This window comes from Triticum aestivum, chromosome 1D (genome assembly GCF_018294505.1).
Source record: "Triticum aestivum cultivar Chinese Spring chromosome 1D, IWGSC CS RefSeq v2.1, whole genome shotgun sequence".
Taxonomy (NCBI): domain Eukaryota; kingdom Viridiplantae; phylum Streptophyta; class Magnoliopsida; order Poales; family Poaceae; genus Triticum; species Triticum aestivum.
Genome location: NC_057796.1, coordinates 484485894 through 484557150, shown reverse-complemented (window position 1 = coordinate 484557150; position 71257 = coordinate 484485894). Strand labels below are relative to the sequence as shown.

The 71257-nt window shown below is 43.7% G+C and overlaps 1 protein-coding gene, 1 long non-coding RNA gene, 15 other non-coding genes and 4 pseudogenes across 17 annotated transcripts; 20 read left to right on the top strand and 1 right to left on the bottom strand.

Annotated features, from left to right (window-relative positions):
• Positions 1-18983: 18983 nt before the first annotated feature.
• LOC123183288 (uncharacterized) lies at positions 18984-25159 on the top strand. Its single transcript, XR_006492482.1, has 2 exons — positions 18984-19123; positions 23035-25159. It is a non-coding gene; the product is annotated as an uncharacterized lncRNA (long non-coding RNA).
• On the top strand, positions 19869-20004 carry LOC123183887 (small nucleolar RNA snoR77). The gene has a single exon (XR_006492875.1). It is a non-coding gene; the product is annotated as a small nucleolar RNA snoR77 (small nucleolar RNA).
• Positions 20056-20191, top strand: LOC123183889 (small nucleolar RNA snoR77). Its single transcript, XR_006492877.1, has one exon. It is a non-coding gene; the product is annotated as a small nucleolar RNA snoR77 (small nucleolar RNA).
• LOC123183854 (small nucleolar RNA R44/J54/Z268 family) lies at positions 20277-20370 on the top strand. Its single transcript, XR_006492843.1, has one exon. It is a non-coding gene; the product is annotated as a small nucleolar RNA R44/J54/Z268 family (small nucleolar RNA).
• On the top strand, positions 20971-21066 carry LOC123183778 (uncharacterized; annotated as a pseudogene).
• LOC123183928 (small nucleolar RNA snoR137) lies at positions 21159-21304 on the top strand. Its single transcript, XR_006492913.1, has one exon. It is a non-coding gene; the product is annotated as a small nucleolar RNA snoR137 (small nucleolar RNA).
• LOC123183781 (uncharacterized) lies at positions 21548-21637 on the top strand (annotated as a pseudogene).
• LOC123183888 (small nucleolar RNA snoR77) lies at positions 22451-22586 on the top strand. The gene has a single exon (XR_006492876.1). It is a non-coding gene; the product is annotated as a small nucleolar RNA snoR77 (small nucleolar RNA).
• LOC123183890 (small nucleolar RNA snoR77) lies at positions 22638-22772 on the top strand. Its single transcript, XR_006492878.1, has one exon. It is a non-coding gene; the product is annotated as a small nucleolar RNA snoR77 (small nucleolar RNA).
• Positions 22858-22950, top strand: LOC123183857 (small nucleolar RNA R44/J54/Z268 family). The gene has a single exon (XR_006492846.1). It is a non-coding gene; the product is annotated as a small nucleolar RNA R44/J54/Z268 family (small nucleolar RNA).
• Positions 23518-23613, top strand: LOC123183776 (uncharacterized; annotated as a pseudogene).
• LOC123183925 (small nucleolar RNA snoR137) lies at positions 23672-23817 on the top strand. The gene has a single exon (XR_006492910.1). It is a non-coding gene; the product is annotated as a small nucleolar RNA snoR137 (small nucleolar RNA).
• LOC123183747 (small nucleolar RNA SNORD29) lies at positions 24228-24316 on the top strand. The gene has a single exon (XR_006492775.1). It is a non-coding gene; the product is annotated as a small nucleolar RNA SNORD29 (small nucleolar RNA).
• LOC123183780 (uncharacterized) lies at positions 24784-24879 on the top strand (annotated as a pseudogene).
• Positions 25160-26129: 970 nt separating the features above from the next.
• LOC123183884 (small nucleolar RNA snoR77) lies at positions 26130-26267 on the top strand. Its single transcript, XR_006492872.1, has one exon. It is a non-coding gene; the product is annotated as a small nucleolar RNA snoR77 (small nucleolar RNA).
• A 389-nt stretch (positions 26268-26656) lies between these two features.
• LOC123183855 (small nucleolar RNA R44/J54/Z268 family) lies at positions 26657-26750 on the top strand. The gene has a single exon (XR_006492844.1). It is a non-coding gene; the product is annotated as a small nucleolar RNA R44/J54/Z268 family (small nucleolar RNA).
• A 1006-nt stretch (positions 26751-27756) lies between these two features.
• On the top strand, positions 27757-27855 carry LOC123183770 (small nucleolar RNA Z103). The gene has a single exon (XR_006492797.1). It is a non-coding gene; the product is annotated as a small nucleolar RNA Z103 (small nucleolar RNA).
• Positions 27856-27965: 110 nt separating this feature from the next.
• On the top strand, positions 27966-28060 carry LOC123183774 (small nucleolar RNA Z103). Its single transcript, XR_006492800.1, has one exon. It is a non-coding gene; the product is annotated as a small nucleolar RNA Z103 (small nucleolar RNA).
• Positions 28061-28122: 62 nt separating this feature from the next.
• LOC123183773 (small nucleolar RNA Z103) lies at positions 28123-28217 on the top strand. The gene has a single exon (XR_006492799.1). It is a non-coding gene; the product is annotated as a small nucleolar RNA Z103 (small nucleolar RNA).
• Positions 28218-48257: 20040 nt separating this feature from the next.
• Positions 48258-50449, bottom strand: LOC123183287 (desmethyl-deoxy-podophyllotoxin synthase). The gene is made up of 2 exons (XM_044596063.1): positions 49506-50449; positions 48258-49058 (listed from the first exon to the last, which is right to left on the bottom strand). Exons 1-2 carry the CDS (start codon positions 50436-50438, stop codon positions 48441-48443), a joined length of 1551 nt encoding a protein of 516 aa, XP_044451998.1. The 5' UTR covers positions 50439-50449; the 3' UTR covers positions 48258-48440.
• Positions 50450-69880: 19431 nt separating this feature from the next.
• TRNAD-GUC (transfer RNA aspartic acid (anticodon GUC)) lies at positions 69881-69952 on the top strand. The gene has a single exon. It is a non-coding gene; the product is annotated as a tRNA-Asp (tRNA).
• The last annotated feature ends 1305 nt before the right edge of the window (positions 69953-71257 follow it).

Genomic DNA, 71257 nt, shown 5'->3' with positions numbered 1-71257 from the left:
AGAAAGAGAAGGTTTCTTGTCATGGCAGGAGGCTGCTATGTGAGTCATTCTCGTTAAAGGACATGGGCTGGGGTCCACCTGCAGCAGTACTGCGTTTGTTAAAGTATATGCCGAGATCTAAAAGACATCTTAATTGGATAAGAGTCTAGTTTGCTTTACGTACTTGAATTTTCATCTCTTGTGGTTCAAGTTAGAAGGAGCCTGACTACTATTATAATGTCTGGCCGCGAGTCATGTAATAGTTAGGTTATGTTATTATGAATTAGACATCATTTGTGTTTCGGACATCGGCCATTATCGAGTTTAAAGAATTTTTGTTCGAAATCTCTATTGACGTGTGAGTTCTTGTGACGCGACGCGTAGGGGATTACAAGCTGAGCATATACGGTTTGTCCACGTTATTCCTTCGGATTGAGGGGTTGGCGTGTTGTTTCCGTGGGATTTGCGAACATCTCCGTAAACCCGCGACTTGTTCTTGCTGCGATGGAGATTTGTGCCGTGAAAGATCGGGCCAACAACGGATCGTCCCTCGTCTCGAGGTTCGCTTTTCATCAGTTCTTGGAATTGAAAAAAATGTTTGTGAATTCAAAAATTATTCATGATTTCGAAAAGGGTGCACAAATTCAAAACAGTATTCAAGATTTTGATAATGTTCATGATTTTTTCTAAATATTTTCACAAAAACCAAATAAAATAAAAGATTGTCGACTCAAAAAAGATTTCTAATTCAATAATTGGTCATAACTTCGAAAAACAATGCACACACTAAAAAATGTTCAACAGAAAAAATGATGAATTCAAATATTGTTTCCGAAATACAGTTGTTTGTCAATTCAAACATGTTTGCTAATTCTAAAAAATATTCACATGTTTCATAAAAATGTTCACAATTGAATAAAAAATGTTCTAATATTTGGGGGAAAATATTCATGAATGCAAAAAAATGATAAATAATTGAAAGTAATGTTCACGCATTTCGACAAAAAGTTCCACAATTTAAAGAATTCACGATTATGTAAGAAAAGGTTCAAAATTTTGAAAAAAAACATGATTTTTGCAAATATTCATGATTTAAAGAAATTGTTCACTAACCAAAAAATTCTCGGAAAATCAATAAAAAAGAAAAGAAAAGTGAAAGTAAAAACTAATGGAAAGGTAAAAACCTGAAAAACCTCACAAAGAACAAACATAAATAAACTGGTGAGGGAAGGTTCTAGATCCTAACCTTCCGAAAGCCGGTAAAAACCTATTTAGCCGGCCCAAAAATGTACGTGCAGGGAGTTGGGGGTGCACGGGTGGTCGCTAACCAGCGAACCGCGTGCCCAATAGGATTGCCTGCGAGGTTAGGGCGCACCTATGTCGAAGAGACTCCCAGTGTACAGTAGGAAAACACAGACGATGTTTGGCCAGGCCAATTGTACGGGATCACTTGTGTTTTCTCACACCAATTTGGTTCTGGACCCTTCCCCGAATCAATTGATTAAGTTTTCTATGTGTTATTTTCTGCTAGTTTCTGGTGGATTACTATTTTAATTTTCGTTTTTTGTATCATTATTCTGTTCCTCATTTTCTCTAATATTTTAAAGCTCTTCTCATTCTTAGTAACATTTTTGTAATTCATGAATATTGGTCAAATTTTGAATTATTTCTTGAATTTATCACATTTTTAAATTTTATAATATATTTGGAATTTTACGAGCATATATTGAATTCATGACTAAATTTTTGAACTCATAACTTTTTAATAAAATTTGGTACAGTTTTAAATCATTATTATCTTTAAAATCCATGAATAATTCTAAAAATATGAGAACATTTCCATATTCATGAGCATTTTTTGAAATTCATATTTCTGAATGCTTTTTGAAATCCGAAACCTTTTTAACATTGTGTTTTTTTTAATTCATGAACATTTTTTGAAATCCGGGTCAAATACATGAACAGTGTGAAAAGATAAAAGTGAAAAGGAATATAAATAGATTTCCGTTTCAGCAAAAAATACGAATAAATTAAAGTTGAAAGAATAAAAGAAAGGTGCCAGCCCAGACTGCACGGGGGTGCCCTCGTGCCCATGCGCAACCGTGGTGAGCCGGCCCATGTAGAGCGAGATCGATCCCATTTTATGTCTTCTAGGTTTGCTTGATAATATTGGTAAAACAGAACAAAAATAATCGTAAAAACCGAAAAAGAAATCATCAGTTCAAAATGTTCATGGATTTTGAAAAAAATCCTGATTTTGAAAAAATGTTCATCATTTTGAAAAAAGTTCATAGAAGTTGGAAAAAGATCATCAAAAATGAAAAAGTTCATCGATTTTCAAAAAACAACATTGCATTTAGAAAAGTTCATCAAAATTAAAAGTAGTTTGACGAATTTGAAAAAAAACATTGATTTCGAAAACAGTTCATAAAAATTGAAAAAAAACATTAAATATAAAAAAATATCATCTATTTGAAGAAAAAGTTCACGTATTTGCAAACAATTTATCGAACCAGGAAGAAGAAAAAAGAAAAAGGAAAACAAAAAACAAGAAAAAGGAAGAATGAAAGAAGGAAAAGATTGTAAGTTATCATATCCTGCTGGGTGGCGGGGTTGTTACACCAGCCTACCTTGATGAGGTAGGTTGCTGGTTAGATTCACAACCAGCGCACATTTTTTGCAGATTAAAACAGAGAAATAAAAGCTACATGAGAAGCGACAGTTTGCAAAATACACAGTAATGGGCACCTGATGCGCCAAATAGGAACTGCCCGGTGTCTCACTTGTAGCGAATTGGAGGGTGCGCTCGCCAGCAGTGTCGCACATAATGCGACCAACCCAACAGCACAAGCCGTGCGTCGTTTCAAGCATATATTATTTATTTTTCCTACATTTTCGCATTCCTTTTTTTTGTATTTCAAAATTTTAAAATATACTCCCTCTGTACGAAAATACTTATCCGAGAAATGATGTATCTAGACGTAATTTAGTTATAGATATGGCCATTTTATATATTTCTTTGACAAGTATTTCCAGATGGAGGGAGTACAATTTTGAAAATTATTTTGTATTATTTTCTAAATTGCTTGTATCATTCAAAAATAATGTGCGTACCACTCAAAAAAATATTGACAGCTTTCAAGAAAAATGTCTGTGACATTTAGAAAATCTTCGTGGCTTTAAAAAATGATTGTCACATCTTTATAACAATTCTCACAAAATTTAATAATTTTTTTACCATTCTACTAAATATTCACGCGTTTCAAAAATATGCCGATCATATTTTAACAAACTAGTTATACAAATTTAAGAAAAATGTTAGCTTAATTTTGAAAAAATAATTCATACCAATCAAAATAATAAATGTGTCATTTAAGAAAAGTCCACGGGTTTCATGGATATAATTTTGACATTTTTGAAAAATGGTTATGCAATTTAAAATATGTCCGTGTAATTTTTGAAACATATTTCATATCATTATAAAAAATATTGAACATGTTTTCGAAAAATGTAGAACACTTGTTCTAGAAAATGTTGAAACTTGTATACCAAAAAAATGGTCATCATGTGTTTGGGAAATATAAGTGACGTATTCTAGAAAATGTTTCTACCTTTAAAAAAATGTAAGTGACGTTTTAAAGAAACATTCTCGCATTTCCAAAAAAATTGTGACATTTAAAAAAAATCATGTAGTTTAAAAAAATGTTTTACCATAAAATGTTCTACATGTATTTGAAATTATTTTACCATGTATTGAAAAAATTGTGCAAAACATACAAAAATTATACGTCGTATATTAGAAAAATGTTTGGCTTCTGTAAAATAATCTTTAACGTGTACACTATTTTTTGTATATTGTAAACATTTAAAAAATGTTTATACAATATAAAATAATGTCCGCGTACTTTGTAAAAATGTATATTATCATATAAAATGTTCAACGTGTCTTTGCAAAAATGTTGACCATGTATTAAAAAAATCAAAGCATGTATTAAATGAAAAATGTACATCTTGTACTTGAAAAATGTTTTACGTGTATCAAATAAATGTTTCAACCGTACACTAAAAATCTATATTGTGTACTTGAAAAAGGTAGACGCGTGTCGAAGAAAAAAGAAACCAAAAAATGACAAATAATAAAGGAAAATAAAGAAAATTGAAAAGGAAAAAGAAAGAAAGCAAAAACTGAAGAAAACTAATGCAAAAGAATGAAACGGTGAAACCCGAGAAGGAAGCAAAGAAAACCGAGAAAAGAAGCAGAGAGAAGTGAAGAAAGAAAAGTAAAAAACCGAGAAAGAAACAAAGAAAAAACCGATTAAAAACAAAGTAAGCATCAATCCTAAGAGAACCATTCAATAATTAATGGAAAAAAAGTACGGGAAAAGGACCAAACCAGTACAAACCAACACCCGTTGCTAGCAAAGAACGACAGGGAGGATAACAAAACGTGTCAGCCCAGTTGTGACACAAAATGCGAATTTCCCTGAGGCGAGACCTCCTAACCAGTGGCTTGTATATCCTTCTCTCCTACGATTTTCCTGGCCATTAACTGCATATTCATTTTTCTGTTCCTTCATCTTGTTCGGAGGAGCATGGCGTGAAAGTTTTTGATGCTACGTGGGATAATTCAGTCCATCACGGATTGGAGGTGGTGAAGTTGTGAGGTGATGTGATAATCCTTTTGCTTGTGTATTGTTTTGTTTCCTAGAGGTTATTCGTTTGGGGAAGAAGAAATGAAGATCATGAGTTGGAATTGCCGCGACATGCTCTCAACGGAGGCAGCTTGCGAGCTCTTGGATCTCCAAGGGTGTGTGAAAGCGGATGTGTGTTTTTTTTCCGAGTCTCGGTTGGATACTGCTAGGGCAAATGAATTTAGAGTTAAACTAGGTTTCGATCTTATTCATATAAATGAGAGCGATGTCCGGTCAGTGATACGTCTCCAATGTATCTATAATTTTTGATTGTTCCATGCTATTGTATTATCTGTTTTGGATGTTTATGGGCTTTACTAAACACTTTCATATTATTTTTGGGACTAACCTATTAACCGGAGGCCCAGCCCAAATTGATGTTTTCTTGCCTATTTCAGTGTTTTGAAGAAAAGGAATATCAAACGGAGTCCAAACAGAATGAAACCTTCGGAAGCGTTATTTTTGGAACGGAAGCAATCCAGGAGACTTGGAGTAGACGTCAGGGAAGCTTCGAGGAAGCCACGAGGCAGGGAGGCGCGTCCTCACGCCCCCACCCTCGTCGGCCCCTCGTGGCTCCCCTGACCGACTTCTTTCGCCTATATATGTCCATATACCCTAAAAACATCGGGGAACAGAATAGATCGGGAGTTCCGCCGCCGCAAGCCTCTGTAGCCACCAAAAACCAATCGGGACCCTGTTTCGGCACCCTGCCGGAGGGGGAATCCCTCATCGGTGGCCATCTTCATCATCCCGGCACTCTCCATGACGAGGAGGGAGTAGTTCACCCTCGGGGCTGAGGGTATGTACCAGTAGCTATGTGTTTGATCTCTCTCTCTCTCTCGTGTTCTTGAGGTGATACGATCTTGATGTATCGCGAGCTTTGCTATTATAGTTGGATCTTATGATGTTTCTCCCCCTCTACTCTCTTGTAATGGATTGAGTTTTCCCTTTGAAGTTGTCTTATCGGATTGAGTCTTTAAGGATTTGAGAACACTTGATGTATGTCTTTCATGTGCTTATCTGTGGTGACAATGGGATATTCACGTGATCCACTTGATGTATATTTTGGTGATCAACTTGCGGGTTCCGCTCGTGAACTTATGCATAGGGGTTGGCATATGTTTTCGTCTTGACTCTCCGGTAGAAACTTTGAGGCACTCTTTGAAGTTCTTTGTTGGTTGAATAGATGAATCTGAGATTGTGTGATGCATATCGTATAATCATACCCACGGATACTTGAGGTGACATTGGAGAATCTAGGTGACATTAGGGTATTGGTTGATTTGTGTCTTAAGGTGTTATTCTAGTACGAACTCTATGATAGATCGAACGGAAAGAATAGCTTCGTGTTATTTTACTACGGACTCTTGAATAGATCGATCAGAAAGGATAACTTTGAGGTGGTTTCGTACCCTACCATAATCTCTTCGTTTGTTCTCCGCTATTAGTGACTTTGGAGTGACTCCTGGTTGCATGTTGAGGGATAGTTATATGATCCAATTATGTTATTATTGTTGAGAGAACTTGCACTAGTGAAAGTATGAACCCTAGGCCTTGTTTCAACGCATTGCAATACCGTTTGTGCTCACTTTTATCATTAGTTACCTTGCTGTCTTTATATTTTCAGATTACAAAAACCTATATCTATCATCCATATTGCACTTGTATCACCATCTCTTCGCCGAACTAGTGCACCTATATAATTTACCATTGTATTGGGTGTGTTGGGGACACAAGAGACTTTTTGTTATTTGGTTGCAGGGTTGCTTGAGAGAGACCATCTTCATCCTACGCCTCCCACGGATTGATAAACCTTAGGTCATTCACTTGAGGGAAATTTGCTACTGTCCTACAAACCTCTGCACTTGGAGGCCCAACAACGTCTACAAGAAGGAGGTTGCATAGTAGACATCAGTCAGGAGGCCTTGTACCGTTTACAACCTTGCAAATGAATTGGTACTAAATTACTCCTCTCCCAAGTTCATCGATAGGTGACGAGAATAATGATGCATGGAATTTGATGGGATTTAATGGAGAGCCAACTTTTGACATTAAGCATTTGTCATGGGCGTATCTTTCAACGCCATGCGAACTGAGAAAATCCTGGTGCTTACGATGTCACAGATTTGTTAGGCTTCTTTTACCTGATGTTTCCTAAATAGACATGCAGATTGAAAACACTTAAGGTCTAAAAAAAGTATGTAGAAAGAGCGACTTAACAGTTAATTCTAGTGCACATATATTGGCTTTCAATGTGCGCAAAGTCATTATTGTTATATACAAATTTTCTAGGCATGGAAAGCATCGCATCAAGCCAATAACCTTATCCAAATCAAAACATTTCATCATGATACATAAGATCTTGAGAGAATTCATCACCGTTGATAGGCTATCTATGAACAATCCCTTCACTGAGCAAAAAACATAATATTAGTACAAAAAGTGTAGATGATATAAAACTTCCGCGCTCGAATGAATGCAGCTTATGATACAAAAGAGTATATGATAATATACAGTACCTGAATAACTATAGAGCCAAACATGATTTTGGATTCATTAGGCGTATCACAACAATTTCGCGCAAAGGCCTCTAGTTTAGACGCAGAGACGACAATTATTTGCAAACGCGAAAAAAAAAACCTCAGCAATCTTTGAAGTGAAGGGGGCATCCTCGATGATGAGCTCCCCTTTGAAAGAACAAATTCCAATGTAGGGAATCTGAACTTTTCAGGTTTGTCCCATTGATCCATTTATGACTCATTGATGTATGGGTTCCATCCTACAGTGGCATGACGCTGAGGAGTTTAGGGATGAGTTGGCGTTGGTGATAGAGGCAAAGGTGTCCCGTCTTTCGATGAGATGATGGATATCGCTTTGGTGGAAGTCGACTTTGACGATCCGACTACGAACGTGCGATGACGTCGCGCCTTAGCAATCGCTAAACCAACTCCGAGAGGTTATTGACCACGCCGGAGCACGATCAACCTGACCACGAGGGTCTGTTTCCTGCGAGCAAACGAGGAACAAGCAAGAAACTGAGATTGCAATCTGGATATTGCGAATATAAGATGAAATCTTTATTGATCAAGGTGGGGTTCTGTGACGCCTTTGTCTGGTCGTTGAACACAAACGAAGTACGCGAAGTTGCAGCTATGGCGAACTTTTAATCTAAACAAAACCCAAAGTCTAAAAGACGCCCTAAGGGCTGTATATATGGAGGAAGAGGGGGGAATTTCGTGGCCCTTGGAGAAGGGGTCCGAAACCAACCCTATCTCTTGTTTCCCCACACATACGGACTCTAAAAATAGCCTATACTCAAGTATTTCGAAATTACATGGGCCTGGCCCAATAATAAGGTGACGCAGCACCTAGAATAGCCTCTAGACGAAAGTTATGAAGTAGCATCTTGTATATTTCGTCCAAGGCTTCATGCACGCATTATGGTGGCTTCAATGTCCTGAAATCATCACTTGTAACTCCGTTCTTGTCCCCCATGCGCATGCCATCATCTCCATTCTTGTTCTTGCTCCAATGTTCATCCTTCTCAAAGCTAGGCCCTTCATTTGTAAGCAAAACAAATGTATCCAATTTAGGCAGCATCATATTCTCATGAACATTAGAATCATTACCAAGAAACGAAAGTACCTGGTAATTTAATTGGCGTGCGCGAGCTCTAGTAATTGGTCCAGTATGTATAGCAGCAGGGGCTGTGGGTGTAATAATGGTACTGATGTCCTCATCATCCTCCCCTTCTTGAAATGAAGTCGTCCTCGACGGAAGCTCATCTCCCTCACCCAAATAAGGCTTCAAATCTGCAATGTTAAAAGTGGGACTAACCCCAAAATCTGCAGGCAGCTCAAGTTTATATGCATTATCATTTATTTTCTCTAACACCTTAAAAGGACCATCAGCATGTGGCATTAGCTTTGATTTGCGCAAATCAGGAAATCTATCCATACGCAAATGTAACCAAACAAGATCTCCAGGTGCAAACACAACATGTTTTCTACCCTTATCTCCAGCAAGTTTATATTTAGCATTCATACGCTCAATGTTTTCCTTAGTTAACTCATGCATTTTTAAGATCAATTCAGCACGTTGTTTAGCATCAAAATTAACCTTCTCCGAAGAAGGAAGAGGCAACAAATCAATAGGTGCACGAGGTAGGAAACCATACACAATTTCAAAAGGGCACATCTTAGTAGTAGAATGCAATGAACGATTATAAGCAAACTCAATATGAGGCAAGCATTCTTCCCACATTTTCTTATTATTCTTCAAAACAGCCCTAAGCATAGTAGACAATGTTCTATTGACTACTTCAGTTTGTCCATCAGTTTGGGGGTGACAAGTAGTACTAAAAAGCAGTTTAGTTCCCAACTTAGCCCATAAACATCTCCAAAAGTGGCTAAGAAATTTAGTATCACGATCGGAAACAATAGTATTTGGCACACCATGCAAACGAATAATTTCACGGAAGAACAAATCAGCAACATTAACAGCATCATCGCTTTTATGACATGGTATAAAGTGTGCCATTTTTGAGAATCTATCCACGACAACAAATATGCTATCCCTCCCCTTCTTTGTTCAAGGTAAACCTAAAACAAAGTCCATAGATATATCCTCCCAAGGAACACTAGGTACAGGAAAAGGCATATATAAACCATGAGGATTGAGTCGTGACTTAGCTTTTTGACATGTAGTGCAGCGAGCAACAAAACGCTCAACATCCCGTCTCATCTTTGGCCAAAAGAAATGTGTAGCAAGTACGTCCTCCGTCTTCTTCATGCCAAAGTGTCCCATTAATCCTCCTCCATGCGCCTCCTGCAACAACAAAAGACGAAGAGAGCTAGCGGGAATGCATAGCTTGTTAGCACGGAACACAAATCCATCATTAACGACAAACTTGTTCCAGGTTCTTCCTTTTTTACAATTCTGCAAAATATCTTTAAATTCAGCATCATGCACATATTGATCTTTGATGGTCTCCAAACCAAATATTTTGAAGTCAAGTTGTGAAAGCATAGTATAGCGACGAGACAATGCATCAGCAATAACATTTTCTTTACCCTTCTTGTGTTTAATGACATAAGGGAAAGTTTCAATGAATTCAACCCATTTAGCATGTCTACGATTCAGTTTAGCTTGACTTTTAATATGTTTCAAAGATTCATGATCAGAATGTATAACAAATTCTTTGGGCCATAAATAATGTTGCCATGTTTCTAAAGTCCGAACAAGAGCATATAGTTCTTTATCATAAGTAGAATAATTCAGACTAGGCCCACTCAATTTTTCAGAAAAGTATGCAACAGGTTTACCATCTTGTAATAACACACCTCCTAATCCAATTCCACTAGCATCACATTCAAGCTCAAAAGTCTTATTAAAATCAGGAAGTTGGAGTAAAGGAGCATGTGTCAACTTATCTTTCAATACCGTGAAGGCTTCTTCCTGTGCGGTACCCCAAACAAAAGGCACATCCTTCTTTGTAAGCTCGTTGAGAGGTGCAACAATGGTGCTAAAATCTCTCACAAAACGCCTATAGAAACCAGCGAGTCCAAGAAAACTCCGCACTTGTGTGACCGTTTTGGGCTGCGGCCAACTCTCAATAGCTTCAATCTTGGCTTTATCAACTTCAATTCCCTGTGGAGTAACAACATAGCCAAGAAAAGATACTCGGTCGGTGCAAAAGGTGCACTTCCCAAGGTTACCAAACAAACGTGCATCACGTAGAGCAATAAAAACAGCATGTAAATGTTCTTCCAAAGATTTGCTATAAATCAGTATATCATCAAAATAGACTACCACAAATCGTCCAATGAAAGCACGTAAAACTTCGTTCATTAGTCTCATGAAAGTACTAGGTGCATTAGTTAACCCAAAAGGCATGACTAACCACTCATATAAACCAAACTTAGTTTTAAATGCAGTTTTCCATTCATCTCCCAATTTCATACGAATTTGATGGTATCCACTACGCAAATCAACTTTGGAGAATATTGTAGAGCCACTCAATTCATCAAGCATATCATCTATCCTAGGAATAGGATGACGATAACGAATAGTAATATTATTAATGCCTCTACAATCAACACACATACGCGACGTACCATCCTTTTTAGGCACTAGTATAATAGGAACAGCACAAGGACTAAGAGATTCGCGTATATAACCTTTGTCGAGCAGCTCCTGTACTTGACGCATAATCTCCTTCGTCTCCTCTGGATTGGTACGGTATGGTGCACGGTTGGGTAGCGATGCACCGGGAATTAAATCAATTTGATGCTCAATCCCTCGAATAGGTGCTAATCCCGGTGGCACGTCTTGTGGGAAGACGTCAGCGAACTCCTGCAAAATGTTAGTGACAGCAGGGGGCAAAGAGGAAGGCACGTCCTCGAATGAAAATAATGCCTCTTTGCACACAAAAGCATAGCAAAAAGATTTGTTGAAATCTAGCTCATCAATATCAGATTTTGTGGCAAGTAAACATGCACTTTTCAATTTAATTTCAGAAACAACACTAGATGGTTTATTATTAGGTTTCATTTGTTGCTCAAATTCTTTTGCCACAATCTGATTTTCACTCTTATTTTTCTCCTGTTTTGCTTTATTAGCTCTATTAATGTCATCTTTTAAAATGGAATCAGGAGTCATAGGAAGCAAAGTAATATTTTTATCCTTATGAACAAGAGTATACTGATTGTTTCTAACATGGTGTACAGAATTTTTATCAAATTGCCATGGTCTACCAAGTAATAAGGAACATGCTTGCATGGGTACCACATCACAATCAACATAATCAGCATATGTAGAGATACTAAAATGCACACGAACAGTACGTGTTACCTTAACCTTGCCGCTGTTGTTGAACCATTGGATGTAGTAAGGATGTGGATGTGGTCTTGTGGTGAGAGATAGTTTCTCCACCATCTCCATGCTAGCCAAGTTGTTACAGCTCCCTCCATCTATGATGACGCGAACAGAACGTTCCTTCACAACTCCCTTTGTATGGAACAAATTATGCCTCTGATTTTGCTCTGCTTGTGTGACCTGCACACTCAAAACACGTTGAGCAACTAAACATTCATACCTGTCAGCGTCTTCAGGAGCCATGTATTGCGTCTCATTTTCAGAATCATCTCCACCATGTTCTTCACGTGTAATAAGAGCCAAAGTCTCCTCATCATAGTCACTAGCGGACTCATACCCACCATCCTCAGTAGCAATCATCACACACTGAGATTTGCATTCTCTCGCATAATGTCCTCTTCCCTTACAACGGCGACAAATAATATCACTTGTGTGCCCTATTGACGCCATGGAAAAAGAAGAGCTCTGCGCAGGCCCGGCAGGTGTGCTCTTGGCAGAGAGTGGTGGTTGTGCCTGCTTTCTTGTATCACGGCTGGAGGTGGCACCTGATGGAGGTGATGGTGAAGTGGAAGTAGAGGATGCACGTGGTGTCCATGATGAAGGTCGACCTGCAGAAAAGTTAGTTCGCGCCAATGCCTGTTGATCCTGCACTTCACGTTCAGCTTTACAAGCAAGATGGAATAAACGAGTGATATTATTATAATCCTTATACTCTAGAATGGTCTGAATCTCTTTATTTAATCCACCCATGAAACGTGCAAGCATAGCTTCATTCTCCTCAACAATACCACATCTAATCATGCCAGTTTGTAATTCCTGATAATATTCTTCTACAGAATTTTTCCCTTGTCTTAAGCGCTGCAATTTTTGAAGTAATTCACGTTGATAATATGGTGGAACCCAACGAGTACGCATAGCAGTTTTCAAAGCAGCCCAAGTAGCTGGAACAGGATATAATCTACAATGTTCAGACCACCAAACACATGCAAAGCTAGTGAAAGCACAAACAGCAGCAGGAACACGTCTCTCCTCAGGATATTGTAAACATGTAAATCGTTGTTCAGTTTCTAACTCCCAAGTAAGATATATATCAGGAACATATCTACCCTCAAATGGTGGAATATTCAATTTCAGTTTAGGGAGATGGTCATGATCTCGTACCTGAGGTGGTGGTGCCGGCCTACCGTTGCGAATATATACCTGAGGTCGACCTGCTGGTGGTGGTGCTTGTGGCTGCACGTAGTTCTGATTTTGATCAACCTCATCCTCATAATCGCCCGCATAATCGTCATCCTCCTCAGCCGCCGCAGTAGCAGGAGCCAAAGAAGCATCAACAGTAGGTGCAGCGGCACCCGAATTTTGACCAGTCTCAATTGGAACGCGCTGTGCTCGTCCCACTTGATTTGGAAGGCGGCGTTGGAGATGTGGTTGTTGTTGTTGTAGAGGTGCGACATATGCAGCCAGTGGTGGTTGGGGAAGACGCTTGAGTAATTCAGTAAACTTGTTATCCAGCTTTGTCTCGAACGACTTCTCCACGACATCTATCTTCTCCATAGCCTCTTCAAATCTTTTTAGCACATCTCCCACCTGGTCACTCATCATTTGCTGAAATTTATCATGCAACTCCTTGTTCGTCATGTTCTCCCAATCAGTCTCATCGGCTTGTGATCCTGTCATGGTTAGCAGCAATAGAAACATAAAAGAATATGATCCTACAGACTACTAGGAAGTGGTGGTGATGGTGGTGTGCCACAAATCCTTCAAGCGAATCTCAAATTCTTACCAGTTCTTACCCAGCAGCAGGTGGTGATCGGCAACCGTTGTAGTCAAAACTCTCAAAGCTTGGATAGAGCGATTACCAGGGAGAGTCAAACGCACGATGTAGATGTATGTGGAGCTGGGAAGGCTTATAATATGGTAGCAAAAATGGTCAGCAATAATCAATTCAGAGATGCAAAGTTGAATAAACGCTCAACGACGGTACTGTGCTGGTCCTAGGTTATACCGTGCTAGAGACGCGAGCCTAGAACACTAACAAAATCACGGCGCTGCACGTAAACAAGGGAAAAACACACGCTGGATTTTTTTTGCTCTTTTTTTTCGCGCTCTTTTTTTTGCGGAAAAACACTATAATGACGAGTGTCTCAAAACTCTTCCCAGGTCAAACTGACAGGATAGGCACAAAATTTTTTTGACTATTTTTTTTCGAAAATCAGGGCAGCGACGATGAAAAAGTGCGACAAAAAATCACTATGATGGCGAGTGTCTCAAAACACTCCCCGGGACCTAAAAATAGGATAGGGAAAGAATATTTTTGGTCGCCGAAATTTTGGCCTAAAAACTGCCCGGGGGTCTCCAGACTCTTTTTTTTTTCGAGACCTACTCAGGCAAGGAAACACGAAACGGAAAATAGATGGATCTCTAAAACAAACCGAATATGAAAAGAACTCGGATTGGTGGTGGATATATGGTTACGGATTCAGAGCGGTGGCCGATAAGCAATGGTGGTAGATGGCAAGGCGATGATGATGGTGTGGCGGCGACGTGACAACTTATGACCAGAACTCGAAACTCTAAAAGACTAGACTCTAAGACCAGCAACTTGACACGACGATGCAACCGCAAATTCAACAAAGCAAAAACCCTAAAAAGATTATGCAAAGGCTCAGATTGGTTCGGATATGATGAACTAACCCTAAATTTTTTTGTGGCTTTTTCGTGGACTGTAGGTATGAAGAACAGACTCGATCTAAACTACGAAAAACTGTAAAATCTCACCGAGCAACCTGGAAATCTGATACCACTTGATAGAGGTAAAGGTGTCCCGTCTTTCTATGAGATGATGGATATCGCTTTGGTGGAAGTCGACTTTGACGATCCGACTACGAACGTGCGATGACGTCGCGCCTTAGCAATCGCTAAACCAACTCCGAGAGGTTATTGACCACGCCGGAGCACGATCAACCTGACCACGAGGGTCTGTTTCCTGCGAGCAAACGAGGAACAAGCAAGAAACTGAGATTGCAATCTGGATATTGCGAATATAAGATGAAAGCTTTATTGATCAAGGTGGGGTTCTGTGACGCCTTTGTCTGGTCGTTGAACACAAACGAAGTACGCGAAGTTGCAGCTATGGCGAACTTTTAATCTAAACAAAACCCAAAGTCTAAACGACATCCAAAGGGCTGTATATATGGAGGAAGAGGGGGGAATTTCGTGGCCCTTGGAGAAGGGGTCCGAAACCAACCATATCTCTTGTTTCCCCACACATACGGACTCTAAAAATAACCTATACTCAAGTATTTCGAAATTACATGGGCCTGGCCCAATAATAAGGTGACGCAGCACCTAGAATAGCCTCTGGACGAAAGTTATGAAGTAGCATCTTGTATATTTCGTCCAAGGCTTCATGCACGCATTATGGTGGCTTCAATGTCCTGAAATCATCACTTGTAACTCCGTTCTTGTCCCCCATGCGCATGCCATCATCTCCATTCTTGTTCTTGCTCCAATGTTCATCCTTCTCAAAGCTAGGCCCTTCATTTGTAAGCAAAACAAATGTATCCAATTTAGGCAGCATCATATTCTCATGAACATTAGAATCATTACCAAGAAACGAAAGTACCTGGTAATTTAATTGGCGTGCGCGAGCTCTAGTAATTGGTCTAGTATGTATAGCAGCAGGGGCTGTGGGTGTAACAATGGTATTGATGTCCTTATCAGTTGGTGGCATGGACCTGCCAATTAGGGGAGTTAATCTGGACCTGCCAATTAGGGAAGTTAATCTGGACCTGCCAATTAGGGGATTTAATCTCTAGCATATGTAACTCTTTTCAGTCCTCGGTCTCCATCATGCTTGGCTTCCTTGCTCCCGCAAATGTTTTTCAAATGGCGTGTGCCAATCGAACCTGCAGTACTCCTAGCGTAACTGGTTTAGCTTTCCGGCTCCCGCAATGATTTCTAGCATTCCATCGTGTGACAACCTAAGCTGCAGTACTCCCGGTTGATCTATCCAAGTGCACCGTGTCCTAGATGCAATCAAAAGATCAACTCATGTATACAATGCATTGCCTCTTTATTTGCACACCAGCTAACTCCATTTTTAATTGCACTGATTCTCTGCCATGTGATGGATGTAAAGATGCCGGTTGTTGTCTCGATTGATTTGCCAAGGGTGATCGCATAAATTACCATGATAGATCTTCACCGGCCGATTTCCAGAAAGAAGAAATATGTCGTGCATCGCTTGCCCGCACCAGCCTCCAACGCCAGCAAGTAGGGCGTTGATTCTATCAACCACAATAGCGAGAAGAAATAGAATGGCGCCGATGATGAGGAATGGTGGGGTTGGGACGTGGGAGAGAAGGTGACGTTGGCGACGGACTACTTGTCTGGGTAATACGCCATGGCTGTCGTGGACCTCGTGGTCAGATGGACGGGTCTCGATTGAGTTCCAATGCACGTGGGCCATCCAGATGAGAGGGCATTGGCGAAAAGAAAGCGGAGCCGATCGACACATAACGTGGGAAGGGCTTGACCAAAGATGAGCAGAATAGGGAACGATACTCTTTATTTTGATAGGAGAGATATTGTTATCCCCTCCAAACTCTCTGAATCCTTGTATCAAAGCTATCCTATGGATTATTGATTCCTTGGGTGCATAGTAGTGTTGACAACAGGATGTTAGTTGCATGAATTTTCCAATATTCATACATTCCATTAGATTTGATTCATACCACTCCCCATTCACAATCAATGAACTATGTGTTGCTAATCACTGATGCATGTGCACTTTGGGTGGAGCAAGCCCTCGACAAACGACAGGCAGACTACTCCATGGAGGCCCCGGTGATTGAGGATATAAAAGTGCAGGCTAAGCTGTGGTTTCGCATTGTAAGCCAGATGTCAATTCTGCTGCTCATACTCTAGCACAACTGGGATTAAATGTTCCATCGGATGTAATTCTTCAATGGGATGATGATGTACCAGCGGATATTGCTGGGATTATAAGGGCCTATAGTGCCCATATCGTTTTCCAAGGGGAAAATGAACTACGTCTTGCTGGATGGCATGATCACATCTAATGTTCAGACCCTGTACCGCCAAATCCTGTACCGAATGGTCTGCTCATTCTTAGCATATACATCAAACTTAAACAACATGTGTTTCTGATTCCTCTCACTCCTATCGACAACACTCTAAACTTGTATTATTTGGCTTGCTACTTTCCCTTCCATGGATGGGTAGCGAAGTGACAAGGGGCCGGGAGCAAGGCCACATCCTCATATATATAGCATACACTTCTAAGCAAATCAATATTACATGGTACTACTACATGAGATGTGCTATCCTCTAAGGGATAACTCACCGAAATAAATCATAAACACATGCTAGGACGATACGAGCAAAACAATGCTACATGCTACCATGATAGCCGCTATCCTGAAGGGCTCCTCACCTAATATATCTTAAACACGAACTAGGACGATATGTACGCCGCTGCCCACTCAAATACACAAAATCTGATTAATACTCCCTTCGTTTCTAAATACTATAAGTCTTTTTAGAGATTCTAATATGAACTGCATACGGTGTAAAATGAGTGAATCTACACTCTAAAATACATTTATATACATTCTTATGCAGTACATATTAAAATCTTTAAAAACACTTATATTTAGGAACGGAGGGAGTACTTCTCTGTCGCGCTAATATTCGCAAGTGATTTTCAAAGCAGTCTCGAGCTACGTAGTCACAACTCTCAATCAGCGGTCTTCCGATAAACACAACTCCACATGAATTTCACACAAAGAAAAATTGTGTACGCGTCATAGTACCATAAGAGCAACTCCAATGAGGCTACCCATTTCATCCGCCCATGTCCGTTTGGGTCGCGCGGACAAAAACGCCGGTCCAACACGCCGACCCAAACCCAAAATGCGTCCGCACTAACCCAAACCTAAAATGCGTCCCCTCGGTGTTCGCCGCGGTCCCACATGTTGGCCGGCCAACCACCTCACGCGGTCGTAATTAATGGCGACCACCAACCGCGGGTTCACGTGTCAGCGATGGCGGGCGTCCTTTTTTTAATCCAAGCATGCGCGGGAGGGGGGGGGCTCATCCACTTCCAGCCTCCTGTCCCCATTTAGCCACCTTCTTACTCCCCCGTCGGCGACAAACCTAGCGCCACCATGGGCTTCTTCGCCCGCAAGAACATTGGGGTGAAGAGCGACGACAACCATATTCTTTTGCAGAAATTGCTTCCGCTAGCTGTTCGGAACACATTGCCAAAGGAAGTCGGCGTTGCATTGGTTCGTGTCGGTAGGTTTTTCAAGAAAATATATTCTCATGCCATCAAGTGATATGGAGAAGCTAGAGGAGAAAAGGCTGAGACGTTGTGCACTCTTGAGGCCATATTTCTGCCATCATTTTTTGATCTCATGGTTCATCTTCCAACCCAGGTGAGGCTAGGAGGGCCAATAAAGTACAACAACATGTACCCGATAGAAAAGGTCATCCCTAAACCTATTTTCTTGGTATTACATGGTTTCTTCCTTGTTTCCAAAATAATCCGATATATGTTATGTATATACTATATATGAACAATACGAAGCTAAAGGGGTTTGTTCGTACCAAGAGCCATCCTGCCGGGTCAATTGCAGATGGCTATCTATTTGATGAGTCCCTTACATTCTACTCCTGTTATTTACAAGGATGTGAGACTAGATTGAATAGAAAAATGCAGAAATGATGACCCACTAGCCCAATGTATATGCTATGACATTTTTATCAACAAGGGTCGCTTTTTGGCTCTAAAAGCATACAATGACCTTAGATCACAAGTCATGGTTGCAAGAACATCGATATGTTTTGTTTAATTATGATAACATAGGTCCATACTTGAAGTATGTTATTCTAAGATTTTTTTTTCATTTGAGCTTATGACCGATATTTTGTCATAGTGCTGAATTTGCATACTTGTGGGTTCTCACTTCCATCTGAAAAAAAAGAAAAAAAATCCTCACCTCCATCTTAAAAAAGAACGAACCTCACTCAGACAATCATCAAGTGCCACGTGGTAGGTTGTGCACTCGTTTCCATCTAACAATAATAAGCGGATCCTCTCCTCCATCTCAAAAAAGAGAACCCTCACCTCCTCCATCTGAAAAAATTAAAAAAAGGAAAAGGCAAAAAAAAAAAAAACCATTTCCATCAAAGCCAACCAGAGGGCGCCACTTGGCATAGCCCAATGTTGGCCCTTTCTTCCTCCCGGCTGTGATTCTCTTGTGTGTGGCCTGCGGATGGGCTCGCTACGTGTGTGGCCTGCCCTTGAACAGGCCGAGCACTCCTCCCCGGCCCATCGTATCCACGAACCCCTCCTCGTCCTCCTCCTCTATTTATACGATCCGGTGAACGAACCCTAATCCCAACCCCGCAGCCGCCGCCCGTGCTCCTTCATTAGCCATTGTTTTCTTTTTTTTCTTGTTCGTTCCTGGTATTGTTGATGCGATGAAGAGCTAGTTTCTATTGATCCGCCGTCTTCAATGGCGGCGGCGTGATGCTCACCTTTACTACTGGTTCGTATTCACCGAGCATCCACCCAGCCAGATCTCCCATTCTTGTTTTTGATTTACTTTTCTTTTCTCTCGATCCAAAGATCTATCCGTGCTAGCTTATTTTCGTTCGCCACTTCTTATTTTCTTGTTCGTTCCTCGTATTGATGCCACGAGTTCGTTCCTGGTATTTATGCCATGAAGAGCAGTTCCTATTGATCCGCCGTCTTCAATGGCGCCGGCGTGATGTTCATAGGTTTAGGGTTACCGAGCATCCGTCCAGCCAGACAGCCCATTCTTTGTTCAGATTCAGTTTTCTTTTCTTTCGATCCAAGATCTATTCGTGTTAGCTTCGTACATAAGTTTCGGTTTCTTTCGGCGAAGATCCCAGCAGAGAGGTGTTGAATCTCCCTCGTTGAGTCCTCTCTAACAAATTTTTAATCTTCGCACAGTGACGACGCCGTGGATTTTGTGGATGTGTGATTTTCCTGGTTCTGTCACATCTGTTGCCATGGATACATCTTTTATCATACTAGTATCCAACCTTCTGTTTTTCATCCGAGGGACCTATGGATGGACAGCCCTTCCAGTGCTGTGTCTACCAAGTTTGCCTTCGGACATTATATAGCAAATTGTTCTTCAATCATCTTGCTTGAAACTCTTTTTTTGTGAGATGGAAACGTTTGCTGACATTCAATTTATGTATAATCCAACGAATTTTTGCTCCTAAATTTCTGTCTTATAAAATAGACCCAACGAGCGATGATTCAGGCAGCCTCTTTGTCCCAATCAATGGCAATGGTGGTGTTGCGTTGCTCGGAGAGTAAATCTTCTGCTCTTCAGATTAGCTGAGGGGGTGGCTCTGCTTCCCTCCTTGAAGCTTGTCTAGTAGTCTTAAGAACATCAACTAATCGTCCTTTGTATAACAAGTATAGTTCTGTGACGAGCGATGATTCAGGCAGCCTCTTTACCATTACAGTGGCATTGGAGGTGTTGCGTTGCTCGGAGAGTAAACCTTTTGCTCTTCAGATTAGCTGAGGGGGCGGCTACGGCTTCCCTCCCTGAAGCTGGTCTAGTAGTCTTAAGAACATTATTATCAGTATATTTCTCATACCCAATTTGATTTTGACATTTTTGTTTGTGAAATGGTAGTTCAATTCTTGGTTGGTGATCCATGAAAACAAATGATGATAGCAAGACAGGGACATCAGAACCCTGAATTTCAGGGTTATGACAGACTACGTCTATAATGGGAATCTCTCTGATGTTTTTCGGTTTCCAAGTGATATTGATCTGGTTTTCTCTTTCTCAATCATTCTTTGGAATATGGTTTTCTTTCTCGTTCGCAATTTAGATCTTGGATGACAATGCTCGGCTTAGGTTTGGCCTCATCAAACATTGCGAGTACAGCTACGTAGAACCAATGACTGTTCACACAATTGGCAACTGAAGCTATACAGGAACAATGAACATCTTTAACTAACCCAAGGCTTCCAGACGGCCCTTTCTGAATCGTATGGAAGCAAAACAAATGATGGAAGAAAATCATTTACGTATACTATGAATAAATGGAGCCCTTATGAACCTATATTTGACTGATCATATTCGTTTACCAGGACTCGGAGTGTCAGTTCAACGGTTCCTACAACATTAAGAATAAATCTAAGATTAAACAAAAATGGCATTTGTTTTTTTGCAACTGAAGCTTGACAAACACTTGTGTAATGAGGGATTATTCAGGCAACCTTGTGTTATTGAATTTTAAGTTTCAGCCTTGTGTGAAAAATACCAATCTATACATCAATGCAAATGTTTTGAGGGACAATTTTTTGAGATATTTTTATTTATTTTTACTGGATATAATCCTTAAAGCTGCCTGATGATGATCAAGCTTATACTTTCGTTCTTCTGATGTGCCATTTTGTGGCGCTGTGCGGAAGCAATTTGGAGACCTGAGCTGAGGAAATGCTTGATTATATAGTTCTTACCCAATAATTGCCAATTTTGCTATTTTTTTTCCATGTTTTCTTAGTCTGTGATGAAAAAATGTTATGTGTTTGTTGCTTCACAACTGGAAGGATGGCATGTTGATAACAGTTTGGTCATCCTGTAGAGGGGAGCATAGATGAACGGAAACACCAGCCAGCATTAAACAGCACTGCGCTCTATCAAACCGTGTTGTGTTACCTGTCTTCTGGCACATTTTTTTTATTTCTTGATATTTTAGTTCCTGACTTTGTAGCTTGTTAATCTGGCAAAAGAAATCATTACACGTGCTTCGGTGGAGATATTGCCGTGGAGCAATCGGTGGACTGTTATTGCAGCAGCAATTATTTTATTTTGTAAATGCAAATCCTGTGTCATCAAATTGATGCATTAGGTGGAAGTCGGGTGCATGGGTAGTAGGAATCTGTTTAAACATCACTTTTTTCAAGCAATCTATCAGTTTTGTCTTGTGATGATCAAACTAATAGTTCTTCTGATGCGCAATCTCATGGCGTGGTGCGGAAGCAATTTGGAGACCTGAACTGAGGAACCACTATGTAAAAACAGTTTTGGTTAAAATTTCATATTTTTAGTGTAGTGTTGCAAATGGAAATGATTATTTTTTGTTATACTCTTTTTGCAGTATTGCTGTCTTGGCATGTGCTCCTTCACATCTGTAAAAATACCCTGACATAAACAGTTTTTTTTTTCGGGTGGCAAACAGTTTTTTTAACTGCACACATTATACTAATTAACCCATTAATAAAACGGAGTCAGAAAGACCGACATCATACATGCTTCCAGGAAACTTACATCACATAATAAAAAATATTACGAATAAGTCAAACGCCAGTGGTTGAATCTAAAATCTTCTGATCTTTAGATTAGCTGAGGGGGTGGCTTTCCTTAACGTTTGTCTAGTAGCCTTAAGAACGTTTTCTATCTGTTTCATACACAATTTGGTTTCTTTTGGCGAAGATCCCAGCAGAGAGGTGTTGAATCTCCCTCGTTGAGTCCTCTCTAACAAATTTTTAATCTTCGCACAGTGATGAGATGCCGTGGATTTTGTGGATGTGTGATATCTCTGGTTCTGTCACATCTGTTGCCATGGATACATCTTTTATCATACTAGTATCCAACCTTCTGTTTTTCATCCGAGGGACCTATGGATGGACAGCCCTTCCCGTGCTGTGTCTACCAAGTTTGCCTTCGGACATTATATAGCAAATTGTTCTTCAATCATCTTGCTTGAAACTCTTTTTTTGTGAGATGGAAACGTTTGCTGACATTCAATTTATGTGTGAGCCAGTGATTTTTTGTTTCTACCTTTTAGTTTTATAAAAGAGACCCAACGAGCGATGATTCAGGCAGCCCCTATGCCCCATTCAATGGCAATGGAGGTGTTTCGTTGCTCCGAGAGTGAATCTTCTGCTCTTCAGATTAGCTGAGGGGAAGGCTCTGCTTCCCTCCTTGAAGCTTGTCTAGTAGTCTTAAGAACATCAACTAATTGTCCTTTGTATACCAAATTTAGTTTTGTGACGAGCGATGATTCAGGCAGCCTCTTTACCGTTACAGTGGCATTGGAGGTGTTGCGTTGCTCGGAGAGTAAACCTTTTGCTCTTCAGATTAGCTGAGGGGGAGGCTCTGCTTCCCTCCCTGAAGCTGGTCTAGTAGTCTTAAGAACATTATTATCAGTATATTTCTCATACCCAATTTGATTTTGATTTTTTTGTTTGTGAAATGGTAGTTCAATTCTTGGTTGGTGATCCATGAAAACAAATGATGATAACAAGACAGGACATCAGAACCCTGAATTTCAGGGTTATGACAGACTAAGTCTATAATGGGAATCTCTCTGATGTTTTCGATTTCCCTAAGTTAAATTGATCTGTTTCTCTCCTTTTCAATTATTTTCTCTGAAATATGGTTCTCTTTCTCTTGCAATTCAGATCTTGGATGGCAATGCCCAGCTCATGGTTGGCCTCATCAACATTGTTGTGCATACGCTAGATTGATCCAACGATGTATTAAGAAGGTACACAATTGGCAACTGAAGCTTAATAACATTTTCATGAATATGAACAGACATTTTTTATCCAAAAAACAATGAACATGCTGACCCTGGTCTACTAACCCAAAGGCTTCCTGATGGCCCTACAATGGCAATGGAGGTGTTGTGTTGCTAAATTTTATATTTTGGTCAGTTCAATATTTTGGTCAGTTCAATATTTTGGTTAGTTCAGTATGTGAAACAAATCACTGCACGGTGCCTACAGAGCTTCAACATTAGCATACAGAGAAGATTGATTCAAAGACGCCATCTGTTTACATCATTTGCAACTGAAGCTTAGTCTGTTGCTACATCTGTGCAAATGTTCTGGGGACAATTTCTTTTTGATATTTTTTTCTTGTACTGGATCTAATGCTTAAAGCTGTCCGATGATGATCAAACTAAATACTTTCGTTCTTCTGATGTGCTATCTCATGGCGCGTTGTGGAAGCAATTTGGAGACCTGAACTGAGGAAATGCATTTTTTCCATGTTTTTTTACTTGTAGTTTGCGATGGAAAACATGTTTTTGTGTTTGTTGCTTCACAACTGGAAGGATGGCCTGTTGATAACAGTTTGGTCATCCTGTAGAGGGAAGCATAGATGAACGGAAACACCGGCCAGCATTAAACAGCATGATGCTCTATTAAACCGCGTCATGTTACCTGTCTTCTGGCACATTTCTAACATACATAGTGCATATTTTTATTTTTTGAGATTTTAGCTCCTGATTCTGCAGCTTGTTAATTTGGTGGAAGAAAGCCAGCATTGCATGTGCTTCGGAGGATTGAACTTGCAGGAAGCTCAGTCAGTTTTGTTCGGTGACGATCAAACTAAATACTTGTCTTCTAAAGTTCTGATGCGCTATCTCATAGCTCAGTTCGGAAGAACACCTATGTTTCAACCTCATTATGCCTACCACAGATCATCATTGCCAAATCAAACGAAGTTACATGATTGACAAAGCAGTTTACATGATTTTAGCCGAGTCCACTGTACTTGATCTTTGAGTGACCAAACAACTTACACATCTTTGTTGAGAAAACCCTTGAGTGACCACTGTACTAGTCGTGGCATGAGGTCTTGATTATTTGTGCAATGATGATACTATTACCCAGCTCATTATGAGACCTCCCTTTGTGGGCAGTCGTGATATGAACTTCTCTTTTGTATCTGAGCCCACTCACATTTTTCTTACCCTACACAGAGCCCGTGTGGGCTGCCTCCTGCTCACGTGCTCACGTCACACACGGTGTGTGGGCGGATGTCTAGTATGCCACACGCGTGGGCGGACCCTTTTCTTACAATTTCTTCAGTACAGTTCGGTACATGAAGGCTAGTTTTTTGGAAAATAAACACAGCTAGACTGTTACTGCTGCAGTGATGATACAACATAATCCTTGTCTCCATTTTCTAACATTCTCAGTTGAAATAACTGGACGAGCAAATGATGCAGGCACCCTCTTTGTCCGATTACAATGGCAATGGAGGTGTTGTGTTGCTTAATTTGATATTCTTTTGGTTTATCATTGTTTGGTCAGATCAATATGCGAAAGAAATCACTGCATGGTGCCTACAGAGCTACAACATTAAGCATATAGCAAGATTGATTTTTTGTTTTTGTTTTGTACTGGATCTAATGCTTAAAGCTGTCTGATGATGATCAAACTAAATACTTTCATTCTTCTGACACGCTGTCTCATGGCTCGGTGCGGAAGCGATTTGGAGACCTGAACTGAGGAAAAACTGTATGTAAAAACAGTTTTTGTTAAAATTCTATATTTTTAATCGTAGTGTTGCAAATCGAAATGATTTTCTTTCTTGTTGTACTTTTTTTGCTTTATTTTTTCTTGGCATACGCTCCTTCACATCTGGAAAAATGCCCCGATGTATACAGTATTTTTTTAAACTACTAACCAATAAAACAGAGTTCGGAACCTGCTAGAAAAACCAGGACATGATACGTTTCCTGGAAACTTAGAAATAACATCACATAAAAAATAATATACAAATAAGTCAGTTTCTGCAAACAACCAAATCTAAAACTATCAGTCGAATGCCAGTGGTCAAATCTAAAATATTCTGATCTTCAGATTAGCTGAGGGGAGGCTTTGCTTCCCTCACTGACGCTCATCTAGTAGTCTTAAGAACATTTTCTATCTGTTTCGAACACAATTTGGTTTCTTTTACAGTCTCTTAAGGATGATCTACCTGTTTCTTAGAAATTTGGTTTCCTTTGTATTTTAGTTGCCTACCTGAGGGACCTATGGATGGACAGCCCTGCCCGTGTGAATGTTCATCAATCATCTTGATTTAAGTTTGGTCAAACAAAATATCTCCTGTATTATGTTTTTTCAGTCTTAAAAGCATGTAATTTATGGAACGAGCTATGATTCAGGCAGCCCCTTTGTCTGATTTCAGTGGAATGGAGGTGTATTGTTGCTCAGAGATTGAATCTTCTGCTCTTCAGGCCCTGTTTGGTTCAGCTTTTATCGACGGATTCCGCTGCCGCGCAGCAGAATGTGAACCAAAGGGCGAACCCAGCAGAATCCGATTCCAGAAATCCACTGCGAAAATCTGAACCAAAAGCGGAAGCAGCCCATGACGTGCTTTCCAAAATCTGATTTCGCTGCGGGCCAAAATCTGAAAAAGCTGTATCAGCTGGTTTGCCAAATGACCTACATCTTTTTCACATCAGATTTTCCACAACTGTTTTTCCACAGCAGATTTTTCACAGCTGCTTTTAGAAATCCACAGCCGAACCAAACAGGGCCTCAGATTAGCCGAGGGGCAGGCTCTGGCTTCCTCTCTGAAGCTTGTCTAGTAGTCTTAAGAACATTATCTATCTGTTTCAATTCAATTTGATATTCTTTTGTTTGATGTTTTCGACATATCAATCAGTGCTTGGTCAGTTCAGTATGTGAAATGAATCAAAATTTTGCTGGTTCTTTTGCATCTTCTTCTGTGAAGATTGACCTAGAACGAGCGACGATTCAGGCAGCCCTTTTGTCTGATTACAATGGCAATGGAGGTGTTGCATTGCTCGGAGAGTGAATCTTCTGCTCTTCAGATTAGCTGAGGGGGAGGCTCTGGCTTCCCTCTCTGAAGCTTGTCTAGTAGTCTTAAGAACATTATCTATCTGTTTCAATTCAATTTGATATTCTTTTGTTTGACGTTTTCAACATATCAATCAGTGCTTGGTCAGTTCAGTACGTGAAATGGATCACAATTTTGCTGCTTATTTTGCATCTTCGTTTGTGAAGATCCACCTAGAAAACTTGGATGGAACGAGCGATGATTCAGGCAGCCCTTTTATCTGATTAGCTGAGGGGGAGGCTCCGGCTTCCCTCGGTGAAGCTAGTCGAGTAGTCTTGAGAACATTATTATCAGTATGTTTCATATACCCAATTTGATATTGTATTTTGACATTTTTTGTGGAATTAATGAACCACATGATTTGGTTTCTCTAGTTTCCTCTTTCTTTGCTTTGCTGGCAGTAAATTTCTTGTTTGGGGATCAACCGAAGCAAATGATGATAACAAGACAGGGACATCAGAACCCTGAATTTCAGGTTAATGACAGACTACGTCTATAATGGGAATCTCTCTGATGTTTCTGATTTCTCCAAGATAAATTGATCTGTTTTTATGTCTATTCTTTTTTCATTTTTCTTCAAAATCCAGATCTCTTTCCCGTTTGTTAACTTTTGGCTATTCGGATCTTGGATGTGAATACTTGAAGCAGATCATGGTCACGACATTGTTACACCATTGGCAACTGAAGCTTAACAACACATGAGTATGATCAGATATTTTGTATCGGAAAAACAGTGAACATGATCTTTAGCTGACTCAAGGCTACTTTTATTCATAGGAATAGGAAAGATAGCGGATTGCCATACCTTGCCCATTTGAATCCCATGGAAGCAAAACAAACGAATTGATCCAAGTGTTTGTTTGATGGAAGCATAGGAATTTTTCGCACATCTTTCCAAGAGCTTGCAACTATAAAAATCATGTAAAAATACTATGAATCACACAAGGCCTTATAAACAGGACATTTGACTGAACATGATCAGGCGTTTTGACTCAAAAACAACCTCATCATCTTAAACTGACTCGAAATGAACACAATCTTTAACTGACTGAAGAATTGAAAGCAAACACATCATAGTGGCACAGCTATTTATTTATTTTCATATATTTATAATTGTTCATTACAAACCATCAATAACTACCATTCTTGCCTTTCTAACAACTGAATGAGTAAATCCTTTGCTCTTCAGATGAGCTGAGGGGGAGGCTCTGCTTCACAACTGGAAGAATTAACAGCTTGGTCATCCTGTAGAGGAAAGCATAGATGAATGGAAGCACCGGCCTGCATTAAACAGCATGACGCTTTATCAAACTGCACCCTGTTACCTGTCTTCTGGCACATTTTGTAGCATTAGACAATGTGCACATAGATTTTATTTTTTATTTGTGATTTTGTTGTTTGTTCCTGCATTCATTTGGTGGACAAGACATAATTTTGATTTCTTGATGTTTTGTTCAGTAAAAAATCAATTCTGGTGGTGTTTCATTTCTTTTAGTTTCTATTCTGAGGTTGCGTTCTCGATTTAGATGGAAGTGAGGATCCTTTCCCCAGCTTATCGACTATGATTATACTGTGCGCAAATGTAATCCTTTTTCAGAGGATTCCAAGCCAGAAATCTGATCCATCTCGCCCAACAATTTGGTATTTTACCTTTGTTTTCTCTGTATGTATTTTACCTTCCTTTTCTCTCTTTTTGTATTTTACCTTTATTTTTCTGTTCGGATTTGTAAATTGAATGGAAGTGAGGATCCTTTCCCCAAATGATCGACCATGTTTATACTGTGCGCAACTATAATCTCACCGGGATTCCTAGCCAGAAATCTGATCCATCTTTGGTTATCTTTGCCACCCTGTTTTTTTTATTTCGTTTATTTTCACTAATGAGAAACTGAATGGAAGTGAGGATCCTTTCCCCAAATGATCGACTATGATTATACTGTGCGCAACTGTAATCCCACCGGGATTCCAAGCCAGAAATCTGATCCATTAATTTCTGCTTCCTTTGTCCTCTTTGTGCATTTTCTTTGCTTCTTTTGGCAATTAGGGTTTATGCTTTTGGCAATAACATTTCTGTTATAATTTTGGTTTAGAGTTGGTTGAACTGTTCTACTACTGTTATTAAATTATTTCTATTGGACTGTCTTGGATGCTGTTAGAAATCCAATTTCTTAATGAGACCCTGAACCGAGGAAACAGTACTCCCTCCGGATGGGTATATATTAATCGGCTCGTCATCGGCCAGGCATGGCGCGTTCTCTGCCTTGATAGTTATTGTCCTTGTGTATTAAAAGGTTGTGCATGCATAATAGTTGTCATCGGTTTGTAAATTAGTTCCAGTTTTTGGGTTCTGTTTTATGATGGGCTGTGGTGATGCTAAAACAAGATATTCCTGAGGTTTTCTTTGAGGAATACAAAATATAATGTTTGTTTTCTTCTATGCACTTGCACATGTTTTAACCAGCACTCCATACCATATGATTGTAGCTTTGCTACGAGTAGTTTTAGTAACTTAGACATCTGAATTTTTACCAAGAATGAAGTAGTTGCACATAGTAGATGGGCTGAGCAAATGATCACGGGACTAACAAACCATGAATAACTACAATATACAATGGGCATCTACAATACTTGTCCCCAAGGATTGTAAATAATCCAATGCCACCGTCTCAAGGCCATGCTCTGCTCCACATGAGCTGCTGCTGCTTCTTTGATCCACTGCTCAGCTTTTATTCATGACTTAGCCCTCTTAAGCTTGCTGCGACCTGCAATCATCGGAAAATGGTTAATTATCTTCCTTTAGACACAAACATGCACTTGATTCTTGTCCTGCGGTTGCCCTCTTTGCTATTCTAATTCACCTTCTCTGATTGCCTCTTTGCTATCTGAACTCATTTCTTGTTCTGTCTTGTCTGAATCCTCAACTGCCGTGATGGTTTTCTGTTTCGCCTTCTCTCTTCTTTCCTGTGGCATCAAACTAGTACATAGGTATTTGTTCATGATTGGCTTAGCAGCAATTCAGAGTCATCACACTTCAGTAAATACTAAAATGCTTTAGAAGCAAGACATTCGTAAGTAACCTACTTACCATCTCTTCCAACCGTTCTTTCTTCAGGAGATAATTGGCGCAAAAGAAATTTTACATCATTCAATGATTGCGCCAGATTCACAGTAGCTCTATTAACTTTGTTTAAAACAATGAAATGGAAAACTCCTTGTATTCAACGTCTTTTATGGGCTTTCTCCTTCGTCAAAAGATTTTGAGGACATGCTCATCATTCAAAAGTACATGTCCTCAAAATCAGCTCTCTGCTCTCTGCTCATCATTCTCCATCTCACCAAAACACAAAGTGTACGCCAACAAGCTCATGCTGTGCTCCATAACTTCTATCCCAAGGTGTAACGACATGACCAAAACGTTCACCAGCTGTTCTACAAGAAGTATGTCAGCTGCTGCTTCTTCCTCGAGGTTGTTCCACTGCTTCAGCTCGTTCATGACGGCACCCTCAGCAGCGAAGCTCGCGGCAACCTGCAATCGTCAGATGACGGTTCAGTGATCTGCTCATGCAGTTCTACGAACACAAAGATGCAATGCAGGCAAGGGCAGCAAGCAACTCACCTGATTCTTGGCCTGCCTTAGATCTTCCATCGTCAGCGGCCTAAGGTCGATGAACGCCTCCGTGTCACCTTCAGCCTTGGTTTCTGAACTATCCTCTTTGCTTTCTGAACTGCCCTCTTTGCTATCTTGTTTTGAATCAGAATGATCGAATCCATTGATCGATGGTTACAGGCCCCCTTTTATATGTCCCGAAGAGACACGACGATCCCTCGAGGGGGCGTCGGTTCCAGGAGATCGAAGGGAGGCGTCGGTTGCGGAAACGACAGTTTGGGCAAGGGGAGATTTTCCCCTAATTATAGAATTAGTTTTAACACTCCCCCTAATCTACGCTTGACCATGTAGATCATCTTCACGATTGTTCGGGAAGCTCTATCATCTCAAAAGATTCTCCTTCAAAAGTTCTTCATAAAATCTTTGATGAGATCCTTAAACATATACTCACAAAGAAAGATAGCATAATGTGATGTCATTAAAATGAGGATATCTCAAGAAGAGACTCCCCCTGACACCTGCAAGTCCCTAAGTCTTCGCATACCAATTCCATGAACACATTTCTGGAATGTAGAATTTGGTAGAGACTTGGTAAATAAATCAGCAAGGTTGTCGCATGATTTGACTTGCAGAATGCTTATTTCCCCGCTTTTCTGAAGATTATGGGGGAAAAACCATTTAGGAGAAATATGCTTGGTGATATTACTCTTGATGTATCCTGTTTGCATCTGCGCAACACAGGCCGCATTATCTTCATAGATAATGGTAGGTGATTTTATCGAACCCATTCCACATGACCGTTGTATGTTGGTTATCATTCTGCGAAGCCATACACATTCGCATGTTGCTTCAAATAATGAAATTATTTCAGAATGATTGGTAGATGTTGCCACCAGAGTCTGTTTCGAAGACTTCCATGATATAGGAGTGCCATCATGTAGGAACACGAAGCCGTTCTGAGATCTGGCATTATGGGGATCAGACAGATAACCGGCATCTGCATATCCAATCATATCAGAGTCCTGATTTTTCTGGAACTGGAAAAATAGGCCAAGATCCTTTGTGCCTTGGAGATATCGAAAAATATTCTTCACTCCAGACCAATGACGTTTGGTGGGAGCTGCGTTATGTCTAGCAAGTAGATTCACTGCAAATGCAATATCAGGTCTTGTGCAATTTGCAAGATACATAAGCGCTCCAACAACACTAAGGTATGGAACTTCAGGTCCCAACACCTCTGAACGGATCTTTCTCTATGTCTAGAGATCGAACCACCATGGGAGTTTTAGATGGATAGGACTTGTCCATATTGAATTTCTCCAATATTTTCTGGATATAGGCAGGCAGATTGGTGTACCATGATTCCTGAGGGAAGATGCTCAAGTTGAATACCTAAGCAAAATTTGGTTTTACCCAAATCCTTCATCTCAAATTCCATCTTTAGGTGATTGCGTGCTTCATCAATGTCTGGTGTGCTGCCGATGATGTTGAGATCGTCAACATACACAGAAATGTTGCAAAATCCTGTAGAGGACTTCTTGATGAAAACACATGGGCAATCAGCACTATTGGAGTAACCTTTTTGAAGAAGGAACTCACTGAGTCGGTTGTACCACATCCGTCCCGACTGTCTTAAGCCATATAATGACTTATTCAGCTTTACACAATACATGTTGCGTTCTGCATTTTTATTCGGGACAGAGATTCCATCAGGAACCTTCATATATATGTCTGAATCTAGTGACCTGTAAAGGTATGCGGTCACGACGTCCATCAACTGCATAGATAGACGATTTTGCACTGCCAAGGATATAAGATATCGGAAAGTGGTTGCACTCATTACTGGAGAATATGTTTCAGTGAAATCAATGCCGGGTTTTTGCATGAAACCTTGTGCTACGAGCCTTGCTTTATATCTCACCACCTCATTGTTCTCATTCCGTTTCCGGAGAAAAACCCATTTGAATCCCACGGGGAAAACACTGGGAGGTGTAGGTATTGCTTCAGTGAATACCTTTCTTTTGTTAAGCGAGGCAATTTCTGCTTGGATTGCATCCTTCCATTTAGGCCAGTCGGAGCGCTTTTGGCACTCAACGATAGACCTTGGATCATGATCAGTGAGAAGGGTATCTGCAATCTTTTCAGCAAAATATATGTCGACAGTCGTAGTCTTACGGTCAAATGATTCTCCAGAATCAACATAGTTGATGGAAATTTCCTGCACCCCTAGTGACTCTTCGTGATTTCCCAATACGATCGAGTCTGGGTGTTCCGATGTCCCAGTCAGTTTGTGCATACTGGAACTGGGTTGTGGAGGTTGCCCTTCCACTGGGTGTATACTACCCATCAGGTGTTTGTCAACGTTGAGTTGACCTGCATTTACTGACTCCGAGGTTTTTCTCCTCGATTTCCTTTGCTGCTTGCTAGAAGCATGCTCCGGGTCAGAGGCCGTACTACTCCCCCTCTTTTTAGGAATAGGGAGTTGAGTGGTTTTTATTGGTACCTCCACTCTTTCTGGCGCGTTTCTGGCCGGGTTTAAGGATTTTGTAACACCTTTCAAATCAGTAAATGAATCTGGCAGATTATTTGCAAGATGTTGCAAATTAATGATCTTCTGAACTTGAAGTTCGGTCTCTTGGGTACGTGGATCAGAGGATGAAATGGCATGAGCATTCCAATCAATTTCCGGGCATTCTTTCTGGTACTTGAAATCTCCCCCTAATGCCGGAAAATGTTCCTCATTAAATATGCAATCAGCGTGACGGGCTGTGAACAGATCCCCAGTCAGGGGTTCCAGGTACTTGATAATCGACGGCGATTTGTACCCCACATAGATCCCCAACTTCCTGTGTGGGCCCATCGATGTCCGCTGTGGTGGTGAGATCGGGATGTATGCAGCACATCCGAACTTACGCAAATGGGAAATGCTTGGAGGATTTCCACGTACCAATTCTAGAGGGGAAGAACTGTGATATGCAGTTGGCCTCAATTGTATCAAGTCAGCAGCGTGTAAAACAGCGTGACCCCAACAAGAGGTTGGCAAGTTGCAATTCGTCAACAAAGGTCTTGCAATGAGTTTGATCCTCTTAATCAACACTTCAGCCAAACCATTTTGTGTATGGACATATGGAACAGAGTGCTGAACTTCAATCCCCAAAGCCATGCAATAATCATTGAAAGCACGTGAGGAGAATTCTGCAGCATTGTCCATTCGAATTGATTTAATTCGACTTTCAGGATAATGGGCTTGCAACTTAATGACTTGCCTCATTATCTTGGCAAATGCATGGTTTCGTGTGGATAGAAGACACACATGTGACCATCGTGTAGATGCGTCAATCAGAACCATGAAATACCGGAAAGGTCCAGATAATGGCTGAATGGGACCACAAATGTCTCCTTGAATACGTTCAAGGAACTGAAGTGGTTCAGCTTGTATTTTGAGGTGTGAGGGCCTCAAAATTAGCTTTCCCGTGGCACAAGATGTGCACACAAAATCAGAAGATTGAGGAAATTTTGACTCAAGCAAATTATGACCAATGGAATTGCTAGTAATTTTTCTCATCATCCCTATTCCAGGATGGCCTAGGCGATCATGCCAGGTTTGGAATGCGTTAACATTCTGAAAAATTACTTTGTATGCAACATGTTCCACGGGTTTGATATACGTATAGTACAAACCAGACGATAGAGAAGGAATTTTCTCATGTACCTTTTTGCCATATCCGTCATCTTTAGTAAAGAGTAGATACTCCTCTTTGTTGTCTTCATGGGTTTCAATATGAAAACCATTTTTACGGATATCTCGATAACTGATCAGGGTACGTGCAGAATCGGGATACAGTAAAGCATCCTCAATGGTCACATATGTACCACTTGGGAGGGTGAATATGGCACGTCCAGTACCAACAATCACAGTATCGCGTCCAGCGATAGTTAGAATATCTCCATTCGTCTTTTTCAGAGTTTGGAAATATTTCATCTCCCTCAGTATGGAGTTTGTGGCACCACTGTCCACAAGGCATAATTCCTCTTCCATCGGATTGTCCCCGTAGAAAACTATATAAAACAAAGAATTTTCAATAAGAAAACCTCATAGTAATATATAGAATACAATCTTTATTATATCAAATGTGCTGATACAATACAATATAAAGACAACAACAAACTTATGTTCTTATTACAATCATCACAAATGGACATAATTAAGTAGATCACTAGGAGATTGAGGGACTAGTCGAAGTCGCCAAACACGTTGTTTGCGGTGTACTCAATCAACGTGTTCTCCATTTCAGCAGTAGCCTCAGGCAGATAAGGAACCACGGCGTTGCTCGGTCCAGGAGGAACATCGTGCGAACCACCAGCTCCTTTTGCGCTATCCGGATGAAGGTTGAAGTTGGCTTCAAACCTTTTCCCTTGAGGTGCTTTGCGTCCCTGAGATTGCTGGTACAGCATAACCAGATGCTTGGGCATTGTGCACTTTTCAGTAGAATGCGTGGAGCATCCACACTTGTTGCAAAGCTTAGATTTATCAAGCCTGGGCTTTGAAGTGCCTTTTCCCTTGCCTGGGTATCTAGATCTCCTGTTCCCATTGCGCTTTCGCTTATGCTCGAAATTGGATTGTTTACCCCGAGGGGTACCATTAAACTTTTGTCTATTTGCAACATTCAGATGGACTTCAGGTAAAGGTTGTGCCCCAACTGGGCGCTGAGAGCCATTCTTAGCAAGTAGCTCATCATGCTTTTCAGCCTGAAGTAACATGTGAATAAGCTCGGAATAGACAGTGTAGTTACGAGCACGGTATTGTTGTTGGAGGATCCTATCTGAAGGGAGCATAGTAGACAAAGTTTTCTCTATCTTGTCCCCCTCAGTAGGTTCCTTCTCACAAAAGCGCAGTTTGGAACATATCTTATGAACAACATGATTGTACTCACCGATGGACTTGAAATCCTGAAGACGGAGATGAGTCCAATCATGGAGTGCTTCGGGCAGGACTACTGCCTTCTGCTGTTCATACCTCGTTTTGAGGGCCAGAAACAGAGTACTAGGAGATTCCTCCTGTAAATACTCAGACTTGAGATCTGGATGAATATGATGCCTTATGATGAATAAGGCAGCATAGTTCTGCTGTTCTGTTAGCGGCGTGGCCCCAGCCGGGAGAGGAGTCTCCGGGGGTTGTATTGCACGCACTATCCCACGGGACGCAAGACTGATCTTGATGTCCATAGCCCATGTAGGGTAATTGTGGCCATTGAGGGCAAGCTCCTCAAACTCTTTGGCAGTCATCTTTGCCTACATGGGAAACCAGAGATAATTAATTTACGGGTGGTAAATTAAAAACCATCATGGTTCTGTAATAAGAATCAAAAAATTGATACTCAAGTGTAAACTTGAAAAATTCTCAACCTCAATTGTGTGAACATAACACTTTGAAGATCACTTAGATCTCACAGTAATAGGCTACATCGCCATTACCTTGTGTATGCTACAATTCAGATATAAGGAATACACGTTGGAGGTAATCGTTTGTCGAGAATGACAAAGCGTAGACCTCACAGTAAGAGAGGATAGTCTGCAAATGAGCAGTAGATCACAACTCATTACCTTGTGATTCCAAATAAGATGAGGGAGAAACATTCAAAAATTTGCAAGTTTGATATGCGAGAGAAGATCTCAATCGCAAAGACATGTTCAATAAAAATGAGATGTGGTAAACACATGGAACATGTCATTCTTCCCAGATGAAATCCGGTAATTTATTTATATTATCAATCCATTACATAATATAAACACACTAATAATTACACAAGTCCTAGTCAGATTTAATCTAGAACTGGACTAGTATGTAAGTAGCAGTCAAACTAGGTACTAAACAGGGTCTAAAACTGCACCATATACAATAATTAGTACTAGACTAATAAAAACAGAGATTAAAAAAAACTTGAAGGGAGCAGGTCGATCGCCTGGGCCTGGGCCTGCCACCGCCGACCGAGGCCAGCCCGCAGCCACACACACCGCATAAGAGGAGGCGAGGGGTGGGGCGGTTACGGATAAGGACCCGTCCCGACCCGCACCACGCTCGATCCCCCACCACCACCAGCGCTTGCAAGGAGCAGGGAGCCCAGTCGCCGGCGATTGGGGCAAGTGCCGGCGCCTCCCCTCGCATCTCCAGTTGTCAGCGACGCGACACCGACGAGGCCTCTTCATCTGAAGAGGAGACGACGACGGTGGAGGCCTGGCGCAGTGGAGTAGCGGTGAAGCCGAGGTTCGCCGGAGCCCATGAGCCTGGGCGACGGCCGGGGCGGCGGTCGAGGGCTGCGACGGCACGCCCGAAACGCCGCTCCGCGCGGCTGCTCGAGCCCGCGGCTGTCTCCTGTTGAGGCGTGCCGGCGGCGGCGGCGGCAGCGCCCTCCATGCCGACTCCAAGGCGGATGACACCAGAGGCGCCGGATGGAGCGGAGATGAAGGCGAGCGCTTCCTCTGCATTCACCGTCGAGCGCATCGGCACCGGGGCGTAGCCAGGCGGGCGGAGGCTCGGGCCAGCGGCCACGGCATCAGGCGTCGGCGTTGACGGCGGGATCCATGCGGCCGGCGGAGGAGGTGGTGGAGGCGGAGACCCAGTGGGCAGGGCAGGCGCGGTAGCAGCCCCGTGCATCATGGGGGCGCTCGGGCCGGCCACCAGCCAAGGGTCGTACCCCATGGGCTCCTGGCCACGGGCGCGGGGAGCACCGCAGTGGGCGCGTCCAGGAGCACGGGAACCGTGTCCAGGGGCGTGGTGAGCACCGCGACGGGCGCATCCAGCGGCGCTGCGGCCGAACTGTCTGATGGCTTGCATCCGGCGACGGAAACGCCGGAGTCCACCCACTCCATGGTAGCGACGACGGTATCGACGACCATCCTCGCGGATCAGGCGGAGGAAGAAGGAAACGAGGTTAGGCATCTCACCGGCGGCGAGTGCTCCCTCTCTTCTCCTTTCTCGGATGTTTCTTTTGCTCTCGCTGGCTGTTCTACGTGCGTGATAACGTGTTTTGAATCAGAATGATCGAATCCATTGATCGATGGTTACAGGCCCCCTTTTATATGTCCCGAAGAGACACGACGATCCCTCGAGGGGGCGTCGGTTCCAGGAGATCGAAGGGAGGCGTCGGTTGCGGAAACGACGGTTTGGGCAAGGGGAGATTTTCCCCTAATTACAGAATTAGTTTTAACATATCTGAATTCACCTTCTTTGAGGCGTCTTCTTTGTTGTCTGAACTATCATCATATGTAGTGGTAGTTTTCTGTTTCGCCTCCCTTTTCCTTCTTTCCTGAGGCATCAAAAAATGAACCGTTGGACAAGCACTATGGATGTTCAGCAGGAGGTGTTTGTTCATCATAGTTCACAGTTGGTTTGGCAGCACTTCAAAGTCATCACACTTTAGTAAATGCTCAAATGCTTAAGGAAAAGCCGTTTATAAGTAACCTTTGCCATCTCTTTCAACCGTTCTTTCTTCAGGAGCTCCCTTACGGGTCGGTAAGCAGCTGTCACACAAAGATTACATCCGTGCCTACTACCGCACGCAATCAGCGACAGGATGCGAGGCAGCGGTACTACCGCTCACCAGGAGCGGTACTACCGCGTAGGACGCGGAAGTAAAAAATTACTTCCGCGCCTACTTCCGTGCGCGCCAGCGTTCTGGGCTAGAGGCAGCGGTACTACCGCTCACAGGAGCGGTACTACCGCCGGCCCCTGCGGTACTACCGCTCCCTTGAGCAGTACCACCGCACGCCACAGAGGCTTTAGCACTTGGATGCCTTCAAAACGCAGCTAAAGACAACAGATGGATCCAATAAAACCAGAACTGCCATAACTTCTGCAAATGAGCTCCGAATTGAGCAAACTCAAACTTGTTGGATACAAGACAACGAGTGGCATCAAAACTTATATTTCGGAACGGAGGAAGAACTTCTCTGTCACGCTAATATACAATGTGATTTTCAAAGCAGTCTCGGAGAGCTACATAGTCATAACTCTCAGTCAGCGGTCTTCCCATACGCACAACTCCACGTGCATTTCACACAAAGAAAAATTGTGTACGCGTCATAATACCATAAGAGCAACTCCAACGGGGCGACCCATTTAATCCGCCCATGTCCGCTTGGGCCGCGGCGGACAAAAACGCCGGTCCAACGTGCCGACCCAAACCCAAAATGCGTCCCCTCGGTGTCCGCCGCGGCCCCACATGTCGGCCCGCCAACCACCCAACGTGGTCGTAATTAATGGCGACCACCAATCGCGGGCCCATGCGTCAGCGATGGCGGGCGTCCTTTTTTAATCCAAGCGTGCGGGGGGGGGGGGGGGGGGGCTTATCCACTTCCAGCCTCCCGTCCCCATCTAGCCACCTTCTTACTCCCCTGCCGGCGACAACCCTAGCGCCACCATGCGCTTCTTCACCGGCAAGAACATTGGGGTGAAGGGCGACGACAACCATATTCTTTTGCAGAAATTGCTTCCGCTAGCTGTTCAGGACACATTGCCAAAGGAAGTCGGCGTTGCATTGGTTTGTGTCAGCAGGTTTTTCAAGAAAATATATTCTCATGTCATCTTCATAAGTGATATGGAGAAGCGTCCCAGAAGGGCGTGCAAGCGCTGTTGCCAACTGTGATGGTCGTGGAGGCATAGAAGAAGCTCGGATCAGCCTCATCACATGGGTTACCCAACCCGATCCAAAGTTTCGCCGGCTCCTTTCATTGAAACCATAGCCATCGCAACCTTAGCGCCCTTGCAAACTTTACCGTGTTTAGCACCCCAAGTCCTCCATACTTGATCAGGCGATAGACAGTGTCATTTGCTATAGCCTTAGCAACCATTGTCTTGCCAGTTCTAGGTGGCCCAAAGAGCAATATTCCGCGGCAAGGCTTTAGAAGTCCTCCCTTGAAAAGGTCGGGCCGTTGACGAGGAAACGTAACCAGCTCCTAAAGAGACTCTTTGATATCAGCCAGGGCTCCAATGTCTTTCCTAGCTCACTGGGTGGTATAACCTCTAGTCTGATAAGCTTTTCAAACTCATTGTCCGGTACCAAACAAGATTCTGGAGTACTAAAATAAACAGAGGTGTACCCTATTTTCTCAAGCATGTTTTGAGCGACATTGGTCTTGTTTTAAATAAAATGGAACCGCTTACCTTGTTTCTATATTGCCTTTTGTAAATATATGCAGACCAAAATGCACAAGCAGCTGAACATAACTTACTGTTTTGGTGGTGGAGCATCGCTATCTTTAACAGGTGATTTATCATTCTCAGGTTTCTTAGATCCAGGTGCAACTTTCAGACCATCCTTTGCGAACAGTAGAAGTTACCCTCAGCCTCAGGTAAAGTAGTCCACTATTTTAAGCATATGCACATCATAAGTACCTCGTTTGCTTCCAGTTTCAGAGTGTCTTTCCCACCAAGGCCAGTTTCTTGAAAAATGCTTAATCCATGGGACGAAACTGTAAAGTAACATTTTGTTAAGATAATCCGATGAAAACTAACTGATACTAACATTATGATAGATGGTTAAACCTTTTGGAAGATAAAAGGAGCTTCCCATTTTTGTACTCAGGATCCTTGATATGAACCAAATGGTAAGGGACAGCTGACACAGTAATTTCCTCAATGTAATTGCTGAGAACTATAGTGTCTGGTTGGCTGATTGAGCTCAAATCATCGTAGTCTAGATCGTCTGCCCAAAGTACCTCCATAATGTGTGATTTTTTAAAATAAAAGGCATACGCTCGACTTTATGGAAAAAGCCAATAGGCAGCAGACAATGTCACCCCAGTCAACCACAACCCTTATCCTTATGGGCAAAATATAGAAACGAACACGTTTAAGGACTGCAAGTCTGCAACAACAACAATAAACCAAGTTTAATGGCACGTAGGCCAACTACCTAGCTAGGTGCAAAACACAACCAAGGACGACCACCAGGTAGAGCCACAACCCAGCCTAAGGCACCGCAGCATGATCTGAGCGGTGAGCGCGAGATGGAAGACGCCGTTTCCATCCAGTCAGATCTCCCATCCTTCTTTCAGATCCAATTTTCTTTCTCTCGATCCAAGATCTATTCGTGTTAGCTTCGTATAAATTTCTCTTTTCTTTCGCCTCTTCTTCTTCGTTCCTACTCCCTCCGTTCCAAATTACTCGTATATTGATGCGACGAAGAGCTAGTTTATATTGATCTGCCGCCTTGAACGGCGGCGGTATGATGTTCACCTTTACTACTACTACTACATCCGCCGCATGCAACCCCAGCCATTCAAGGCGGCGGCATGACTTGCCCGTAATGTGCCCGTGAGATCAAGGCGCTCCCGCGCTCCATGAACGACACAACGATGACCACCGTGCCCGGAGTTCCTCTTGCGCCTGCTGCAACTCCGGATCTGTGGTTGGCAGTGGTCAATGCGTGTGGCGACCGACTCATCAGGCACATTACGGGCAGTTCGGAGCGGCGCGTCCAGGTTAGGCATGGCCACCTCCCGCTCCCTACTCCCCGCGCTCCATCTCGCCGTTGTCGTCCACCTCACCGAGCCGCCGGGGACGCTCGACACAGGGTGCACCTTGCCGAGGCACAGTGCGGCTGCCCGACTGCGTCTACCGCCCACCTCCAAGCACTGCCCGTCGTCCGCCGCGCTGGATTGCACATTGTGCTTGTTCTACCGCGCGTGGCCGAAGGACACCGAATATGCTCTGGCCCCAATCGGCTCCGGGGCTCAGGAGCAGTAGTAGGTCGCTGGCCTGGGGAGTAGCGCCACAGGCCCACAGCGCGATGGCCAGCGCGGCGCACCAACGGCAGATCCGGCAACGCGGAGTCCGGCGAGATGTCACCGGCGAGGAGCAGGCTCTGCAGGACTGACGGTGGACGGGACTGACGGTGCGTGCTGCTTTAGTGCTTTCTTCTGCTGGTGTGAGATTTTCTTTAGCTAGCTCCGACTGACCAAAGAAGACTCTACATAAACATCTTTTTTGTACTAATCCGTCCTTGAAACACATGCGATTTTCGCTTCATTGCTTCTCAGCTGCTTCATCAGCGCGTTCTCTTCCTCGGTCTTCATCAGCAAGGAGTAGAACAGAAGAAAAGAAAAAATGCTTCCACATCCTCTTTGGTGCAACATCTGATGAACAAGGAAGAGATATGTAGTTCCCCGTTTACACCTTCTATTTTCCGAAGGAAATGTGTTTTTTCTTTGTTTCATATAATTTTTGGATTTCCAGCGTTCTTTTATTGACTTGTTGCCGTATTCTTCCGCACTGGTGCGGCGTGGATTCCGGGGATGGCATGAAAATCAGATGGAATGTGAAGTGCATGGCAGTCAGTTATATTCTTTTCTCTTCTCAACAATCGCATTTCCCCCCTCTTCATACGTGTGTACGCCGTGCCGGATGTGGACGGGTGTTGCTTGGGAGATTTATCTCCTTTAGAGTATCTTCAACAGGCGCGTGGTAACGCGGCGCGCTAATTTTTTTTCGCAACGTCGAAATAGCGTTTTAGCGCATGGAGAAGGGTGGTTGTTTTATCAGGAACTGCAAAATTTAGTGCGCCACTATAGCGCTTCATCAGGCATGGTAAAATCCACAGCGCGCGACCAACTGGTGCGTGGAATTTTTTTGAAACAACATATACGAAAAATATATGAAATAACACATAGTTCAAATTCGTAGCATAGTTCAAGCCCCAAACCATAAGCAGGTTCATACAATGCATAAAAATATATAAAACTACTTCTCGTCCTTCTCAGTACTATTTTCCAATTTGCATGTGCAGCTGCCAGCCGCAGTGGAATTGGCAGGTAGATTGTCCGCCTATTTAAGGCGTTCATTGATTCCGGTCTGTTTCATGCTTCATTCGGCTCATGTACTTCTTTAGAGCATCTTCAATAGGCGTGCGGTAGCGCGGCGTTTTAAAAATATTTTGCAGGCCGAAATAGCGTTTTAGCGCGTGCAGGAGATTGGTTGCTTTACTAGGCGCTGTAAAATTTAGCGCGCCGCTATAGCGCTTTACCAGACGCGGTAAAATCCAGCGCGTGCGACCAATCGACGCTTGCAAAAAATTCTTTGCCTGGTCGCGCGTCCGCACGTCGATGAAACTCATCTGTGACCGAGGCCGCCCGAGGTGCCACGCCACCGCGTCGTACGCGCGGGCGGCCTGGGTTGTCTCGAACGTGCCAAGCCCGAGGCGTGTATCGCCGGAGCGGATCTCCACGTAATACACACTGGAGGGGCGGAGGCGGACACCGCGGTAGCCCGAGCTGCTCCGGGGGCGCGATGGCATGGTGGGACGCTGGAAGAGGCGGGGTAGAAGGCACGGCGACGGCGGGGCGCCGGAGGAGGCGAGGAAGAAGGCGCGGCGGGAGGAAAAGAGTGGCGGTTGGCGGGCGCCCGCGCGCGGCTTTTAACCAGCGCCCTGGGCGACGCGCTCCAAAACTGCCGCGTGCGCTGCTGCTTTTTCCCGCGCGCCCATTTTTTCGCGTGCCTGCTGGAGTGCGCCGCACGGCTTCTCGCACGTCAAATTGGCAGTTTATCCAGCGCGCCGGATATTTCGCGCGCCCGTTCGAGATGCTCTTATATGACGAGACGGATGTTTTGCTGGCCCTCCTGGTCACGTTTTGCTTCGCCGTTGTGTGGTTCTAGAAGTCTTCCTTTTTGCGAACCAACCTGTGGTTGGATGGTTAGAGGGACTGTGGTATCCCCAGCCCACCAGGGTTCAAATGCTGATGCTCGCATTTATTCCTGGATTTACTTCAGGATTTCCGGCGATGCACATTCAGTGGGAGGAGACGTTCCCGTCGACAACGAGGTGCCTACGGTGACTTCGTAAATTTCAAGATGATATGCCGGCTCGGTCTTTCGGGGGTGCTCATAGGGGTAGGGTGTATGTGTGTGCGTTCATAGGGGCGAGTGTATGCGCGTGTATATGAGCGCTTGTGTCTGTACTGATGTTGAAAAAAATAAGTCTTCCTTTTGCCGGGGTCGCTATGTGAAGATCCATGATCAAAGTTTTAATAGAGCTTCTCCTTGAGTGTGTGTTTGCATGTATTGCTGGTAATTTTAAGGTAATTATTTTGGGAACTTTCCATATGGTTATCTTTTGTTAGGACCATATTGTTGGGGCATATTCTCGAGGATGGGAGAAAATAGTACATGGTGGAAGCATTTATTAAATTGCCAAACAAAATTGGGAAGTAATATTAACTTTGGCAATCTCACTTCTATGAAATCAGGTGTGGTATCTTTCTATTTCTTTATGTTCTTTTAGTTATGATGATATATAAACTCATGTATCTATCTAAGCAACATTGCATTGCATAGCATTTATATTATGTTATATTATTGCATTGCATTGTACTTATTTTTAAAGGCAAAATCTAAAGAAAATAATAATCAGTTAGAGAGATGGAGGTATATATAATTGAACAAAAATTATAATTTAGAGAGATGAAAGTATAATTTAGTGTATATTAAGGATAGAAATACCATAGTGGGGCATTTTATCAGTTGTTATATATGTTAGTTCATATTACTCAATGATGAAGTAATGTACTTTTATTATACAAATCAGCGTTTCATGGAGATGACTCCCCGTCGAATTCAATCCAATTATACATGGATGGTATTAGCCTAGATAGAGATTGACTGTAGGATTTTTTTCCTTAATATTTTATATCTTCGATTATGTGCCAGCAACTTCATTACACCTAAACATGTACTACAAATAATTTTGGTTCAATCTTTTTCGAGTATAGAAAAGTCTAGCGAAAGTGCATCTTAAAATCGTATAGTGACTCGATGATACACCATTGTCACCCATCCAAATTTTTGACCATGCAATATATACATGACATGAACTGTCTCTTTTTTTTTCACCTTGAAATCTTTGTAAACTCCTGGAACAAAATTCAGAAACTGCATTTTTTTAATATGCCATGGTGAGTCACGTTTAGATCTCTCCATTACATCACGTTTCAATTCTGGATAAAGGAATTCTGGTTCAGGTTTAATTTCATATGATATTTAGACACATAAACACTTGATGTGTTGTAGTGCTGATAAATAGAAGATACAACCTAGGGTGTCAAAAAAAAAATCGATTTGAACCCATTGTGATGCTCAATTACTAAAGTTTGACTGATTTTAGGGTGTTGTAGAAGCATTGAAGTTTGACTAAATTAAATATGTGATAATTTATGGATTACTATTGGCTATTTTTTTTTTATTTTTTTAGCCGCAAAAAAGAAGATTACTATTCCACTCTTCCATAAAATTGGCCAATAGTCTATGGGTTACTATTCCACTCTTCCATAAAATTAGCCGACCTTCATCTTCATTGTCATCCATCATTGGCCTAGACCAGCCATGTAGCCCATCCATATTTTCAATGAGAAAGGCAGGACTCCACATTTCAAGAATGGCTATCAACAATCACTATCCATAGTCATGCGACTGCCACGTATTCTATTCTAAGACTCAATGACACATGTTATAAAAGACTTGACACTTGAAGAGTTGAAGGCGTGAAATAGATAATCAAACAACAAAAAGGATCAGCACATCTGAAGGCACGAAATATATACACATGACATGTCGATGGGGGTGCGGCGTGCGGGCATAGCTAGTTTAACCTGTATATATGCGATAAATCGCGAGTGGACATGCCACCACGCGCGTCCAGAATCCACAACGCACGCTGCCGCGCGATGCGTGCAGCTTTAATACCCTCCGGCCGGATAAGGAATTCACCTCGTCGTATAGCATTCGGTATAGCGTGTGTATTTGCACCTGACACATGCAGTGCATGGCCCGCGAGGCAGCGCGTGCATTAATCCCACACCCAACATCCCAATGGCAACAATTCAACGATCTAGCAGCCCACATGCGGGCAACATATCTGGTGATACCGCAACTCAAGTGATACAATGCTCCGATGGATCATGGGCCTTTGGATTATGTTGGAAGGGACACGATGAAGGCACACGTGATGAGCAGCCTCTCCACCGCAAAATATACAAAAACACTCTGATTCATGTTATTAATTAAGCATCACGCCCTTTTCCTACTAGTACTATACTAGTTTATGAGTCTCGGTTTCACTTACGGGCAGAAAAAAAGGCTTGCTATTGTGCAATCTCCATATAAAATTATGCCATCTCCGTATTTTGCTTTTATACTGCTAAAAGTTCAACAAAATAAATCTAGTAATTTTTTGGTTACTTTGTCTGTCGAACACTAATAGTAGTCTGGTATGTCTAGTCCGTAAATTTGCATATAATGTCAATTATGATAATCCACAAAGAGTACTATTATAAATGAATATTTTCCGTTGTTGGTCCTCACATATTCCATGTGCCGTTCTAGCTTGTACAATCTCAAATCAGTTGGACAACTGACCTAGTACATGCTATATTTGCTTTCACGGAAGCTAACTGAGTTTTTTTGTAGAGAATGTACAAGCAAGCATTTCCAGCTATCTTGAAGAGGAACTGAATCTAACTGAGTGAATGTTGTGGTTAATTAAAATGCACAACTTTTTTTTTCTAAGTTAACACCTACAGTTTTAGAATGTGTATATGTTTTTTTACCAGTAGAGCGTGTCGTACTTTTTTTTCTTGTGATAACAAGGTTACATGCATCATTTCACGCATGCTTCTGCTAAATAAACAATGGGCAAAATTGAGGAAATCCAGAAATCATCATCTTCCCATTCCCTTGGGCTTAATTAAGTATAGAATCCCGGGTGTTTCTGGTATATTCTGCGGTGGAGGAGCTGGTCATCACCCTTGCATTCATCATGTCCCTTAGAATATGATCTAGCGGTCCAGGATTTATTTGAGCATTGTAGCACCTGAGACCCGTATTACTAGATATGTCCTCCCCACATGCGATGCACATATTAAAGACACAACAGAGGAGTGAATACGCTCAGCTGCCCCTGCAAAACGTAAATGCACCCAACAATCCATTGATGATCCATCAACGCAACGGCCTCCTAGCTGCGTGTCTCCCGCAACAAAGAAATTTGGAGAGATGCTTACGGGCGTGCCGCAGCTAGAAGACGACGACGACATTGCTGGATTTTTCCTACTTGCTAAACGCGAGAGAAGCGTGCAGTGGGTATGTTGTGCAACCGATGCGCTCTCCGTCTGTGCAGAACCCATCTCCACACCTTGCTCTGTTCGTCCACGGTCGACGGAAAGACGAGATGCGCATTGTGAGAACCGAACTTGGCAACAGCTCAGTTATGTCCAGCCAGCGCCCAAAGCAATTATTCAATCGGTTGGGCGTCGCCTGGCCCGTGTATTCATATGACATTAAATGCAGCCCTGACCCACACAACGGCCGTATAAAGTGAGGTATTTGGGAAGCTTGTAATTAAGCCGCCCGGTATTCCAGATGGCTTATTAAAAATAGTCATCACGACGCACAGGCGGACGTCCTGGATATGGGCTGCGCGTGGCCGCATGTCCCAAAAATCCGCGTCGATAAATCGCGAGTGGACATGCCAGCACGCGCGTCCGGAATCCACAACGCACGCTGCCGCGCGATGCGTGCAGCTTTAATACCCTCCGGCCGTATAAGGAATTCACCTCGTCGTATAGCATTCGGTATAGCGTGTTTATTTGCACCTGACACATGCAGTGCATGGCCCGCGAGGCAGCGCGTGCATTAATCCCACACCCAACATCCCAATGGCAATAATTCAACGATCTAGCAGCCCACATGCGGGCAACATATCTGGTGATACCGCAACTCAAGTGATACAATGCTCCGATGGATCATGGGCCTTTGGATTATGTTGGAAGGGACACCATGAAGGCACACGTGATGAGCAGCCTCTCCATCGCAAAATATACAAAAACACTCTGATTCATGTTATTAATTAAGCATCACGCCCTTTTCCTACTAGTACTATACTAGTTTATGAGCCTCGGTTTCACTTACGGGCAGAAAAAAAGGCTTGCTATTGTGCAATCTCCATATAAAATTATGCCATCTCCGTATTTTGCTTTTATACCGCTAAAAGTTCAACAAAATAAATCTAGTAATTTTTTGGTTACTTTGTCTGTCGAACACTAATAGTAGTCTGGTATGTCTAGTCCGTAAATTTGCATATAATGTCAATTATGATAATCCACAAAGAGTACTATTATAAATGAATATTTTCCGTTGTTGGTCCTCACATATTCCATGTGCCGTTCTAGCTTGTACAATCTTAAATCAGTTGGACAACTGACCTAGTACATGCTATATTTGCTTTCACGGAAGCTAACTGAGTTTTTTGTAGAGAATGTACAAGCAAGCATTTCCAGCTATCTTGAAGAGGAACTGAATCTAACTGAGTGAATGTTGTGGTTAATTAAAATGCACAACTTTTTTTTCTAAGTTAACACCTACAGTTTTAGAATGTGTATATGTTTTTTACCAGTAGAGCGTGTCGTACTTTTTTTTCTTGTGATAACAAGGTTACATGCATCATTTCACGCATGCTTCTGCTAAATAAACAATGGGCAAAATTGAGGAAATCCAGAAATCATCATCTTCCCATTCCCTTGGGCTTAATTAAGTATAGAATCCCGGGTGTTTCTGGTATATTCTGCGGTGGAGGAGCTGGTCATCACCCTTGCATTCATCATGTCCCTTAGAATATGATCTAGCGGTCCAGGATTCATTTGAGCATTGTAGCACCTGAGACCCGTATTACTAGATATGTCCTCCCCACATGCGATGCACATATTAAAGACACAACAGAGGAGTGAATACGCTCAGCTGCCCCTGCAAAACGTAAATGCACCCAACAATCCATTGATGATCCATCAACGCAACGGCCTCCTAGCTGCGTGTCTCCCGCAACAAAGAAATTTGGAGAGATGCTTACGGGCGTGCCGCAGCTAGAAGACGACGACGACATCGCTGGATTTTTTTCTACTTGCTAAACGCGAGAGAAGCGTGCAGTGGGTATGTTGTGCAACCGATGCGCTCTCCGTCTGTGCAGAACCCATCTCCACACCTTGCTCTGTTCGTCCACGGTCGACGGAAAGACGAGATGCGCACTGTGAGAACCGAACTTGGCAACAGCTCAGTTATGTCCAGCCAGCGCCCAAAGCAATTATTCAATCGGTTGGGCGTCGCCTGGCCCGTGTATTTATACGACATTAAATGCAGCCCTGACCTACACAACGGCCGTATAAAGTGAGGTATTTGGGAAGCTTGTAATTAAGCCGCCCGGTATTCCAGATGGCTTATTAAAAGTAGTCATCACGACATCACGACGCACAAGCGGACGTCCTGGATATGGGCTGCGCGTGGCCGCATATCCAAAAATCCGCGTCGGTATATATGGCAGGTCTCACCAACCATGATATAAGCACCTGTTGATGAATAGTAATGTGAAAGCATTAACAGTGTCACGGGCAACACACTGATCTTTCATACTGTATTTGGTAGTAGTACACAACACATATCACTGTTACATAAAGCTTTGTCGTACACATAGCATAACTGCTTCACATGCAGCACTGCGCACATTTATTCGGCTGGCTATGCTTTGAGAGCATTGGGTGTTCCAGGTTCCAGCTGCGGTTGTTCTTCTAATAGAGGGGGAAACGGGGAACAGGATGCAGATACAGGTCCGCCTTCTTGGTAACTGTGGCTCCAAACACCTCTGTCATGTCTACTTCCTCAGGGTTAACTCCGGCGGGCAGCTCCCAATCATAATGGTAAAGAAGACTAGCCAGAGCAATCTCAATATTGGCATTTGCGAATCCTATCCCCGGGCAGATTCTCCGACCGACCCCAAAAGGAGTGAACTCGAAGTTCGTGCCTCTAAAGTCCGCAACACCGTCAGCCTTAAACCTCTCCGGCATGAATTTCTCCGGCTCATACCAGTACTTCGGGTCCCTAGATATTGCCCATACGTTGGTGACCACAATTGCGCCTTGTGGCACGACGTGTCCTTGAATCTTGCAATCTTGCAAACACATTCTGGGTACGAGTGGTCCGGGAGGGTGCAGCCGCAAGGTCTCCTTGATAACTGCTCTGAGGTAGTGTAGGTCATTTAGGGCAGCCTCATGTACTCTGGCCTGTCCTGCAAGAACGTGGCGTATCTCTGATTGTGCTTTCTGCATCACCCCTGGGTTCACCATTAATTCAGCCATCACCCATCGCAGGGTAATCATTGTGGTGTCAAGCCCCGCACCGAATACATCCTATGAAAATGATAAATGCATACATATAAATAATAGCATGTTTTTCAATTAATGTTCAGCTATGTTTCTCTTTAACCCATAATCAGCTACCCAGTTATTTTTCTATTTTCCTTCATATATGGTGATAGGAATAGGATCAAAGGTACCCACAATATACCAACATCTATCAGGCAGCTCGTTTTATATATAAAGCGAGGCGAAGGCTGTTTCGAGAGTATGAGCCTTAGTTTTCATTTTTCTGGTCGAGTAAGGAGGATTGAAGCAGTTGCACTTCAAGCAAGTTCTTGTGGTAGTAAATACAGTATCAAGTTCTTTTGTTTAGGGTAGTATCAAGTTATTTTGGAAACAGAGTAAATCTCAAGTTGTCAACACCACACTAGGTGAGAGTCTTTACCAGTTTGAAACGCTGGAGTTGCAGAGAGCGAGAGAGATCATTGATGATCTTACCTTGAGCACTTCTCTTATGACGCCGTGGGTTATGGAAATTGGCATGTCGGCTTCCTTCTGGATCCTCAGCAACACGTCCACCATGTCACGCTCGTCGTCAACTCTGGCCGACCTCCTCTCCTCGTGAGTCCTGAGGATGGTCTCCATGAGGCGGGACATCTCCTGTCGGTAACGCGCGGCCTTGCCGCATCTCCGCGGCAGAAGCCGCACCAGCCGTGACGAAGGGAAGAGATCGCGGAGGTCAAACAGCGACGACAGTTGCACTCCTTGCCTGACCAGCCTGTGGAACGCGGTGCGCTCGGGCAGCTTGTCCCCGTAGATGGCGCGGACGACCGACTCGAGCACGAACTCGTCGAGCCGCTCGTCGATGTTGACGAGCTGCGGGCCAGCACCGGGCGTCGCCGCCCGTAGCGACGAGACGAGGCAGGCAGCCTCCTCCTCGCGGATGCGCCCGAACGACCTGACACGGCGCGCGCTGACCAGCTCCGTCATGATGATCCGGCGGATCACGCGCCAGTGCTCGCCGTAGGGCGCGAACATGATCCCCTGGCCGTGCCTAGTGAGCTCGTCGACGCCCGGGCCGGTCAGCCGCTCCGAGAAGGCGACGTCGTGGCCCTTGGCGATGTCCCGCACGGCCTCGGCGGAGGAGACGACAACCAGCACGCGCTCGCAAACCCGGAGCAGCATGAGCGGGCCGTAGTGGAGTGAGAGGTCGCGCATGGTGCGGTGCGGGAGCCCGCCAAGCAGGTGGTGTAGGCTGCCGATGACCGGCAGCTGCCACGGACCGGGAGGTAGCCCCCGGTCAGGCCAATGCCGCGTGTGCTGGGCGCCGCCCAAGACGGCGCGCAGGACGGCATAGAGGAAGAGAGCACAGAAGAGGCATAAGCCGAAGCGGTAGTATGGCAGCAGCAGCAGCGTGGTAAACTGCTCCATGGGCGGAAGCGAGAGAGTTATGAAATGTGCAGACGAACAAGAGGCGGATATATATATGCGGAGGGACTAAAAATCAGTCACTGATTTCTATCAAAGTCTCAGTGGACGCCTCCATTGAATATTTTTTATGCTAGCTGCTTGTCAGGTTTAAATCGGCCTGTTAGGATGATGCGTCCAGCCTGTTTCTTTTTGTTTATTTGTTGGGCTGTGGTTAGAAATAGATCGTGCAAAGTGCAAAGAGGAAGCGTGTTGTCTTGTTTTTTCTCATTTTTTCTACTAGACTAGCATGTGTGTCCTCCACGCTCAGTGTCTTTCCCTATATCTTTTAGCATGTCATGATCAATGCACACTCTTAATTTTTCTCCATGTTTTTTTATTTTCCTCCATGATGTGTGTCAAGGTTTGCTCATATAAGATTTGGTTATATGATAATCTATTTAATCTATGCGCCAAGATTGGTGCAAATTTGTGTTGCATTTCCTTTTTCTGGTCGCAATATTGTTTATATTTTTTTCAAAATGGCTTGAGCCAATTCATTTTGGATTTCAAGGATAGTTTTCCTTTTGAATTTTATTTTTGTTGCTTCTTTTGAAATTATTACTTATTTCCATTCTTCTAATTTTTTCTTGTTCTCTTTTCTCTCATAATTCTTTCTTTGAAGTATGTTTGTGTTTTTTTTCATTTTTTTTATATTTCACTAATTCTTAATTGTTCACATTTATTTTTTGTCATTTTTAAAATCGTACTATCAGCTACATGTACATCCATCCACATGTGACTGCATTGATTATTTGTTTATTTTTTTGCCCTTGTTCCTTGTCGCGTTGATTATTTCTCTCAACTGTATTTTCATTTTATTTTTAATTTTAATTTTATTAAAAATTAAACATTTTTGTAATTTTGTTTTAAATATTTTTTATTAAAAATAGTTTTTATTTTGAAATTGTGGTTGCTCAATTGCACCCTACTGCAATTGCATGTCTCCAATGTGACTGCAACTTAGTGGTGTTTTGTCAGGGGTGAGGGTATAGTTTCATGTCTATCACTAAACATGCAATGACAAGCCGCATCGATTACAACTGTACGTCTTCAATCCGACTGTAACTATATGGTGTTTCATCAGGGGAGGGGGTAGTTGGTACGCAATTGCATGTCTACCACCAGGCATGCAACTATGTAATGTCTCGTCGGGGATGGGGTAGTTGCATGTCTGTCAGTATCCCTATTTTTTGTTAATTTATGCGCTCAAGAGATGGCGTATGAAATATGCTTGAACCGTTGCAACCATAAGAGTAAGTGTAACGGTTTTGGCATCTATGTATGGGAGTTTAAAAACGCAGTGCTAACTCAGCCAATCTATTTTTTAATTTCCATTTTTTATCTTTTTATTTTATTTTAAGTTATTTGTCATGATATTTTTTTTTTACTTTTTTGTGTGTCTTCAACAAAATAGGTTGTAAAATGTAACGAAAGTGGTCGTTCCAACAACGGTAACATCAGAGAATCTCACATTTTGAGGCCAGTTCATGATCGTACAGTGCAAAGTGAGGGTCCTCAACAAAGTGCAACACATGGAAGATGGTGGAGAAGCTTTGTTGCAGACAACAATCTGTAGAAGGTTCACCTGATGTTCTTCGATGGTGGGCGGTGAGAGATGGTGAAGTTGTCTGTCTGATACTAGGCATGCAACTACAAGTGTCGCCCTCGACTGCAACTAACTTTGTTTTATCGGAGAACGGCTAGAGAGACACGCAGTTGCATGTCTAACACTAGGCATGCAATTGCAAGTGTCGTCTTCGAGTGCAATTGCATGTCTACTCAAATGACTGCAACTAACATTTGTTTCAGATTAGCGACGGGAGAGGGGGCAGTTGCATATCTGAGACTAGGCATGCAACTGCAAGTGTCACGTTTGACTGCAATTGCATGTCCCCCAACATGGTTGCAACTGGACCTTTGTTTTGTCGAAGGGGGCGGGCCAGTTGCATGTCCGACACTAGGAATGCCACAACAGGTGTCGCACCCGACCGCGACTGCATGTCTTGTAACCCGACCACAACTGGACTTTTTTGTTTTGTCGGAGGGGGCGCCGCTAGAGGGGGCGGGCCAGTTGCAAGCCCGACAACAGCCACGCAACTGCAAGTGCCGCACCCGACCGCAACTGCTGTTGGAAATATGCCCTAGAGGCAATAATAAAATGGTTATTATTACATTTCCTTGTTCGTGATAATTGTCTATTGTTCATGCTATAATTGTGTTATCCAGAAATCGTAGTACATGTGTGAATACATAGACCACAACATGTCCCTAGTGAGCCTCTAGTTGACTAGCTCGTTGATCAACAGATAGTCATGGTTTCCTGACTATGGACATTGGATGTCATTGATAACGGGATCACATCATTAGGAGAATAATGTGATGGACAAGACCCAATCCTAAGTATAGCACAAAGATCGTGTAGTTCGTTTGCTAGAGCTTTTCCAATGTCAAGTATCATTTCCTTAGACCATGAGATCGTGTAACTCCCGGATGCCGTAGGAGTGCTTTGGGTGTACCAAACGTCACAACGTAACTGGGTGACTATAAAGGTACACTACAGGTATCTCTGAAAGTGTCTGTTGGGTTGACACGGATCGAGACTGGGATTTGTCACTCCGTATGACGGAGAGGTATCTCTGGGCCCACTCGGTAATGCATCATCATAATGAGCTCAAAGTGACCAAGTGGTTGGTCACGGGATCATGCATTACGGTACGAGTAAAGTGACTTGCCGGTAACGAGATTGAACAAGGTATTGGGATACCGACGATCGAATCTCGGGCAAGTAACGTACCGATTGACAAAGGGAATTGTATACGGGATTGATTGAATCCTCGACATCGTGGTTCATCCGATGAGATCATCGTGGAACATGTGGGAGCCAACATGGGTATCCAGATCCCGCTGTTGGTTATTGACCGGAGAGTCGTCTCGGTCATGTCTGCGTGTCTCCCGAACCCGTAGGGTCTACACACTTAAGGTTCGGTGACGCTAGGGTTGTAGAGATATTAGTATGCGGTAACCCGAAAGTTGTTCGGAGTCCCGGATGAGATCCCGGACGTCACGAGGAGTTCCGGAATGGTCCGGAGGTGAAGAATTATATATAGGAAGTCCAGTTTCGGCCACCGGGAAAGTTTCGGGGTTACCGGTATTGTACCGGGACCACCGGAAGGGTCCCGGGGGTCCACCGGGTGGGGCCACCTATCCCGGAGGGCCCCATGGGCTGAAGTGGGAGGGGAACCAGCCCCTGGTGGGCTGGTGCGCCCCCCTTGGGCCTCCCCCTGCGCCTAGGGTTGGAAACCCTAGGGGTGGGGGCGCCCCCCACTTGGCTTGGGGGGGAAGCCACCCCTTGGCCGCCGCCCCCCTGGAGATCAGATCTCCCAGGGCCGGCGCCCCCCCAGGAGGCCTATATATAGGAGGGGGGAGGGAGGGCAGCCGCACCACAGCCCCTGGCGCCTCCCTCTCCCTCCCGTAACACCTCTCCCTCTCGCTGAGCTTGGCGAAGCCCTGCCGAGATCCCCGCTACTTCCACCACCACGCCGTCGTGCTGCTGGATCTCCATCAACCTCTCCTTCCCCCTTGCTGGATCAAGAAGGAGGAGACGTCGCTGCTCCGTACGTGTGTTGAACGCGGAGGTGCCGTCCGTTCGGCGCTCGCTCATCGGTGATTTGGATCACGATGAGTACGACTCCATCAACCCCGTTCACTTGAACGCTTCCGCTCGCGATCTACAAGGGTATGTAGATGCACTCATCTCTCTCGTTGCTAGATGAATCCATAGATTGATCTTGGTGATGCGTAGAAAATTTTAAATTTCTGCTACGATCCCTAACAGTGGCATCATGAGCCAGGCCTATGCGTAGTTTCTATGCACGAGTAGAACACAAACTTGTTGTGGGCGTAGATGTTGTCAATTTCCTTGCCACTACTAGTCTTATCTTGTTTCGGTGGCATTGTGGGATGAAGCGGCCCGGACCGACCTTACACGTACGCTTACGTGAGACAGGTTCCACCGACTGACATGCACTAGTTGCATAAGGTGGCTAGCGGGTGTCTGTCTCTTCCACTTTAGTCGGAACGGATTCGATGAAAAGGGTCCTTATGAAGGGTAAATAGAAATTGGCATATCACGTTGTGGTTTTACGTAGGTAAGAAACGTTCTTGCTAGAAACCTATAGAAGCCACGTAAAAACTTGCAACAACAATTAGAGGACGTCTAACTTGTTTTTGCAGCATATGCCTTGTGATGTGATATGGCCAAAAGGATGTGATGAATGAGATATATGTGATGTATGAGATTGATCATGTTCTTGTAATAGGAATCACGACTTGCATGTCGATGAGTATGACAACCGGCAGGAGCCATAGGAGTTGTCTTTATTTTTTGTATGACCTGCGTGTCATTGAATAACGCCATGTAAATTACTTTACTTTATTGCTAAACACGTTAGCCATAGAAGTAGAAGTAATCGTTGGCGTGACAACTTCATGAAGACACGATGATGGAGATCATGGTGTCATGCCGGTGACGAAGATGATCATGGCGCCCCGAAGATGGAGATCAAAGGAGCAAAATGATATTGGCCATATCATGTCACTATTTGATTGCATGTGATGTTTATCATGTTTTACATCTTATTTGCTTAGAACGACGGTAGCTTAAATAAGATGATCCCTCGCAATAATTTCAAGAAAGTGTTCCCCCTAACTGTGCACCGTTGCGAAGGTTCGTTGTTTCGAAGCACCACGTGATGATCGGGTGTGATAGATTCTAACGTTCGAATACAACGGGTGTAAGCCAGATTTACACACGCAATACACTTAGGTTGACTTGACGAGCCTAGCATGTACAGACATGGCCTCGGAACACGGAAGACCGAAAGGTCGAGCATGAGTCGTATAGAAGATACGATCAACATGAAGATGTTCACCGATGTTGACTAGTCCGTCTCACGTGATGATCGGACACGGCCTAGTTGACTCGGATCATGTTTCACTTAGATGACTAGAGGGATGTCTATCTGAGTGGGAGTTCATTGAATAATTTGATTAGATGAACTTAATTATCATGAACTTAGTCTAAAATCTTTACAATATGTCTTGTAGATCAAATGGCCCACGTTGCCCTCAACTTCAACGCGTTCCTAGAGAAAACCAAGCTGAAAGATGATGGCAGCAACTATACGGACTGGGTCCGGAACCTGAGGATCATCCTCATAGCTGCCAAGAAAGATTATGTCCTAGAAGCACCGCTAGGTGAAGCACCCATCCCAGAGAACCAAGACGTTATGAACGCTTGGCAGTCACGTGCTGATGATTACTCCCTCGTTCAGTGCGGCATGCTTTACAGCTTAGAACCGGGGCTCCAAAAGCGTTTTGAGCAACACGGAGCATATGAGATGTTCGAAGAGCTGAAAATGGTTTTCCAAGCTCATGCCCGGGTCGAGAGATATGAAGTCTCCGACAAGTTCTTCAGTTGTAAGATGGAGGAAAACAGTTCTGTCAGTGAGCACATACTCAAAATGTCTGGGTTGCACAACCGCTTGACTCAGCTGGGAGTTAATCTCCCGGATGACGCGGTCATTGACAGAATCCTTCAGTCGCTTCCACCGAGCTACAAGAGCTTTGTGATGAACTTCAATATGCAGGGGATGGAAAAGACCATTCCTGAGGTATATTCAATGCTGAAATCAGCGGAGGTGGAGATCAAAAAGGAACATCAAGTGTTGATGGTGAATAAAACCACTAAGTTCAAGAAGGCAAGGGTAAGAAGAACTTCAAGAAGGACGGCAAGGGAGTTGCCGCGCCCGGTAAGCCAGTTGCCGGGAAGAAGCCAAAGAATGGACCCAAGCCTGAGACTGAGTGCTTTTATTGCAAGGGAAGTGGTCACTGGAAGCGGAACTGCCCCAAATACTTAGCGGACAAGAAGGCCGGCAACACCAAAGGTATATGTGATATACATGTAATTGATGTGTACCTTACCAGTACTCGTAGTAGCTCCTGGGTATTTGATACCGGTGCGGTTGCTCATATTTGTAACTCAAAACAGGAGCTGCGGAATAAGCGGAGACTGGCGAAGGACGAGGTGACGATGCGCGTCGGGAATGGTTCCAAGGTCGATGTGATCGCCGTCGGCACGCTACCTCTACATTTACCTACGGGATTAGTTTTAAACCTCAATAATTGTTATTTAGTGCCAGCTTTGAGCATGAACATTGTATCAGGATCTCGTTTAATTCGAGATGGCTACTCATTTAAATCCGAGAATAATGGTTGTTCTATTTATATGAGAGATATGTTTTATGGTCATGCCCCGCTGGTCAATGGTTTATTCTTAATGAATCTCGAACGTGATGTTACACATATTCATAGTGTGAATACCAAAAGATGTAAAGTTGATAACGATAGTCCCACATACTTGTGGCACTGCCGCCTTGGTCACATTGGTGTCAAACGCATGAAGAAGCTCCATGCAGATGGACTTTTGGAGTCTCTTGATTACGAATCATTTGACACGTGCGAACCATGCCTCATGGGTAAGATGACCAAGACTCCGTTCTCCGGAACAATGGAGCGAGCAACCAACTTATTGGAAATCATACATACTGATGTGTGCGGTCCAATGAGTGTTGAGGCTCGCGGTGGCTATCGTTATGTTCTCACTCTCACTGATGACTTGAGTAGATATGGGTATGTCTACCTAATGAAACACAAGTCTGAAACCTTTGAAAAGTTCAAGGAATTTCAGAGTGAGGTTGAGAATCAACGTGACAGGAAAATAAAGTTCTTACGATCAGATCGTGGAGGAGAATATTTGAGTCACGAATTTGGCACACACTTAAGGACATGTGGAATAGTTTCACAACTCACGCCGCCTGGAACACCTCAGCGAAATGGTGTGTCCGAACGTCGTAATCGCACTCTATTGGATATGGTGCGATCTATGATGTCTCTTACCGATCTACCGCTCTCATTTTGGGGCTATGCTTTAGAGACTGCCGCATTCACTTTAAATAGGGCTCCGTCGAAATCCGTTGAGACGACACCGTATGAATTATGGTTTGGGAAGAAACCTAAGCTGTCGTTTCTAAAAGTTTGGGGATGCGATGCTTATGTCAAGAAACTTCAACCTGAAAAGCTCGAACCCAAGTCGGAAAAATGCGTCTTCATAGGATACCCTAAGGAAACCATTGGGTATACCTTCTACCTCAGATCCGAAGGCAAAATCTTTGTTGCCAAGAACGGGTCCTTTCTGGAGAAAGAGTTTCTCTCGAAAGAAGTGAGTGGGAGGAAAGTGGAACTTGATGAGGTGATAGTCACCCCTTCCGAACCGGAAAGTAGCGCAGCGCGGGAAGATGTTCCTGTGGTGCCTGCACCGACTGGGGAGGAAGTTAATGATGATGATCATGAAGCTTCAGATCAAGTTACTGCTGAACTTCGTAGGTCCACAAGGACACGTTCCGCACCAGAGTGGTACGGCAACCCTGTCATGGAAATCATGTTGTTAGACAACGGTGAACCTTCGAACTATGAAGAAGCGATGGCGGGCCCGGATTCCAACAAATGGCTTGAAGCCATGCAATCCGAGATAGGATCCATGTATGAAAACGAAGTATGGACTTTGACTGACTTGCCCGATGATCGGCGAGCCATAGAAAATAAATGGATCTTTAAGAAGAAGACAGACGCGGATGGTAACGTGACCATCTATAAGGCTCGACTTGTCGCTAAGGGTTATCGACAAGTTCAAGGGGTTGACTACGATGAGACTTTCTCACCCGTAGCGAAGCTGAAGTCCGTCCGAATCATGTTAGCAATTGCCGCATTCTATGATTATGAGATATGGCAAATGGACGTCAAAACGGCATTCCTTAACGGCTTTCTTAAGGAAGAATTGTATATGATGCAGCCGGAAGGTTTTGTCGATCCTAAGAATGCTAACAAGGTATGCAAGCTCCAGCGCTCCATCTATGGGCTGGTGCAAGCATCTCGGAGTTGGAACATTCGATTTGATGAGATGATCAAAGCGTTTGGGTTTACACAGACTTATGGAGAAGCCTGTGTTTACAAGAAAGTGAGTGGGAGCTCTGTAGCATTTCTCTTATTATATGTGGATGACATACTATTGATGGGAAATGATATAGAATTCTTGGAAAGTATAAAGGCCTATTTGAATAAGTGTTTTTCAATGAAGGACCTTGGAGAAGCTGCTTATATATTAGGCATCAAGATCTATAGAGATAGATCAAGACGCCTCATTGGTCTTTCACAAAGTACGTACCTTGACAAGATATTGAAGAAGTTCAATATGGATCAGTCCAAGAAGGGGTTCTTGCCTGTATTGCAAGGTGTGCAATTGAGCACGGCTCAATGCCCGACCACGGCAGAAGATAGAGAAAAGATGAGTGTCATCCCCTATGCCTCGGCCATAGGGTCTATTATGTATGCCATGCTGTGTACCAGACCTGATGTAAACCTTGCCGTAAGTTTGGTAGGAAGGTACCAAAGTAATCCCGGCATGGAACACTGGACAGCGGTCAAGAATATCCTGAAGTACCTGAAAAGGACTAAGGATATGTTTCTCGTATATGGAGGTGACGAAGAGCTCGTCGTAAAGGGTTACGTCGACGCTAGCTTCGACACAGATCTGGATGACTCGAAGTCACAAACCGGATACGTGTATATTTTGAATGGAGGGGCAGTAAGCTGGTGCAGTTGCAAGCAAAGCGTCGTGGCGGGATCTACTTGTGAAGCGGAGTACATGGCGGCCTCAGAGGCAGCGCAAGAAGCAATCTGGATGAAGGAGTTCATTACTGACCTAGGGGTGATTCCCAATGCGTCGGGCCCGATGACTCTCTTCTGTGACAACACTGGAGCTATTGCCCTTGCCAAGGAGCCCAGGTTTCACAGGAAGACCAGGCATATCAAGCGTCGCTTCAACTCCATTCGTGAAAGTGTTCAAAATGGAGACATAGATATTTGTAAAGTACATACGGACCTGAATGTAGCAGATCCGTTGACTAAACCTCTCCCTAGAGCAAAACATGATCAACACCAGAACTCTATGGGTGTTCGATTCATCACAATGTAACTAGATTATTGACTCTAGTGCAAGTGGGAGACTGTTGGAAATATGCCCTAGAGGCAATAATAAAATGGTTATTATTATATTTCCTTGTTCATGATAATTGTCTATTGTTCATGCTATAATTGTGTTATCCGGAAATCGTAATACATGTGTGAATACATAGACCACAACATGTCCCTAGTGAGCCTCTAGTTGACTAGCTCGTTGATCAACAGATAGTCATGGTTTCCTGACTATGGACATTGGATGTCATTGATAACGGGATCACATCATTAGGAGAATGATGTGATGGACAAGACCCAATCCTAAGCATAGCACAAAGATCGTGTAGTTCGTTTGCTAGAGCTTTTCCAATGTCAAGTATCATTTCCTTAGACCATGAGATCGTGTAACTCCCGGATGCCGTAGGAGTGCTTTGGGTGTACCAAACGTCACAACGTAACTGGGTGACTATAAAGGTACACTACAGGTATCTCTGAAAGTGTCTGTTGGGTTGACACGGATCGAGACTGGGATTTGTCACTCCGTATGACGGAGAGGTATCTCTGGGCCCACTCGGTAATGCATCATCATAATGAGCTCAAAGTGACCAAGTGGTTGGTCACGGGATCATGCATTACGGTACGAGTAAAGTGACTTGCCGGTAACGAGATTGAACAAGGTATTGGGATACCGACGATCGAATCTCGGGCAAGTAACGTACCGATTGACAAAGGGAATTGTATACGGGATTGATTGAATCCTCGACATCGTGGTTCATCCGATGAGATCATCGTGGAACATGTGGGAGCCAACATGGGTATCCAGATCCCGCTGTTGGTTATTGACCGGAGAGTTGTCTCGGTCATGTCTGCGTGTCTCCCGAACCCATAGGGTCTACACACTTAAGGTTCGGTGACGCTAGGGTTGTAGAGATATTAGTATGCGGTAACCCGAAAGTTGTTCGGAGTCCCGGATGAGATCCCGGACGTCACGAGGAGTTCCGGAATGGTCCGGAGGTGAAGAATTATATATAGGAAGTCCAGTTTCGGCCACCGGGAAAGTTTCGGGGGTTACCGGTATTGTACCGGGACCACCGGAAGGGTCCCGGGGGTCCACCGGGTGGGGCCGCCTATCCCGGAGGGCCCCATGGGCTGAAGTGGGAGGGGAACCAGCCCCTGGTGGGCTGGTGCGCCCCCCTTGGGCCTCCCCTTGCGCCTAGGGTTGGAAACCCTAGGGGTGGGGGCGCCCCCCACTTGGCTTGGGGGGGAAGCCACCCCTTGGCCGCCGCCCCCCTGGAGATCAGATCTCCCAGGGCCGGCGCCCCCCCAGGAGGCCTATATATAGGAGGGGGAGGGAGGGCAGCCGCACCACAGCCCCTGGCGCCTCCCTCTCCCTCCCGTAACACCTCTCCCTCTCGCTGAGCTTGGCGAAGCCCTGCCGAGATCCCCGCTACTTCCACCACCACGCCGTCGTGCTGCTGGATCTCCATCAACCTCTCCTTCCCCCTTGCTGGATCAAGAAGGAGGAGACGTCGCTGCTCCGTACGTGTGTTGAACGTGAAGGTGCCGTCCGTTCGGCGCTCGGTCATCGGTGATTTAGATCACGACGAGTACGACTCCATCAACCCCGTTCACTTGAATGCTTCCGCTCGCGATCTACAAGGGTATGTAGATGCACTCATCGCTCTCGTTGCTAGATGACTCCATAGATTGATCTTGGTGATGCGTAGAAAATTTTAAATTTCTGCTACGATCCCCAACATCCACCCAGAGGCCACAAGCCTGGGGGCGCGCCTAGAGGGCTTGTGGGCACCCTGGACCTCCTCCGACCTCAAGTCCAACTCTATATAACCCTATTCGGGGAGGAAAAATCAGAGAGAAGGGTTCATTACGTTTTACGATACGGAGCCGCCGCCACCTCATGTTATTCAACGGGAGGGCAGATCTGGAGTCCGTTCGGGGCCCCAGAGAGGGGGATCCGTCGCCATCATCATCACCAACCTTCCTCCATCACCAATTTCATGATGCTCACCGCGAGGAGTGAGTAATTCCATTGTAGGCTAGCTGGATGGTGATGGGTTGGATGAGATTTATCATGTAACCGAGTTAGTTTTGTTAGGGTTTGATCCCTAGTATCCACTATGTTCTGAGATTGATGTTGCTATGACTTTGCTATGCTTAATGTTTGACACTAGGGCCCGAGTGCCATGACTTCAGATCTGAACCTAATATGTTTTCATGAATATATGTGTGTGCTTGATCCTATCTTGCAAGTTGTAGACACCTATTACGAGTTATGATCCGCATACCCCAAGGTGACAATAATTGAGATTCTTTCCAGTGATTACCGTAGTTTGAGGAGTTCATGTATTCACTAAATGCTAATGCTTTGGTCCAGTTCTCTATTAAAAGGAGGCCTTAATATCTCTTAGTTTCCATTAGGACCCCACTGCCATGGGAGGGTAGGATAAAAGATGTCATGCAAGTTCTTTTCCATAAGCACGTATGACTATATACGGAATACATGCCTACATTATATTGATGAATTGGAGTTAGTTCTGTGTCACCCTAGGTTATAACGCTACATGATGAATATTATCCGACACAATTATCATTACCGATCCATTGCCTATGAGCTTTTCACATATTGATCTTTGCTAAGTTACTTTCATTGCTACTGCTGTTACAATCGCTACAAAACTGCTACTGTTACTTTTGCCACTATTACCATTACTTCCATACTACTTTGCTACAGATATTAAGTCTTCCAGGTGTGGTTGGATTGAAAACTCAGCTGCTAATACTCGTGAATATTCTTTGTCTCCCCCTTGTGTCGAATCATAAATTTGGGTTGAATACTCTACCCTCGAAAACTGTTGTGATCCTCTATACTCGTGGGTTATCAAGACCTTTTTCTAGCGCCGTTGCCGGGGAGTATAGCTCTATTCTCCGAGTCACTTGGAATTTATATCTGTTGATCACAATGAGGAATCCAAAAGATACCAGAACCAAGATTTTCCCTCGACTGTGAGGGGAGGTAAGGAACTCCCATCTAGCTCTGCACTTGATTCACCTTCTGTTTTAAGTAAGCTTGCGACACCTTCACCTGCTATTGATTCTGATATGTTGCAAGTAATTGATGATGCTACTTCTGCTATGCATGATGCACTACTGCTTTGCTTGATAATACTGCGCCACTGGGTGAATTTCTTGATGAACAACTTGCTAGAGCTAAAGATATTGAGAATGCTGAAACTGATGATATTTCTGAAACTGATGAAATTATTGAAACTGAATACTTTGAAACACTTGTTAGACCTAGCTCTCATAGATATGAATTGCCTATTATACCTGAGGGTTATGTTATGGATGGAGAGGTAGCTAGGGACTTTCTGCTTGTAAGGATAGAGATGATCATAAGAAAGTACTATGCAAGTGGCAAGAAAAATCTTTGAATGCTAGAATGCAATATGATCCTAAGTTTGCTACTTCACCTATCTTTGTTACTGATAAGTATTATGAATTCTCTGTCAATCCCGAGTTAATTACTTTGGTTGAATCTGATCCTTTCTATGGTTATGAATCTGAAACTATTGTGGCACACCTTACTAAATTAAATTATATAGCCACTCTGTTAGCTCATGAGGAAAACATTCGTTGCTACTATACTCTTAAGTTGTTTCCTTTCTCGTTAAAAGGTGATGCTAAGGTATGGTTTAATTCTCTTGCTCCTGGTTGTGTGCATAGTCCCCAGGATATGATCTATTACTTCTCTGAAAAATATTTTCTGCTCATAAGAAACAAGCCGCTTTACAGGAAATATTTTACTTTGTGCAAACTGAAGAAGAGAGTCTCCCACAAGCTTGGGGAGGCTTTTCCAATTCCTTAATGCTTTGCCTGATCATCCTCTCAAGAAAAATGAAATACTTGACATCTTTTATAATGGACTAACCGATGCTTCTAGGGACCACCTAGATAGTTTTGTTGGTTGTGTTTTCAGGGAACAAACTGTTGAACAAGCTGAAGTATTATTGAATAACATATTGAGTAATTGATCAATTGAAAGTACAGCGGGATATTTCGCCCGAACTGCGAGTGTCGTGTTCTCCACAGGGACTAGACGATCAGCAATTCGGGCGAAATATCCCGCTATACTTTCAATTGATCATTTTGGCGTCGTTGCCGGGGACTAGCGTCGAGTGACCGTGTTAGGCTATAGACTAGGCTTTTCTTGTTTTATTTTTGTGACTTATATTTGTGATATATCTCTTACCCCTAACCACTGTTCTAGTTATCTTCTCTTTCTTTTCTTGTTCATTTTGTAGGTTGAATTGTCTTCTTGGAAATGGCATTCTACTCAGATCATCGTGCTTTTGCGAGCAACACTACAAACAACACGGAAAGTATTCAAGAACTCATAAGTAAGATTTCCCATCGATTAGATGATTTAGCTTGGCAGCGAGAAGTAGTTTTTGAGGATAGGCCTAGCTCTTATGATCCTTATTCTAGAGGTCATCCTTATGTTGCTCCTACATGCCATATTTGTGGATTTCAGGGCCATTCACCCGCTGAATGTCAGCGTGGTTACTCTCACCCTCCCGATTGTTATGGCATGAGCTTCGCCCCACAACCTAGCTCATACCAAAACAATTACTCATATGGGTGGCCTGAAAACCAGAATATGTCAGATAGGAACAACAGCCCTGAGATATCATCGTTTGCTTCTAGTAATCATATGTAGGGAATTAGGTACAATTAGGAGAGCAACAATTATGCACCAGAACAATTTTATTCACTTCCTTGCTATCGTTCCATTCACTATCTTGATAAGCACATTTCATATACATCTTTTGGCACTCAAATATGCGGTTTATTGAGATATGACCATCAATTCTTGCTGTGAAATATTGAATATTTGCATGGAAATCATATAAAGGATCATTTACTAGTCTTTGGTCTATTTTGCAGAAATGTGCGCAAAGGCACTATAAATCTTCAAGATCCGGACTAAGTGGCTAAGAGAACGAAGAAGAGGAGGAAGAATGGACCCAACCGTGAAGAAAAGAAGTAACTAGAGGGGCCAAGCTAAAGTTGGAGGGATCATCTTGTGAAGAAAGAAGAGAAGTGGAAGGGCAAAAGAGCAAAAGGGGCAGATCAGAGGAGGGGGATCAAATCCCTAGCGCAGCCTCCATTTTCCCCTCGGGCCTGGCCACATCTCCCCTCTCGTCTCCTTCTCCTCCTTCAGCCGGGGTTTTTGACTTTTTGCCACCAGTTACTTTGCACTTTGATAATTTGCCACTCCTTACATCATAATTGATCTATTGCCACTCTTTACATTGGACTTTGATTTTTTGCCCTATGTCAGATGGGTCCCGCATATAATGACCAAAATGCCCATGCTCCCAGATTGACCAAGAACGACTCATCCCCTTCCTCTCGCCGGCAGCAACGCCAGGAGACCGCGGCGGCTACTCGACGGCGAGTCGCGCTCGGTAGTCCTCGACGGCCGACGGCCATGGTCTTCCGCGGGGACTACATCCCGGCGAGTCTGACCGGCGAGGTGAGTCTTCTCTATCCCGCTCCCCCTCCCGCGGCGGCTACATTCCGGCGTGTGTTCTGCCGCCGGCCACCGTGTTGCCATGATGTGCTTTGACGCTGCTGCTTGTGCTCTGCAGCCGGCCACCGCGTTGCCGCTGCAGCTCCTCTGACCACGGCTGAAGGGACACGTCGTACACCACGGCGCGAACGGGATGGGACGACCCTTCCCTTCGCCGCCTCCGACAGCAGCAGCTCGTCCATGGTGCGGATTGCAGAAGCCGACGCCGTGCTCGACTCCGTCGGTCCGTCCACCTGCTTGTGCAGGTCGTCCCGCGTAGTCCTCGAGCCGCATGGCCCCCGCCTCCGTGCACGTATCCAGTAGCAACGGCCGCCGGCCTTGTACGGCTGCTCCTCCTCTACGCGACGTCAAACTGCACCATGGATTAACAGGGCATGCAGCCACAGAGCCTGCAACTTTCTGTTCTTTTCTTTTTGTAATGTTCTTAGAGCCCGCATCTTAATCCATCTCTTCTTTGCATGGATGGATGCATAAGTATGAGCAACATGGAGTGATTCTAAGTTCAGAACATCAATTTGGACAATAGTTAATTAGTAATTCCTTACATTGTTCCCTCGCTGCTGCTCCTTTTGCTTTTGCTGCTTGCCGCTTTTGCTCCTCTCTGCAGCAGAACCCCGGCGGCCACGCTAGTGTTTACCTCTATAACATTCTCTCATGTGCGAGCCAGCTCGCTCTGAGCAGCGAGGAGGGGGCCACCTCTTCAGCAACCTGGAGACGCGCCGGTCTTCTTGGTGGCACAGGTTTGGTTGTCCTCCGTGTCAGGGCGGCGGGAGCAGCACGAGCAGCAAGGGAGGCGGGGAGCAGCACAGCTGTGCCACCGACGCCAGCCACCTACGGCATCTAATACTCCGGCGGCGGAACCAGTTCATCCCTCCCGTTTTGATTTCAATCGGTGAATTGACTGGATGCACCTGTAAAACTAGCACAAAGGGTAGTTTCGTCCATTGTTTTATGCATGTACTATGTTTATCATTTGCGAGTATTGTTTTTGTGTGAAAAAGTGGCAAAATATCAAAGTCCAATGTAAAGAGTGGCAAAATATCAATTACAATGTAAGGAGTGGCAAATTATCAAAGTGCAAAGTAAGTGGTGGCAAAAAATCAAAAACCCCCCTTCGGCCGCCGCCACAGCCAGGCCGGCGTGGGGCGCGCCACCGCTCCGCCGCGCCCTCCGTCCACCAGCACCTCCATACACCACCATCCATCCACTCCATCACCACCTCGCGCCGCTGCACCATCCATCAGCGCCACCCCTTCACCACCAACGCTCGCGGGCCCTACCAGACCAGGGGTCTGGTGCCCCGCGCGACCTTGCCTTCTGCCGCTGCCTTCTTCTTCCCCTTGCTGCTGTTGCCCCTCTCTCTGCTACTGTCTCCATGCCCCCGCTGCTGCTTCTTCCCTTCAACCTCCTGCTGTTGCCTCCTCTTCTCATCCGCTGAACCATGCTGCTCTTCTTCTCCTGCGTCCCCTGCTACTCCTCCTTGCCGAAGCTCTTCTCTGAACCTCTCCTCCTCCTCCCAACGCCCCCTGTTGCTCCTTCCCCTTCACTTCCTACTGCCGCTCCCCAACTTCTCTTGCTGCTGCTCCTCCTCCTCCTCTGAATCCCCTACTGCTGCTGCTCGTCTCCAACTGAACCTGCTGTCTCTCTCTCTCTCTCTCTCTTTCTCTGAAATTCCTATAAACTTAAGAAGTGTACTGTTCAGAATTGTGTAATGTTCAGATTTTATAAATGCTTGCAATCTGTGAATGATTCAGTTTCATGCTTATAAATATTGTATCACATATTGTGCGTTCTCACTAGTTGAAGTGTTCTTGTTGTGTATTTGTAGTCTGTCGGTCACCATATATGTGTATCTAACCTTGTGAATTTGTTCCAGTTTGAAGTTTATGTGTTTACTCAAGTACTTGTAATACAAAAATTGTGTGTGAGTTTGTGTTGTGAAACATTTATATTCAGCCATATAGCCGTGATTCATCCCACTGTTATATGTTTGATGGTTATATGTGTTCATGTCTTGTTGATTCCCCTTCGTCATTGATGTTTGTCCGTGTTAGTGTTTTAATTCCTCAAGCCTAATAAAAATACCAAAAAGACAGAGTATAATCTGAATGTACCTTTGCTTATTTTGCATTTTCTTTGGCGACGATCTTCGGGAACTACCTTGTTTAGTTTAGGTTTATTTTCTTGCATTCATAATCTGAATTGTTTTACCCAGCTTTATCCGAGCACGATTGTTTCCGTCGCCTAGTCCCTGTGGAGAACATGACACTCGCAGTTTAGGCGAAAAACCCCACTGTATTTACACTCGATCATTTTGGTGCGGTTGCCAGGGACTAGCGTCGAGCGATTGTGTGAGGTTATAGACTAGGGTTTTCTTGTTTTTTCCTTTGTGCTATATATATGTGATATATCTCTAACCCCTAACCCTTGTTCAAGTTATTTTTTCTTTCTTTGCTTGGTCATTCTGCAGGTTATTGCATCTTCTCAGATATGGCTTACTATTCAGATCATCATGCTTATGCGAGCAACACTACAAACAGCACGGAAAGTATTCAAGACCTGATAAGTAAGATTTCCCATCGATTAGATGATTTAGCTCGACAGCTAGAAGTAGTTTTTGAGGATAGGCCTAGCTCTTATGATCCTTATTCTAGAGGTCATCCTTATGTTGCTCCTCCATGCCATATTTGTGGATTTCAAGGCCATTCACCCGCTGAATGTCAGCGTGGTTACTCTCACCCTCCCGATAGTTATGGCATGAGCTTCGCCCCACAACCTAGCTCATACCAAAACAATTACTCACATGGGTGGCCTGAAAACCCGAATATGTCATATAGGAGCAACAACCCTGAGATCTCATCGTTTGCCTCTAGTTATCCAATGCAGGGATTTAGGTACAATGAGGAGAGCCACAACTATGCTCCACAACAGATTTATTCAGCTCCTACTCATATACCTCAACACTAGGAGATGTTGCCAATGGAGTTAAATGGTCCTCCATTTGGTCAACCAACACCTTCAACACAAGTGCCCACACAAGATGATTTTGATGATATAGACAAGCTCACATTGCTTAGTCTCGAGTTCACTTGGAGTGCCGAAGATGATCCAATTAGGCCGGTGATACTAGAGGAAATGAAGAAGATTAAGAGTGGAAAGGAGCTAGTGGAAGAAGTAAGGAAGATTGAGAAGATCATCAACGCTGTCAGTACTATCTCTTCCCTCCTTGAGCTGAGTTTTGCCGGGATATCCCTTGAGGTGTGTGAGGTTCCAACACCTTCACATTCAGCTGAGCAAGATAGCGAGAGTCCAGAGGAAAAGATACTTCAGATCCAAGAAGAAATTCTCGAAGCCAAGGCACAAGATGATCCAGAGCTTGAATATCCAAATGAAGAAGTTGAAGATCCAATGTCTATCTCTCCCGAAGAAGTAAAAGAAGCTGCTGTAGATGAACTTGAAGAACCAGAAATTCATTTGCCTATTGTCACACAAGAGCGTGATGTAGCAGGTTTATCTAATCCTCTTGATGACATGAGTCCTTATGATTTATTTGCTTCTACCTTGCATTACATGATGCCATTACTTAAGATTGATTTGAAAACTCATTAGCTTGGATATGATGATACATACACTGTTGGTGGCATTGCTCTCATTCCTGATGATCACAATTACTTTCCTCGTGCTAGTCCTATGCTTAATGAAACATATCATTCCCATGCTAGTCTTGAGCTTAATGATAAATATCATCCTCATGTTAGTGTTGACCTTGCTGATTTCTACCATCCTAAACATGTGCTTTATAGCTATGCTTATGTAATTGGATATTCGATTGATGACTTGGAGGGTATTATCCCTACCACTTGCATTGTCTCATTCCTTGAGTGCTCTTTCAGGTTCTTGCTTGTGCACGAATCACTATATGCTGACCAGGATCGAGGTGACATTCCTTGGGACCCCGATGGATCCTGAGCATGGAGATGAGGAGAAGCAATGGGCACACACGTGAGGAAGGGAGAAGATGGAGCAGACATGAGGATAGAGAAGCAAAAGGAGAGGAGCTGCAGTTGGTGAGGTGATCGAGCGAGTGCTACATCATTTGAAGAGCCCGGTAAGCTGTTTCATGACCCCTACTAAAATCATCATCCATCGATACATGCTGAAATAATTTGATATGGGTAGCTTGAGCCATTTCTTAAATGTTGCCACACTAAATCTCACCTTTGGCATATTGAGCTTGATGTGAATATGTGAACTGATTGTTGAATGCCATGTAAACTAGTTATCTACATATTGCTTGCTTTGCTGAAATTAGTGAAAGCTATTAGTTTTGAGTGCTCAAATCCCTAGTACACTAGAAAACTTAATCATTTTCTGCTTTTACCTCGATACACCTAGATCATTAAGTGTCAGATGCTGAGTTTGTGCCTAATGTGTTCCCATTCAGAGCAATCACTTACCACTATGGATTAGCATGCTATGTTCTCTGGATCGGTAGCATGTGAACTAGACATGGATGAGTGATGATTCTTGTTTTTGTTCATTTGAAAAATGAATTTTTTTTAATTATATCTTATAATGAATAATAATAAGTCTGACTACCTACAGTAGCATGTCATGTTCCCTGGATCGGTGGCATGTGAAATCTGGTAGCTTGGACAGTAATTATAATTAAAAAAAACTTATTACCCGGTGCATAATTGTTATTCACTTCCTTGCTGTCGTTGTAGTATAGTGGTAAGTATTCCCGCCTGTCACGCGGGTGACCCGGGTTCGATCCCTGGCAACGGCGCCAAAATGATCAATTGAAAGTACAGCGGGATATTTCGCCCGAACTGCGAGTGTCGTGTTCTCCACAGGGACTAGACGATCAGCAATGATGCTCGGCTGAAGCTAGGCTAGACAATTTAAGTGACGATTACTAGGAAAATAAACCTAAAGTATCTAAGATCGATTCGGAAAATCGGCGACAAAGTAAACGAAAAGAAGCAAAGGGAGATTCAGATATTACTCTCTGTCTTTTTGGTACTATTTTTTATTTGCATGAGCAACTAAAACAGTAACACAAAGGGAACAACAGGACATGAACACATAAAGCAGAATGGAAATGGGTCACATTACAAACATATTTGTCACAGAGACAAAGCTATCACAGAGACTGAAAATTAAACACACACAAAGTTAACTAGTACTGGAAGTTAACTAGTACAGGGGACTAGTACACAAGGTGAACACACATATATGCTAGCAGACCGGTAATTCACACATCAAATCTAACATACCAAATATTATCCAAACAACTAGACATTAACTAGTCAGAGCGCATAATAAAATGCACTATATTTCACAAGTACGAAACTGAACAATTGCCAGGTTGCAAGCTCTTATCAAATCTGAATAATACATGCACTAAACATCTCAATTCTGAATATTCCAAAGTACTGAACAATAAACTACTCAATATTACAGAAATTTGAGATCGGAGAGAGAGAGAGAAGCAGCAGCAGCAAGTTGGAGAAGAGCAGCAGCAGTTTTCTGGTTCAGAGAAGATTAGGAGGAGCAGCGGAGCAAGAGAAGAAGGAGGCAGCAGGAGGAGGTTGGAGAAGGGAGAAGCAGCAGTAGGAAGAGAAGAAGCAGAGGTAGCAGCAGTAGGAGGGGTTCAGAGGAGCAGCAACATGAGGGGTTCAGAGGAGCAACAGCATGAGCGCAAGAAGAGCAGGGACAACAGCAGCAGAGGTGAGGAAGAAGAAGCAGCAGGTTGGAGAAGAGCAGCAGCAAGTGAGGCGTGGGGAGAAAGAAGCAGCAGAGAGAGTTGAGGGCGAGCAGCAGCAGGTTGAAGAAGGAGGCACTGGCATCGGGCGCACGATGGATCAGACACCGCCGGCCCTCTGTCTGGTGGGTTGCGTGAGGTGGATGTGGTGCGGATGAATGGATGGGTGGCGGAGAATGATGGCGATGCTGGTTGTGGTGGAGTGGTGGAGCTGGTGGCGCTGATGGTTGGGTGGTGCGCCGCCACGCCGGCCTGGCCGCGGCGTCGGCCGGAGGTGGAGAAGGAGGGGTGAGGGAGAGAGAGAGAGATGTGCCAGGCCCAAAAGGG

Excerpts from the sequence above, each read along its gene's own strand:
- LOC123183287 (XM_044596063.1), bottom strand. The coding sequence starts at position 50,438 with ATGGAGCAGTTTACCACGCTGCTGCTGCTGCCATACTACCGCTTCGGC. Across the intron at positions 49,059-49,505 it reads TCATAAGAGAAGTGCTCAAG|GATGTATTCGGTGCGGGGCT; the intron begins GTAAGATCATCA and ends TCATTTTCATAG.